Here is a 63,551-nt window from a genome sequence, read left to right as displayed (position 1 = left end):
CACAACCTCTGTGTGAATCCAGAGGCCAAAAAGGTGCGGCAGAAGAAAATATCGTTTAGTACACTTCACTGACCTCAACAAAGCTTGTCTCAAGGACAATTTCGCACTCCCCTGAATTAACATTATTGTGGATGCCACAACCGGGCACAAATTTTTAAGATTTATGGACGCCTACTCCGGGTACAACCAAATCAGGATGAATAAGGTAGATGAGAAGAAGACAATGTTCATAACCGACAGAGGGCTCTACTACTACCGAGTAATGTCTTTCGGATTGAAGAACGTTGGGGCAACATACCAAAAGTTGGTTAATTGAATGTTCAAGCACCAAATTGGGAGGACCATGGAGGTGTACGTAGACGACCTACTGGTGAAAAACAAGGAACCCACCCAACACTTGGCCAACCTCAGGGTATCATTCATAGTGTTACACAAATACAAGATGAAGCTGGATCTAGCTAAATGTGCGTTCGGAGTGAACTCGGGCAAATTTCTGGGGTTCATAGTCTCAGAGAGAGGAATTGAAACCAACACCGAGAAGATAGAAGTAATCTTGAACATGTCGCCTCCACAAACTATCAAAGACGCCTAACGATTGGCATGAAAGGTGGTAGCCTTGAACAGGTTTGTGTCGAGGTCCACGGATAAATGCCTCCCTTTTTTTCGAGTTCTAAGGAAAGTACACCCTAGAATGAAGAGTGTGACCAGGCCTTCCAAGAACTGAAGCGGTACCTAACCAATCTGCCTCTATTGAGATAGCCAAATCAAGGAGACATCCTGTATGCTTACCTGGTGGTCTTCCCTCAGGCCGTGTTCGCTGTCCTAGTGAAGGAAGAAAAAGGGAACCAAGTGCCAGTCTACTACACGAGACGTGCCCTAAGGGGTGCTGAAGTCAGATACCCACGGATGAAGATGCTGGCGTTTGCACTAGTGATAGCAGCCAGAAGGCTGTGACCATACTTCCAAACTCACCCAATAAAAGTATTAACAGAGCATCCTCTTGGGAGAGTGCTACAAAAGTTGGACACCTTAGGAAGGCTAGTCGCGTGGTCAATTGAACTCAGTGAATTCGAAATCAGCTATGCACCTAGAAACGCAATTAAGGGCCAAGCCCTCGCAGATTTTGTGGTCGAGTTCAACGGTTTCCCAGCAGATACTGCAGTGCCACCCCTTGGACAGTCTTTGTCGACTGGTCTGCCTATCCAGTATGGGGCGGCATAGGGATCCATATTGTCACAAAAGCAGGTTAGGAGCACCACTGTATGGCAATGCTTACCTTCAGGACCACCAATAATGAGACAGAGTATGAGGCCTTGATAGCGAGACTATCCGTCGCCCAGGCGCCAAGCAGGTCGAGGTAAAAACGGATTCCCAGATAGTGGTAAACCAAGTAACAAGGGCCTATGCCACCAAAGGGGAGAAGCTGAAGAAGTATCTCGAGCAGGTACTGGCGCTCTGCGACCAGTTCGAGTACTTCTCTATAGTACAAATTCTAAAGACTGACAACTCAGTGGCAGATAGGTTGGCAAGGGCGGCGTCAGCGAAGGATGACACATAATTACATTGGGAGGTACATAGGAGGCTGATTGAGGTACTAGCATTTGGGATACCAGTAACACAGGTGGGCCCTGGGATGCCAGAATGGGCCATCGAGATAGAAAACTACCTAGAAACAGGGAAGCTCCCCGAAGGAAAAGAGGTGGCGAAGAAGATCAGGAGGAAGGCGACGCAGTTTGTCAAAATCGATGGAGTTTTATACAAAAAAAGGTTTCGTAACCCCCTTACTAAGGTGTATCTCACCTGAGGAAGTACAGTATGCCCTAGCAGAAATACACGAGGGGGTCTGTAGTAACCATTTGGGTGGCAAAGCCTTAGTAAGGAAAGCCCTAAGGACAGGGTACCATTGGCCCAATTCTCTCAGAGACGCCAAATAGTTTGCCAGAAGATATACTTAGTGTCAAGCATGAGCCCAAGTCCCACACTGCCCACCAGAAAAACTATCCTCCATCACCTCCCCATGGCCCTTCGCCCGGGGGGGTCAATTTGGTCGGATCATTCCCATTGGAAAAACTATATTGTAATAATATAGTTTTATAATATTATTTTTGTTTGGGGATTTGAAAAAGTTAGAATTATTTTTTAGTTCGAAAAAGTTATAATGACTAATTTGAAAATTTTGTAATGATTAGTTTGAAAATTTTGCATTTGAATTATGTTTAGGAATAAGATGAGATAAGATGAAATGAGATCATATGAAAATTTTGTCTCATTTATAGCTCCAAACCTACCGAGGGCACACCACGATAAATTTTAGGACGACCACCATTTCTTGTTTGGATTAAGAAAATATCTCAACTCATTTCATTTAAGGTCTTGTTTGTTTTCACATTTTTTTTCAACTCATCTAATCTAATTATTACTATTTTTCTAAATTCCTACACAAAATAAAATAAACAACTCAACTTTTTCAAATCCTAAAACAAAAATAATATTAAAAAAATATATTCTAACAACATTTTATTCAACTTTTAATTTTAATCTCAACTTATCTTATCTAATCTCATCTCATATGCGAAAACAAACGAGGCTATATAACTTTTCTAAACTTTCAAACAAAATACAATAAACCATCTAAGTTTTTCAAATCTCAAAATAAAAATAATATTTTATTCAATTTGTAACTTTAATCTTATCTCAACTCACTATACAAATCTCCCTTAGTGAGAGATGGGAGGGGCTAGGCCATCGTGAATGAGTGGATTTAAAACAAGATAATAAAAAAAATTGAAATTGAGAATACAAGGATGAAAAAAACCATTTTTAAAAGTCAGAAAGTAATCTGTAAAGACCAAACTACATGTATTATTTTATGGAAAAATCTAATGACAATCGATTTTGCACACTAATACGCACACTCATTCAATATGATTAGTCAGAAAGTAAATTTTATTGAAAATAATGCTAATTTGAATTTAGAATATGAAGGCAATAATATTAATATGCAGATTGGTACGCAAACTTACTTGTACATAGCAAAACTCTTATTTTATTTTAGCATTTAAATTGTAAAGCCAACCTTACAAGTTACGGAGATATCATAAATTTTGAAATAATGACAAGTATTTATATTCTTTCTAGTACCAAATGGAGAGAGCATTAATATACCGAACATATAATTAATTCCTTCTCAACCCGTGTCGACGATGGTTGCTTTCGTTAGATAATTGTTCACAAGCTGGCAATGAGTAGGGGTGAGAATCGGGCAGTCTGGACCGGAAAAACGGACCGGATCGACCAATTCGGTCCGGACTGGGAGTGGTTCCAATCCGGTGGTTTTTCGGACCGGACCGGACCGAATTAAATATATATATAATTTAATAATTTATATATATTAAGTATATAATTTTCATTTGACTAATTAACCTAATCCTATCACTAATTCATCATTAAGTAATTATTAACTAATACTAATATTTATAATTTTATACTAATAGTAATATTTATAATTTTATAGTAATACTAAATTATTAATATTTATACTAATACAAGTATTATATTAATAGTCTAGACTCTACTTCTAGACTCTAATATGGTATTAAAAAATATATATACTAATAGTATATTAGTAAATTAGTAATAGTCTAACATAGAGTAAGAGTCTAAGACAATAGTTAATAGTTATAGACTTATAGACTTATAGTAATATAGTTATAACTTATACTAAATCACTATAACTAATATTAGTATATTACTAACATATAGCTATACTATATTACTAATAGTCCAATACTAATACTATTAATCTATTATATAGTTATAACTTATATTAATTATGATTGATAATAATTAATCACTATAAGTCTATAGTATTAATGTATTATTATATAATATATAGTATTAGTATACTAATAGACTCTAATATGGTATTAAAAAAAAATATACTAATAGTCTAGTACTAATACTATTAATCTATTATATAGTTATAACTTATATTAATCATGATTGATAATAATTAATCACTATAAGTCTATAGTATTAATGTATTATTATATAATATAAAGTATTAGTATACTAATAGACTCTAATATGGTATTAAAAAAAAATACTAATAGTCTAGTACTAATACTATTAATCTATTATATAGTTATAACTTATATTAATTATGATTGATAATAACTAATCACTATAAGTCTATAGTATTAATGTATTATTAAATAATATATAGTATTAGTATCACTATATCATTAATATATATATATATATTATATACACACACTATAAGTCTATATAGTATTAGTATACTAATAGACTCTAATATGGACCTATGGTATTAAAAAAATATATACTAATAGTCCAATACTAATACTATTAATCTATTATATAGTTATAACTTATATTAATCATGATTGATAATAATTAATCACTATAAGTCTATATAGTATTAGTATACTAATAGACTCTAATATGGACCTATGGTATTAAAAAAAAAATACTAATAGTCCATTACTAATACTATTAATCTATTATATAGTTATAACTTATATTAATCATGATTGATAATAATTAATCACTATAAGTCTATAGTATTAATGTATTATTATATAATATATAGTATTAGTATACTAATAGACTCTAATATGGTATTAAAAAAAAATATACTAATAGTCTAGTACTAATACTATTAATCTATTATATAGTTATAACTTATATGATTCACTATAAATCTATAGTATTAATGTATTATTATATAATATATAGTATTAGTATCACCATATCATTAATATATATATATATATTATATACACACACTATGTTAAGAGGTGGCTTGAATTCAGTTGAAATAGTGCTATGTCGTATGTTCGCTCGAGTGGAGATTCATTCAGCTCGAGCGAAATGAGTCCGAGAGCTTCGCTCTACAATCGCTCGACAGTCAGCTCGAGCGATATGAAGTCAGAGAGCTTCGCTCAAGCATCGCTCGACATTCAGCTCGAGCGATATGAAGTCAGAGAGCTTCGCTCAAGCATCGCTCGACATTCAGCTCAAGCGATATGAAGTCAGAGAGCTTCGCTCAAGCATCGCTCGACATTCAGCTCGAGCGATATGAAGTCCGAGAGCTTCGCTTGACATCGCTCGACATTCAGCTCGAGCGAAATGTAGTCCGAGAGCTTCGCTCAAGCATTGCTCGACACTCAGCTCGAGCGATATGAAGTCCAAGAGTTTCGCTCAACGTCGCTCATCTGTTAGCTTGAGCGAAATGTCAAAACCCTACGCAACTCAGTTTTTTTTTAATAAACCGTCTGTTGAAACACCGCCGTTTGGGTCCAATTTCAATCCAAACGGCGCCGTTTCAACATTAGTTTTTCCCCCCTTCCCCCCCACTTCCCAGTTCCTCAGTTTGCCCCCCCTCTCCCTCGAAAGGCGATTTTGGCTTTGTGCGATTCGGAAAAACCCTAGCCGTCTCGACTCGCATCCACCCTCCTCCAGCCCCTTGGTCGCCTCCCTCCATCGAGATTTTGGTACTCTCTCTCTCTCTCTCTCTCTGGTATTTAATCTTCGCGTATGTTGATTGTTGAGTCTTGACTGTGTTGATTTTGGTATTTATCGGCGCCGGACGCCGATTTTGGTTTTGTGAGACGGTGACTCTTGACTCTAGTTGTGATTTGTGAACTTGTTGTGAACTTATGTTATGTGTGGCAAAAAAGTGATTTTAGGGTTACTTACGGGTCAGGGACTCCGAATTTTTTTTTTTTTTTTGGTTGAAGCAAAATTTTGTTTTGTTGGTCGAAGCATAATGGTAGACTGATAGTATTGTCAATTGTGTGATTTTTGGCTCTCTTGCATTTTAGCCTTTATGATTTCTTGGAAATTTGGAATCTGAGATGAGCATATATATCAATATATGTATCATGTATGTAATATATATATATATATATATATATATATATATATAAGTTGAGAATCTGAGATACATATAATTTGTAGAAAATTTGGCACTCTTGGCACTCTTGCTGTCTTGCATTTTAGGCTTTGTTGGAAATTATTTATGTATGTATATATATATATATATATATATATATATGAGTTGTGAATTTGTGATGCATATAATTTGTAGAAAAATATAACTCATATATATATTATATATAGTTGAGAACTTGATAATCTAAGATGCATTAATTTGTAGAACTTGTTGACTCATATATAAATATACATAAGTTATATATGCTAATATATATTATATATATATATATATATAGTTCAGAATCTGAGAAAAATTACTTTGTAGAAGAATAACACTCATATATATATATATGTTACATATATATGCTCATATATATTATATAGTTGAGAATCTGAGATGCATGAATTTACAAGGATTTAACACTATATATTAATGCTTGTTTTCTAATTCTTTTATTCTTTTGTCTTTTTGTCTTGTTTGTCCCGACTCCATTTTATAGATGGAGTCTTCTACAAGTGATGTGCAAGAGTCAAGACCAAACATGCCTCCACCTCCACCCCCACCCCCACCCCCACTCGGGCCACCCCCACCCACTGTAAGTGATCAATCAGTTGGTGGGTCACAAAGAGGTAGAGTTAGGTCTTTTGTTTGGGATCACTTTACAAAAATTTCAAAAGGTAATCCAAGTAAACCTAGGGCTTCATGTAATTATTGTGGCGCTTCGTATGCATGTGATACGAAGACCAATGGTATGAAAAATATGAAGTATCACATTGAGCACCAATATAAGAAATGTCCGTTTAAGAAGACGGATAAATCTCAGACGACTCTAGGTTGGAAGGTGGAGGGAGGAAGTGGTAGTGGTAGTAGGGGACTTGTGTCTATTGCATTTAGTGTTGAGGCTTGCCGACAAGCCTTAGCAGAGATGATTATTTTTGATGAGTTGCCTTTTAGGCATGCTGAAGGGGAGGGTTTCAGGAAGTTTATGCTTGTGGTTTGCCCTAAGTGGGTAGGAATTCCATCCCGTATGACGGTTGCCAATGATTGCTTTAATTTGTTTTTAAAAGAAAAATAAAAGTTGAGAAATGCTCTTCGATGGCAGCGAGTTTCTCTCACCACGGACACATGGACATCCGTGCAAAACCTAAACTATATGTGTCTCATAGCACATTTTATTGATGATGGTTGGAAGTTACACAAGAGGATTCTTTCATTTTGTTTGGTTGAAAATCACAAGGGTGATACCCTTGGTAAGGGTATAGAGATGTGTTTGCATGATTGGGGGCGACCAAAAATACTTGCACTCACACTTGATAATGCAAGTTCTAATAATGGAGCTGTTTCTTATTTGAAAAAAAAAAAATAAAGTATAGGAAAGATACGATCTTGGAACATGAATTCTTGCATGTTCGATGTTGTGCCCACATTTTGAACTTAATTGTTCGTGAGGGGTTAAAAGAATATGATGAGTCTATTGCGAAGGTGAGGGGTGTTGTGAAGTATGTTAAATCATCCCCTCAAAGGTGGAGTACATATCAGAAATGTGTGGGGTTGGAAGATATTCAATCTAAAAGTCAAGTTTGCCTAGATGTACCGACTAGGTGGAACTCCACCTATCTTATGTTGGAGAGGGCTTCAAAATTTAAAAGGGCTTTTGATCGGTTGGAGGAAGAAGATCCATGCTTCCTTAGTAGTATTAGAGATGATGACGACGACGATGTTGATGATGAAAATGTAGACCATGTGGTAAATACGAGAAAGTCAAAGAAGTTAGGGCCTCCCAATGCATCCGATTGGGTGAAGGTACAGTTGTTTGTGAGGTTCCTTGCATTATTTCATGATGCAACTTTAAAATTCTCGGGGGGTGAATATGTAACTTGTAATGTTTTTTTCTCGAAATTGGTTATTATTAAAGATGCCATTAATATGGAGTGTGAAGAACGAAATCCCGTGGTGGGATTAATGGCCACAAATATGAAGAGAAAGTTTGATAAGTATTGGGAGAACTTGGAAAATCAAAATATGTTGCTCTATGTCTGTGTTCTTCTTGATCTTCGCTACAAGATGCGATATCTTGATTTTGGGTTGGGGAAAATGTATGCACATGATCATGCAAAAAAACTTGATTTTAGTTGGAAGGTGAAAAATGTATTTATCCGCATATATGATGCATACATGGAAAATGAAGAAGGGCATTCTCCTCAGCGCACAAGTTCCCAACATGAAGATGTAGTTCTTTCAGTTGACAATGTGGCTAGTAGAAAGATAAAAATGATGGCTGAATTTAAGCAACAGTTGTAGTCGGAAGATAGTTTGGAAAGTAAGTTAGAGGTTGATAGATATCTAGTTGAAAGATGTGAGGATGAAGATGATAGTTTTGACCTTCTAATTTGGTGGAAGGTGAATTCAGTTAGATATCGCGTACTTTCAAAGGTTGCACGTGATGTTCTTGCAATACCGGTATCTACTGTGGCTTCTGAATCTACATTTAGCACTGCGGGTCGTATACTTGACCCTTTCCGAAATAGTTTAAATCCAATGAGTGTTGAGGGTCTCATATGTGCACAAAACTGGCTTCGTTCTTCTTCTACTCCAATAAGCTTTAGGACTTTAATGGATGAAGTTGAAGAATTTGAGAAGCAGCTGGATATGGGTATGTAATAAAATTACCTTTGATATATTTTGTGGTTTATTTTGTTTTATCTTTTATGTTATGTAACTTTATTTAATTTGTTTTATTTTAAATTTTTATGGATAGAACTTGTTCGGGACCCGAACTTTGCTGATTCTGTGGAGGGGTCAAATTCAATGCTTACTGGCCTTATACCCAATGATAATTAAAGACTAAAGAGGTGAGAAGATTATAATCTCTAAATTCTACCGACATTATTGATTATGCTAGTTTGGATGTAGCAGCTAGAATTTTGGTTCCTACTTGATAATTTTTTTTTCTTTTTTTGTCGCAGCCCTACTTGTCCTAACTCCTGAGTAACTGAAGTCTGAGTTGAAGATTAGTAAGCTGGATGTAGCAAGTAGCAACTAGAATTTTGGTCCCATTATATGTCTAGTGTTTAAGTTGTTAAGTTTTGGATTATAATTTGTAATTTGTAATAACTTCTGTATTATTATTATTATTATTTTTTTTGGTTTTTTTTTTTTATATAGATTAGTTTTTTTTTTATCATTGTATTTTTCAAAATCAAGTTTTTTAAATAGTTTTAGTTAAAAAAATGTACCAAATTTGAAATGGGCCGAAAATAATTGAAATTGGGCAAAAAAAAGTCACATTTAGATGGGCTGAATGACCCATTTTAGGCATGTCCAGACCGACTGGACCGACCTTGGACCGAACCGGACTGGACCTATATGTGACTCGGTCCGGTCCAAGACGGAAAAATTATAGACCGAATAGGTCCGGTTCGGTCCACAAAATGGCCCAAGACCGGACCGGATCGGACCGAGATCACCCCTAGCAATGAGGCAGGAGGATTTGGAATTATCCATGGTAAACTGCCGATTAACTAAAAAATCTAACCTAATTAAATCTATTTCAACAATCTCCCTCCTCCCTTTCCTCCCGTACACCTTATTGCATATGGACCAAGCACACAAAATTTTTTTATTTCAAAAGAAGTTTCTTCTACTGTCTAACATCTTGATGTTTAATAAATTACTGAGTGATCCTATCCAAAAAGTAGTAAGAAATACTGAACCTTGAATTCCAATAGCCCAATACACAGCCATGTGTTGCTGCGTTCTGTGTATGTATCTGTCATCTGACTATCAACATCTACATGTCTTCAATTTCGTGTTCCTTTTACCTTCATAGAAAGCCAAAAACGGTTGTGTCGGACCTTCTTGTTAAAAGCATTGATTGAACGCTAAAATGATGGTGAAGAAAATTGCTTGAAATTTACTGGCTACTGTGGTTGAAAGCTTGAAAGCACCTACTTAAGAGAGGTGGCAGAAAATCAAAAGGAAAAAGAAAAGAAAAACTTGTAGTAAGCAAGTGACTAACAGTATGAAAGGGTGGATCCTAGTTGATGTTTTCTTCCTGGACCATTTGATGCCGTATGGGGGACCTCTCCCATTCAATCGGGCGGCTCTGATTGCGCTGAATACAAGGAGATACAGTAGTTTGGTAATTGTTACTCACCCTTTTAGCTAGCAGGAGGGAGTTAGGTGGTTTAGTCGTGAAAAATAGGCAGTCTGAAAGCAGACATTCTACCTTTTTGAGATGCCTTTAAACTAATCCCTTAATTGTTAACCAAGTAAACTCCCCCTAATCACATTTTCTTCCAAGCTTTCATGGTTCTTGTTCTTCTATATCAGCTGAAAAAACCATTGCCCTGTTCATACAGGTTTGCGTAGCAATGGGAAGCGATTCCAATCCAAGCAAACGCCATTATGATATTACCATGTCAAAGAGAACCAGAAGGCCGTCTAAACTCCAAGATGTCAATCAAGATTGCAGTATTATAGATTCCCCAAGAAATGACACTAGTACTCCTTGGAAAGCTGTTGTGAATGAAGGAGGCGAGAGTTCTCCCTCGAGACCAGATGAAGCAGGAGAGGATGATCGTAAGAAGAGCTTGAAGCAGCTGATCAACAGCAGGAATTCACTTGGCCAACACTTCACCCAAGAAAAGCAACTTCAACTAGTCACAAAGCAGCAAGACGAGGGCTTTCAGGGATTGAAGCTCAAGAGAATGGTAAGTCGCTATGCGAAAGTTTTGAGCCACTTGATCAAGGTTAAGCGCGACTTACCCAAGGGAGAATCCCGGAAAAAACCTCTTATCCTATTAAAAAGATGAAGGACTCGTTTATCAGCTTGCATTTTTTCAAGTGGCTGATCGTCTTTTGATTACCTACGCAGTGAGTTTGAGCCAATTAATCTCAAGCTATATATATTTCTCATGATCTACCCAGATTGATTTTACTGCAAGGCCTTGATCATTTGTACCATAAGCATGTTCTACTTCTACAGCGAGGTTTGGTTATGTTCACATACTTCATTAGCGATCAAGTACCAAGTAATTCACGAGTTTCTCCTTTCCAGCTTTGTACACTCGTAACTATTGAGCTTCACTTGTTTACCCTGGTTCCTCCGCATTACCAAATCTTAGTTTTAATCAAGAAATTACGTAAGTACTTAAGAGAGATCCGTCTGGAATGTCTGCTTTCATACACACACGCCTGTACAGAGGAGAAAAAGGGTACAAGGAACATGGCATTTTCTTGCCTCAATGCATGAGAATAATTAACGCTTTTCTTTGAAGTAGTTACCCAAAGATCGAAAGCAGAATGGGCAGGGCGATAGGCAGATAGCAGTTAGCACCATCAATTTTAGTGTTAATTTTTGCCGTGTCGATGCCAAAGTAGTATGTGACATCAATCAACGATGGTTAATCGTTACCGGATCACCTCGTGAGAAACCCACTTGCAAGCTACAAAAATGGAACATGACATGACTTCCCTGCAATATTGGTGCAAAGAAAAACTTCACTAGTAGGACCAATAGAGTTTAGACAGCAATCAAGACATTGCAAAGAGCTAAGATATGATGGAATTCCAAGTGAATCGCAAAATGCTGTCTTTTTTGTGATGGTGTTCATTCATCGATCACATAATCAAATAACATAAATGTACATGATTCCTCTCTTAAAGACCAGAATAGAATTCCTTCGTCATAATTGTGAGGATACATTTAGAATTGTAAAACTTCAATAAAGGAATGTTTTCGTTAATGAAATATAACACATTACAAATATACACAGAACAATGTCCTGAAGAAATGATAGCAATGACTTAAATGAAAGAACTACAAAAGAAACTTCCCGTGGCATTCTTAACCATATCTGTAGCTAAATATTTTGTCTTCTCCTATAGAATTGCTACACTATAGAGCTTTCTTTCAGTTTAATAATCGAACTGGCAGCAAAGTCCCCAACATCTTACGGTATAATTTGAAGGAAATTGTATTGTCACAGACTATTCTAACAGGGGCTCCATTATAGGTTTTGAAAAGGGGGTATGAAGTTTCATGGTGTATGTAACCGCCACCCCAACTAGTGCGCAAAATGGCGGTATGAGACCCAAACCAAACCTTGTAACTGAAATATAGACGTGCACTGACTTCGTCAACTGTAGTTCTGGGGAGGAACCTGCATCTGAGTGCATATGGTATCAAACAGAAAATTTAGACCGACTATAATGGGCAATTTAGAGTACTCATGAATTTTACGCACATAAAGGGAAAAAACAGAGAGAACAGAAAAAAAATGTCCGTGATTGATGACCAGAAAATTAATGAGATAATAACAGTAAGATGATAACAACTAACAGATGAGTTAATCTGGAAACTATAAGTAACCCAATCCCGCTGGACTAATATAAAGCGTGTGTATGGATGAAAACAACACAGTGGAGAATATTTCTTTAACCCAAGAAAATGGTGACCTGTTTGAATAAAAAGATCAAGGGCTGTAATATTTTGGTTAAAATTGATATGGCTAAAGTGTGTGATAGGTCGGGATGGGTTTTTCTGGAAAAGGTGTTATTGGCTTTTGGCTTCTCTGCTCAGTGAACAAAGCTTGTGATGAATTGTGTGACAAGTCCTTATTTTTTGATTTAAAAATGCATGGAGCTCATAAAGGTTTCTTTCAATCTTCAAGAGGAGTGAGACAAGGAGATACACTATCTCCTTATTTGTTCATGCTGGCTTAAGAGCCAAGAGGCACTTTGTAAAATGTTGCATCAAGCTTTTGCTGAAGGTAGAATTAAAGGCTTTTCTAGTCCTAGAGTCTGTCCAGTTGTAAGAAATTTGAGATATGCTGATTACATTGTTGTCTTTGTAAATGGTGCTAAAAGTTCTTTTCGAGCTCTTTAAGAAGTGTTAAATAGTTATGAAGCTTTATCTGGTCAGGTTGTAAATACAATGAAAGCTGCTATTTTCCCCCTCTCAAGCATCAGCAGTAAGGAAGAATATTGTCCTAACTGCCACTGGATTATAAGAAGCTCATTTTCCTTGTACTTACGTGGGAGCACCAATTCATTATGGAAGGCTCACTGCTGATGTTTTGGAACCTTTGGTTAACGATATTAAGAAGAAACTTGCAACATGGAAGTCTAGATTGCTGTCAAATGGGGGAAGACTTGTTTTTAATTAAACATGTCTTGTCAAGCATGCCTCTTCATATGCTATAAATCTTGAATATCCCTTCCGAAGTTCTGGTTTTAATCAGGAAGCTTTTTTAAGATTTCTTTTCAGGTGATAGAGTGGGTACGGTGAAGAAAAAATGGGTGGCTTGGGAAAAAGTTTGAAAACCTATTGAGGAAGGTGCTTTGGGGATAAGGGATCTTGGTGAAGTGAAGAAAGCTTTGAACGTGAAGTTGGCTTGGAATTTGTTGCATGGATCTACTTTATGGTCTGAACTTTCATAGCAAAGCATGTTAAATCTGCTCATCCTTATTTTGTTTCTCATTCTTGCAACAGTTCGAGGCTGTGCGCATCCATTTTGAAGAAGGTTATTAAAGGGACTCGGTGGTTTGTCAAAGAAGGAAAGGCTAATTTTTGGTTTGAGAATTGGTCAGGGATGGGTTTATTGGCTGATAATGTAGAGACGGTGAGAGGACAGTTTCTGTGTCTCTGAAATTTGTCTGCTGCTGGATGGGATATGGAAAGGATGATTTAACTGGTGGGCCCTGACTTGGCTTCTCAAATATCTGTTTCAGCTGGAGTTATAAGGGAAGGTGAAGATATACCTATATGGAAGGCAGAGAGAAGTGGTAGTTTTTCTATAAAATCAGCTTGGGGGTTAGTTAGATATCATTAGGGGTGCAAATCGGTTGGTCTGGTCCGGCGATGGACCAAAAATGTTCAGTCCATCATTTTTCTGGACCGGACTGGACTGAACACCCATAGGGACCGGACCGGACTGGTAGCTATCAATCCGGTCCGGTCCGGCCTATTTATTATTTATTTTTTTAAAATCAACTAATAAAAAAAATTTATTTAAAATACTAAATTAAACTAAGTGATTTATTAATGTGGATTATGTAACAAACTCAATAAAAAAATATTTTATATGATCAATAATAATAAATTAAATGAAAATTACATTATTAATTTATATAATTACTATATAATTAACTTATTGATATTATATATTAGTTAATTCATAGAATATTAACTAGTGTTAATAAAATATTTAAAATTTTATATTGTTAATAGTGATAGGTTAGATGAAGATATATATAAAATATTTTTAATTTATAGAATATTAACAAGTATTAATAACATATTTAAAATTTTATATTGTTAATTGTATAATTATTATATAAATAATATATATAAAGTGTATATATATTTTTTCATTCGGTCCGGTCTGGTCCGTAAAAACCCTGGATCGTGGACCGGACCAAAACTTTTCAGTCCTCTAAAACGTGGTATGAAATGGTTTGGCATAATTGATTCCAAACAATATTTTTGTATTCATATGAAAATGTTTTTATAATGGTTTACCTTTTGCAGTGAATATCCAGAAATTTTTTATTCTGATGGTGTCAAGATGTGATTTTTGTGTTTCTTCTGAAATGGAAATCCTTGGATCATGTATTGGATTTCAGCCTCTAATGTTTGGAGATATTTTTCTGAAGTTTTTTTTTTTTATTGGCACTAGGTGTCCGGAAACAGCGTTCTCGTTCTGACTAATCCTGGGGATGCACAAACCCTTGGCGAGGAGATATTTTTCTGGAGTTTTTGGAGTTAGATGTCTGAGTAAGCAAACTTGGTCTCAAAGAATTAGTTTCTGGTTGCTTAAAGCAAGAAGGAACTCTCAGTTGGGATTGATTGTTGGTTTTTTACCTGTATTAATAAGTTGGTGTTTGTGGCTAAGAAGATGTTCTGCTTGTATGGAGGGGAAACGTGAAAACCGGAAAAGCGTGGTGTGGAGGATAAAGGCTTCTTGGAGATGAGATGTCTCAAGTGTTTTGTGTGGATAAATTGGGTGCTTCCAATTTGAAAACACTTCAGCAACTTTGATTTCCTCTTATTTCTTGTAAAAAACCTCTTATTTCCTCAAATGTCTATTCTTAAGTGGGATAGACCAAGGCCAGGAAGGATGCAAGTTATTATTGAGGGTAGCTCCTTTTGTAACTCGGGTCCATGTGGTGGAGGTGGAATCCTGAAGGTTGTTTTGTTGCGGCATATTCTTCTTTTTATGGTTGGGGTTCTAATACTGAAGCTGAGGAGAAGCAGGGCGGCGCATAGGGGACCGCCGTGAGGATGATGGACGGCGATTTGCACCATCGGCTTACTTGCAAGAGGCCTTTAACATAGCAAGAGGTACAGAGAATAGCGAATCAACAGAGGAAACCTGTAGAGGGGAGAAGTGCTAGCATGAAGAAGAAAGAAAGAAGAGGCAGGTTTTATACAAAGTGATTGTCGAGGACTGAACTGTTAAGGAGATGTGATTTGGGAGATTTTTACTATTTTTGGTCATACTTTCCTTTATGGCTACATTGTATATAGCTGTCAATTAGGATGTAAATACTTACCTTGTATAGCATATTGGTGGTAGATAGATGCATAGAATCCGGCGACAATGATGTATTCTCTGCTCTATGTAATGAATGCAAACCCTCAGAAAAGGGTATTGAGACCAATTGACATGGTATCAAGAGCCCTATCCTGATTTCCGTCTCTCTGTGGTCTTAATCACTGATGTGCGATTTTCATCGCTATTCTTGAGAAGTTTGTGAGTTGCCGGTGGGAAAAAAATTCCTTTTTTTCTCTGTTTTTCGCAAGTTTTTCTTGCTCTTGGTGCTTTCGATTGGGAGTCGGCATTTTCTGTAGTGATTAAACTTGTGGGTTCAAATTTTTTTTTTGGTGGCTGTCGGGGCTCTGTGTGGTGCTCAACGCTTCTGTCCTTTTTTTTTTACGTGGCTTTCATCATGTTTGTTGAGAATACTATTGTTTTTTTTATTGGAAAGAATTTTCCTACGTGAGGATTCCAATTTAAAATGTTTCTGAAAGGGAAGGAATTATTGAATCATATTGATGGCTCTGCTAAAGTTCCCACTAATGAAAAGGAACTTGTACAATGGGAGGTCAAGGATGCCAAGGTGGTCTCTTGGCTGTTAGGGATGATTGAGCACCATCTTGTGACAAATCTTCGATGTTTTACTACGGCTCAGGCTATGTGGGACTATCTCCATCGTATTTATCACCAAGACCACAGCACTCGGAAATTCCAATTAGAGTTGGAAATTAGCAATTACATTCAAGGTAATTTGACCAATGAACAATTTTATTATAGTTTTATTAATCCCTGGAGTGAGTATTCTGCAATTGCTCATGCTAAGGTCCCCCTAGCGGCACTAGCAGCTCTTCAAGTGATTCATGCTGAGTCAAAGCGATCAATTTTTTATGAAGCTTCGCCCTGAATTTGAACCTGTTCGGGCCAACTTATTGAATCGTAATCTGGTCCCTTCTTTAGATATTTGTTTGAGCGATTTATTGCGTGAAGAACAATAGTTATCCACTTAGATGGGTATGATTCCCGAGAAGGTCTCTTCTGAGGCTGTTAATGCCGCCTATGCAGCACAAGGAAGAGGGAGGAACAAGTTGCAGTGTTTCAGTTGCAAGGAGTTAGGTCACATTGCCTGCAATTGTCCTAAGAAAGTTTGTAATTACTGCAAGAGAGAAGGACATATCATTAAGGACTGTCGGATGCGGCCTCATAATCGCCAATCCCAAGCTTTTCAGGCTGCTGTCTAGTCATCTTCTTCTGCTGCACCTCCCACTGTGAGCTCTGATTCATATGTTCTCACACCTGTAATGGTACACCAGATGATTGTGTATGCTTTTATTGCTTTAGGCCTGCAAGGTACGGGTACCAACTCCACTTCTTATTGGATTGTTGATTCTGATGCTTTAAATCATATGATTGGTAATGTGACGGGTCTTCATGATGTTCATAAGTATGGGGGCACGCAACATATTCAGATTGCCGATGACAATACTCTTCCTATCACTGTTGTTGGTAATTTGGGTTCTTCATTTTGCAATGTTTTTGTCTCTCCTGGATTATCTACCAGTTTGATTTCTATTGGACAACTGGTGGATAATAATTGTGATGTTCATTTTTCTCGAGGTGGTTGTCTTTTGTAGGATCGGGTGTTGGAGAAGGTGATTTAGGGACATATGTTTCCTTTACAATTTTCAATTCCTAATGTTGTTTCTCTTGCTTGTACGGCTACTACCAATAATAGTGAAGCCTGGCATAAGAAATTGGGTCACCCTAATTCTGTTGTCTTGACTCATCTTATGAAACATGGTTTTTTGGGTAATAAAGATTCGTTTTTTTCTTCTGACTTCTTTTGATTGTGCTACTTGTCGTCTTGGTAAGAGTAAAATTCTGACTTATCCTGCGCATGGTAGTCGTGCTTCTACATGTTTTGAGATTGTGCATACTGATGTTTGGAGTGTGAGTCATATTATTTCTCATGGTCAGTATTGCTATTTTGTGACGTTTCTTGATGATTATAGTCGATTCACCTGGATATATTTTCTCTGCTCTAAAGCTGACATGTTTTCTGTCTTTCAAAAATTTGTTGCGCTTGTTGAGACGCAGTTTGATACTTGTATCAAAATTTTACAATTTGACTCCAGGGGGGAGTACATGTCTCATTCCTTTCAGACTTATCTCCAACAAAAGGGAATTATTTTCCAGCGTTCTTGCCCTTACACCCCTTAACAAAATGGGGTCGCTGAGCGTAAGAATCACCATCTTTTAGATGTCGTTCACACTTTGTTGATTGACTCTTCTGTGCCTTCTCAGTTTTGGGTTGAAGCTTTATCTACTGCTGTATATTTGATCAATCGTTTGCCTACTGCCACTCTAACTTATGATTCTCCCTACTTTCGATTATTTGGCATATCTCTTGAGTATCAATCCCTTTATACTTTTGGGTGTGTTTGTTTTGTCCATTTGCCACCAATTGATCGTCACAAGCTTGCTGCCCAGTCTGTCATGTGTGCCTTTATGGGTTATAATCCTACTCAGAAAAGATTTGTTTGTTATAATGATACGCAAACAAATTATGGATCTCTCGAAATATGATTTTCTTCGAAAATCAATATTTCTTTCAGTCTCAGGTTATTTCTGATTCTCCTATTGCTATTTCTACCTGCTTTTGATGATGTGCCTTATTCTATTGAGAGGTTTAAGCCAGGTGTTGTGTATCACCGACGTCTTCCACCTTCAATGCCCCTTATGGACATTGCTCCGCCATCTGATCCCGTGGTTCCTAGACCTCGGCGCTCCACCCGGGTTACACATGTACCGCATAGGTATGGTTTTCCTCATACCTTGCTTACTACAACTCTCGACACTATTTCTATCCCTCACTCTTATGCTCAGGCAGCCACCTATGCATGTTGGCAGTGGGCCATGCAAGAAAAGATCCAGGCTCTTCAAGACAATCACACCTGAGACATTTTGGCTTGTCCCTCTAGTGTCAAACCTCTTGGTTGTAAATGGGTGTACTCAGTCAAGTTTCAGTCTGATGGTTCACTGGACAGATTTAGAGCCGGTTTGGATTGGGAAATCAACTCATCTCACTACTGTTCACAAATTTCAACTCACAAATCTCACTACTATTCACAAACCATATCAACTCATCTTATCTCTCAATCCAAACGGAGCCTTAAGGCTCGTCTCGTGGCTCTTGGGAACCGCCAGGAGCATGATATTGATTATGAAAAAACATTTGTGCCCGTCGCCAAGATGACTATTGTGTGGATTGTCTTGGCACTTGCTGCTTCGCAAGGGTGGTCTCTCCGGCAGATGAATGTGAAGAATGCTTTTCTGCATGGTTACCTGAAGGAAGAAATCTATATGAATCCACCTCCCGGCATGTTTGCTACTCTTTCATCCGAGGTTTGTCGGCTCAAACGATCTTTGTATGGACTCAAACAGGCTCTGCATGCATGGTTTTATAAATTTCGCTCTACTCCGCTTGCTTTTCATTTTGCTCAAAGTCATTTTGCTTCTGGTGTATGTCGATGACATTGTGATTACTGGCTCTGATGTTGATTTAATTCAACAATTGCAACAGCATCTCAAGGCCTCTTTTCACATGAAAGATCTTGGTCCCCTGCAGTATTTTATTGCCTTGAGGTGCAACTTACTCCGATTGGTATCTTGTTACACCAGCACAAATACACGCAGAAAGTGATTTCTTTGGCTGGTATCCAATCGGGTAACTCTGTTCTTACTCCTTTGGAGGTGAATCTCAAGCTTCGTCAAGAGCAAGGCGAGCTTATATATGATCCATCCTTGTATTAGCAGCTGGTTGAGAGCTTGAACTACTTGACGATTACCCGCCCTGACATTTCTTTTGTTGTGTAGCAGGTTAGTCAATATATGTAGGCTCCCCGCCATCTTCATTTAACTGCTATCCGCTGCATTATCCGATATTTGAAGGGCACCTCTACTTGCGGGTTCTTCTTTCCTAAAGAGTCTTTCTTACAGTTGGTGGGGTATAGTGATGCTGATTGGGCTGGTTGTGTGATGAGCGCTTAGTTATGGGGTGGTGCATGTTCTTAGGCAATGCACTCATTTTTTGGAAGAGTAAGAAGCAAGACAGAGTTTCCAAGTTCTCCACCGAGTCTGAGTATCGTGCTATGTCTTCCGCATGCTCTGAGATCACGTGGCTTCGTGGATTATTAGGTGAACTTGGTTTTCCTCAACTTCATTCTACTCCTCTTCATGCTGATAATACCAATGCCATTCAGATCGCCGCTAATCCTGTTTTTCGTGAGCAAACACATTGAAGTTGATTGTCATTCCATACGTGAAGCTTTTGACAAGCATGTGATTTCTCTTCCTCACATTTCCACCCAACTTCAAATTGCTGACATATTCACTAAAGCTCTTCCTTGGCATCGGCATTAGTTCTTGGTTGACAAATTGATACTTCTTGTTCAACCAACATCAATTTGAGGGGGGATGTTACGGAGATGTGATTTGAGAGATTTGTACTATTTTTGGTCATACTTTCCTTCGTGGCTACATTGTATATAGCTGTCAATTAGGATGTAAATACTTACCTTGTATAACATATTAGTGGTAGATATATGCATAGAATCCGGCGACAATGATGTATTCTTTGCTCTATGTAATGAACGCAAACCGTCAGTAAAGGGTATTAGACCAATTGACATGAACCAATGAGACGTGCACATTAAAACCAACAAGACAGAGTGAGCAATAACATGCAAACATGTGGCCCACACAAGGGAAGTGCACTGTAACCACCATCAGGAACGTGCAGAGTGGGAAGCGCAACAGACAGGAATGCTAGGGGATGTGGAATGGAGCAGTAATATCAAAGGACGCTGATGCATTTGACAAAGCCCAAAGACCAACCGATATAGGAGCCAGAAGGGCACCGCGTGCCCATCTCTTAGGGTGAACTAAAACCCTGCACATGATAGCGTGGCCGAAATTTGGGGGGTAACTGTTGGGAGATGGACACTAAGCCAGGACACAAGGCAAGGCATGGGCAAGCGAGAGGCGAGATACAATAAGCGAGATATAATAGGTAGGCAGTGAGGGATAGACTGAGGTTGTGTAAGAGCCTGAATGTTTGCCATGTAGATTTTGAATCTGATTAAAAGATTGTAGTAGATTGGCTAGGTGTTGGAAAGGATTATTGGGAGTTTATGGATGTATGAGAAGATATTGTAACTCTTAAGGAAGGGATGTTGTTTTCAGGTGAATCATGTCTATAGAGAGATTAATATGGCTGCTGTTTATTTTTTTGGCAAAACGGGGATTTTCTTTTATAAAGGGAATTAAAGGGATTTCACAAGTATATTCCAAAAGCGGTGAAAGGTTTTCTTACATAAGAGAAATCTTGATGTCCTTTCTTAAGATGTAAATGAATTTTGTACGAAGGTTTTGTATAGGATTTGGTTTTGTATAGTTTGCTTCTGAATTGATTATGTAATCTGGTTTTTGGAGCAGGTTAGAGTTTGGTTAATGGTTTTCCGTACTGAGGTTTAACAACTCACTTACCTAAGTGAGTTGCGAAATGACATAGGTACATGTTTTCTGTTAAAAAGAAAAAGTGATAAAACAACATGGTATTCATTAAAAAAGGGAAAATGAATAAATAGCCAGGGTTTACATCCTTTAAAAATAGCCACTGCGTTTTCAAAATGACAAAACCTTTTTTTTAGTCCTTAGGTTTTGAGTTTTAAAAACAAAAATAGTCCTATCAACTATATGTAAAAAAATCTAGTAACAAATTGCCAGCAAACTGCTGACCAAGCATCAAACATGCTAAGAAAAATATAATGTAATGAAAATAATATACAAATATTTTTTTTCAAAACCCAAAAACTAAAGAAAAAAAAAAAATGCAAACAAAAAAATTTAAAACACAAAGAAAAAATCTATTTGCAAGCCTTTTTTTTATAGACCTAACACACCACTAAAGTGGGTCCCAAAATGATGAAAAAGTTTCAGTGTTTTAACTATTTCATAATTAGAATGGGTCTCACATCAAGTGGTGTGTCGACACACCAGATTTGTAAATAGCAAAACTATATATATATATATATATATAAACAAATAGAAACATAAACAAAACATTAAAACATAATTAAAAAATGAATACATGTTTTATTATAAAACCAAAACCTAAAAATAAAATTTCCAAGAAATCCATGAGTACAAAAAATTAAAAACTAAAAAAATTCAAAATGAGACAAATATTAGGAGGGAGGGTTTCCCCCTCAAGCCCCTACCTCGATCGCACAAAATGGAAGGGAAGGGGTTTCCCCTCAACCCCAATGTGGTGGGGAAGAGGGATAACCTCACTTCCCCCTATTGCAACTCACTCGCTAATGAGATGTGAGGGGTGGCCCTTGGGCTCTAGACTTTGGAGGCCACCCTTTGTGCCTCACCTGCAGCTGCTACTGCATGGGGGAGCTGCTACAGGCGGATTGAAATTTTGCGCTAGTGCTCTCATTTAGTGGCTTCCATAGTGTGAAGGTGCCGTGATGGTCAGAGGGAACCCTAGCAAGTGGCCTCTGAAGCTAAACCCTCATGGAGGACTTGGGGGTGAGGGGTACCTTGTGGCTCCCATAGCACGGGGGAGCTATGAGCGAGCGAAATCCCCAGCCTCTCCCCCCAGCCCATGATACAGGGTGTAACACTTTGAATTGAATATAAAGAGGAGGATGAATGGGATCCTGTGTTGCCTATGAGGGAGAAGTTTTTCGGCCCCCAATTACAACTTTGACAGTTCCTTTTAAGTATAAGCCCTGATAAGCCAAAATGTAGCTTGGGCTTTCCTTGGGTAGTTACAAAGCATATTTAAAATATGCATAATCATGGTGTGCAAACACAGTCAACAACAAACACCTAGTTTATAAGAGAATCTTTTATGTTTAAGGTTTTGTAAAAATGTAGGTTCAAACAACTTACTTTGGAGAGACTGAAGAACATACAAGGCAAGCCCACATGAGATCTTGTCCAAGAAACTCAAGGATCCACAAACAAATGCACAGCCGCCAAGATTCTCACCAATTAGAACACTCTGCATACTTACCCCCGTCACCTGTTCTATTTGAGACAAAGTTAAATTGAAATATAACAAAATGAAAGTTACTACTACTACCAGTTAGATCAGCAGCAACTAAGAAATTAGGATATTCTACAGCAAGTGCCTGGCCGCCATTCTCCACGCATATGCACAAAATATATGCCAGATTTGAGAATCATAATTATGACACAATAACAACCAGTTTCCTACGACTTCTTATACCAATTTGTCAGTTGTAAAGTTTTATAGCATTGACTAAAGAAATCTGTATTCTCCTGATCTGACCCAAGCTTCTTGATCTTGAGTTTGCCATTGATGACTGATAAAAAACAATTAAGACAATTCCAAATTTCCCAAGTACATTGAGAAAATGTGAGGATTTGCGTAAGATTCCATCTTAATTCATAAAATGCTCTTACTAAGAGGTAACGAAGTCCATGAAATAACAGATCATTCTATTAAACTTTATAAGAGTGGTTGAAATCTTATCCATTGTCTATATACATATAGTGATCAAAACAATCATATCTGGAGATAGAATTGAATCCAATCTTTTGTCATGACCGCCAATAAGGTAAGAAGAAGATAAAATTACTAACTGTAACAGAAATAACTTCCCCTGTACTAACTTATTGACTTATTATGACCAATGTCAAATCAACAAGTATAGTTGAGGGTTTCTATAAACTAGCAGGAATGCTTTTATTTATTTGTTTATGTATTTTTTTTTTTTAATCTCACTTATTTCACCTTCTTAAATAGGCTATGCCTATTTACTTGTCAATAAATTTTCTTATTACTTATAAAAAAAAAGTAAAACATTGATGGAACAGAATATTCGATCATACCGTCATCAAAGCATTTGCAATTCCAATAAATATTGATATAAAGTACATGAAAGCACTCATGCTTCTTGGTAAGAGAAGGATTGCTGCACCACAAAATATCCAAAGAATGCCTCCGGCAGAATAATAGGCCTTCAGGCGTTGGCCAGTCCACACAATTTCCTGCAATGTGGAGATTAGATATCAATAAAGCAAAGAATATGTATGGAAAAAAGAAAAAGAATATGCATGAATCAGATTCAACCAAAGAACTGAGTTTCATAAGGGAACCTGTAGAATCATAGATATGATGAAGCTGCAAATATAGATTATGGCAGGAACCTGCTCCCATTAGTTTGACAAAAGAATCAAACTTACATTATTTTCCAAAATGGTATAAGATTGAAAGAAGTTAGATTTTGACAAGGTTTGTGTACATACCAGAGCTTTAGCTGATTGGGCCATTCGTAGATCATTAATAACATAGAATGCAAGGTATGCCTGAACACAAGAAGCCATCTTTATATCAGAACTACAAAGGTAGCTCAACAATTTTGGCAAATCACAACTGGGAATGATTTTCCAAGAAGAAAGTCCCTTTCAAGGGACTTCTCTTCTTGGAGGCTGAAGATATTCCCAAAAATAACATTTCATATGTTGTTACAAAAAGTAAACTTAAGTTTCACACATGCTTTCCCATTTTTTAAATGAGAACATCTAAGCAAGAACATGCTGACCTGTGAAATATTTGTTACTAATCTGGTGAGCACGTAAACAAGAGCAACTTCATAATATAGAGCCCTCTTGAACCAGTATGCCCAAGCAATCCTCGCATGGCTATTTCCTTGTACTCCTACCTTTGATCTGCAAAAGAAAACAAATGACTGCTGTAATCAAGTCGTGTACAGGCATGATCATCTTCAGAGGGGACCGCAGGGTTCAACCCGCACAATGAATGTTTGTCTAATTCTTAATTGAAACATCATGAAAATTTAAGGTTAGTTGTTGCGATTTCGCACAGCTAGTTTCTTACCAAATGCATCATAAAATACCTACACTTTTAATTACATATGTAGTCTTAAAACATGAGGGCCTCATTAATCTAGGTCCATGGGCAAAAAATAAAACAGGAAATACACTTGTATTCAGTTTCCACTTCTTAACCAAACAAAGTAGAGAATGATATTATATTAAAAATCACGGGACGATAGGATCACAATGAGGAGCTCATCTACAAAACGAAGGTGAGAAATCCTTTTCTTTTTCCTGCTACGTTAAGAAAGCACCATCAAAACACTCCCTATAAACTTCATTGGTTAAGAATAATAATCTGACCTTGGCTCTTTCGTCCCAAGAAGAAATATGCCCACGAAGCAGCATCCAAAGAAAATTGAAAAGTATGCAATCCAGCGGTACTGCTCATTTGGGAAAGTACCATGATTAAAATCCAGAAGAAAGTTCGTGATAATTGATTGAAACTTCATTTAGTAAATGTACCTGATTTTCAATATCAGCATTTGTTTCTGCTTTAGTGACAGCAAAGACAATTAGAGCAATTGCGTATAAGGTGAGGTTGGCAACCTTCAAAAAGAAAATTGAAAAAAAAAAAAACAGAAGAAGAAATAAACACCTTTTTTTGGCACTATGTAACAACATAAGACAAGTACAAATACAATAATACTCAATTAGGAGCTGACCATTGTAAAAGCATTGCGGCAGCTTGTCAGCACCACTCTACCTGTTGAACTTAGTGTGATGCAATTCACCATAGACCTTCAATACACAGTTAAGGTTCATTGCATAAGTGATAAAATGCTCAAGTTCAAGGAACCATGTTTCTTCCTTTTTCATTTCCCCAATGTAAGGGCAGGATAAATTTTTTAATGGTGCCTCCATTCTACAAAGAATTTCCATAAATTCCCTCTTTTGAAATTTATGCAATCATCCTTTCATAAAATACTCAAATTTTCAGGCTCGTCCCATCGTATGTACAAGAAAGCCAAAAAGGGTACAGGTAAATAGATTTTACTGATTAGCTTATCACACGTTAGGTTGCAATTAAATACCCTCAAATTATGAGGTTCACAGCATAAAAACCACTAAAAGGAGTGGCAGTAGTGCTTCTTTGCTTTTGCTCATCTAAGAAGCGTAGCTAGAAATGACGATTTGCATATTTCAACTGGAATATTGTAAATTGAGAAGGTGATTACATGTGTGAAACCTGACTAGCAGCCCAACCTACGTTGAAGATCGCTGCAAACACGCTGTAGCCAACAGTTCGTAATGTCGATGAAGAGGTAGCAAAGATCTTACAAGGAATGCAACCACCAAAGACAGAAGAAAATGAAATGGCAACCAAAACAGATCCTGCACCATGCCATATTTTGAAATGTCCAAACCTGTCTATCTATCAAGAAAACAAGATCAAGAAAAATGATTTCCAGTAAGCAAAGTATCAATTCCCTTCCAACATAAAAAGGTGCAAAGTTTTATTTTTTATTTTTTTGATAAGTAAACGGTTAAATTATATTAATAGGAATAGGCATAGCCCAAGTACACAGGGGGTATATAAGAGATAACACCTAAAAAAGGTGCAAAGTTTTAATGAAAAAAAAATTCTAGAATTCTAATTTCAATTATCTAGGAGACAAAATAACTGGGTATCAAAACCCAGGCAATTACAATATTTGCATACAGCAGAGTGTAGGAAATGAAAATGTAGCACCCAGACATGATATCTGCCGTACTTTTTTCTAGAAATGTTTGCATATATGAAGACTGCTCTTGAGGTACACGATAACTAATTAGAAAAATGTATAATGTTCCATTCGTTTCTGTCAACATTAGGAGGGAACAGACATACATGGAAATGCTGAAATTACATGCCTTTACATAGCTTGTTAAAGATACCATTTGGTTTTGTGTTAACCAAATTAAACCCAGCAGAGGAGCCTCAGTTGATGCATACGTGCAAATTCCCTTGTAGATCCAACCACTGGTTAGATAAGGTGATTGCTATTTCCTTTATTTATTTTATAATCTTGTGCTAGAAGTAAAAGCACAAGTTCTTTCAAATTACAAGTCATAATAACATTCACAAATAAAGAGCGCCATCTAAAATGTTTTCTGGCATATCAACTTAAAAAATCTCAACTTCCCAGAGTTATTTAAGAAAATTAATACCAGAACATTGACCACAAATCTTCCATATAGTCCAGACAAAGAATGGACCAGAAATGCATAAGATAGACATAATATTCAAGTACTTTTAATTGTACAATAACTTGTCAAGTAATTATTAGCATAAAAAGTTTTGAGTCCAGACAAGGAAACGTATTTAGTTTCAAAGTACCAGTTCACCAGCAAATATGGTTGTGAATCCATCAGCTATTTGACCAGAAAGCATAACTGTAGCAGCATCCCTGTGAAATAGCATGATGATGTCAAAAAAAGGAAAACGAAATTATTACTGGGGCTAAAAAATAATATACCACGAGGTAAACAAAAGTCAATGCAGGAAACGCAGAAATAGCTAATAACCCAATTCAGGAACAGTTCGACCAAAATGTAAGGAATCAAAAAGTTATTTGTTAGTGTTATAAATGTGTGCTTGACATAAATTGTTCACGGACTCCCAGACAGTCTCTAACATTGTACTAGAGCCTGGTTTGTATAGAAAGCTCTTATGCTAGAATCCTTGGAGCCCCCATTAGTTGCTAATTTATGTTTTGGTGCTTGTTTCTGTTTTTGTATCCTTTCTAGGTGAAGTTTCGGGCAGCACTTGGGAGGGGGGTTGTTGTTGTTTCTTACTATAATATGCTGAATATATATATATTTTTTATAAGTAACGATTATATTGATATGAATAGTCATTGCCCAAGTACACAAGATGGTATACAAAAGGTAACACCTATTTAGGAAGAGGAAATAGAAACAAGAAATTCATGAAAATTGAGGCCATGAAAATCTATGCTGTGGCCCATAGAAAAAGAGTGCTGACAAAAAATAATATTTCTAATGAACGCTCCTTGTCTTCAAATGTCCGGTCATTTCTCTCCTTCCATAGGCACCACAGAATACTATATGCTGAATATATACTGTGGCCACTCTTTGATGGCTTCAGCAAAGGGGAGTGATGGTTTCTAACAGTTCTACTACCATGGATATTGTGCTCTTTTGCATATTACCACCTCATAACAGGGGTTGAACAACAGCAAAAAAATACATTTACGTAGCAAGTTTTGGACATTATAATGAGACTGCATCAAGCAAAAGTATAATCTTAAATCATTCGAAACTGTTTCTCCCATTGCAAGAAAATCTGTCCTAAAACAATTCCTCCATGCATGTGCGTGTAAGTATAATCTGCTTTGTGATCCGTTTCAATACAGAATATTTTGCGTTATTATTTGCCAACTCACTGTAAAGGCTGGATATGACATTTAATATGTCTTCCACATATATTAGAAAAATAAAGCATAGAAAATAGGAATCCACAAAGTGAACCAAAATAAAGGAAGAACACACTACAACCAGAACTTTCTTTAGAAAACTGCTTATTCTTATCAACAACCTACAATTCTCAATGCTGCACACACAAAGAGTTCAAGTTTGGCACATACTATATTTATTCTTACAAATACCATGTGCAGCCTTTACCTCATAATCCCAAATTACCAAATACAGCATTACCTAGGATAAATTCTATGCTTGAACAACATAACAAGAATACACATACTCGCGGCATGCCAAGCTAGAATTAAAGGGAAAACATATCACAACTGTGATGTGATTATCAAACTGCTGAACAGGTAATAGTATATATACCTAGGAGAAAGTCCAATTTCTGTCAGGAACAATAAGAGATAAGTAAACCAACAGGCAGCCGTGATGTCATTGAGCATGTGCCCCACGCCATAGTAAAGCACAGTCCGTCTCCCAAGGGGCTTTGTGAATGAATCATCATCCTCTATAACATTACTCATCATAATGTCTTTTAACTAGTGGGAGCCTGCGAAGCAAATACTGATTCTTGAGACAACCAGCATATATAGTAGTTAGTCCAAATAATCAGAACTACCATGATGACTGTTGTTTGTCATTAACATAATCAGGTTACCATAATGAGCATTGTTCACCCTAAATATTCCAAACAAAGATTTTGCTAGTCAAGGTAAAGATGTCATTGATAAACAGGAACAAGTTAGGAACAAAGCTTGTGGAAGAGTAGGGTGGGAGGGAGAGTTACATTGGAAACCTTCCCATCGCTAGGGATGTAATCTGAACAGGCTACTCGACCAGTAGCTTGAATCCGATTTGATTAAATTCGACTTGCACTCAATTCGTTTATTAAAATTAGCCCATTCGTGAACATGATCGATTAGTTTTTTTTTATAAGTAAAAGCAAAATACAAATGCTCGATTATTGAACGATACAACTCGTATAAAACTCAACTCGACTCGATTAATGTTCGCAACCAAGCTCGTATAGAATTCAATTCGACTTGTAAGCTCGCTCGCATATATTACACACAAACATATATTAGAAAAAATATGTTAAATAAATGTACATATTATATGTATATAGCGAATTAGATAAAAATATATAACAAAAATATATAAATTACATATATGCGTGAATGCATATCAATATTAAGTATAAATATTATTATAAGTACAAAATGTAATATTGTATTAGTATATTTTTTATATTCAACTAATACGTGAAATTTGCAATTTTGATTCATTTCATTAATTATTTAATTTACTTATTACTTATTATTATTTTTAAATTGAGAAAAAAAGAAGCTTTAAAAAATTCTCCAAAAGAGTCAAGCTGAGCTGAACTTGATTAAGCACTCAACTCGATTACTATTCTAGCTTGAGTACGAGCTGAATTTTAGAGCTCAACTATTTTTTTTTGTGATAGGTAATTTTAGAGCTCAACTCTTTTTTTTTTTTTTTTTGATAAGTAAAACAAATTATATTACTCCAAAGAATAGGCCTAGCCCAGTATATACAATAAACAACCCTGACTAGGAGGGTGCAATGGAAACAAGGAAATCATGAAGGGACATGCCATTAAAATCAACAATAATGGACCAAGTACATAACGTGCTATAAAATAAAGCTATAAGTTCCTCTAGCGATCTCTCCTTGTCCTCAAATGTGCACACATTACGTTCCTTCCATAGACACCACATGATGCACATTGGAATCATCTTCCAAACTGCTGAAATTTGATGTACCCCTCCAATGCTTGGCCAGCTGGCCAAGGCTGCCACCACAGTCTTTGACATGACCCAACCCAACTCTACTCTACCTAGAACCCCACCCCATAAAGCCCGTGCTATGTCATAGTGTAACAAGAGATGATCCACCGACTTGCCCCCTCCCCTACACATACATTACCAATCTGCTATAATAATTCACCTCTTCCTCAAGTTATCCGTTGTGAGAATCTTGCCTAAAGATGTTGTTCACACAAAGAAAGCTACTTTGAGGGGTGCTTTGTGTCTCCATATCCTCCTCCAGGGAAACCGAATATTGGGATCTTGTGTAAGGGTCTTATAGAAAGAGCGAACTGAGAAATCACCTTTCCCGGCAGGTACCCACCACAGTCTATCTTCCTGTGTTACTAGGCTTCATAGAGTATAGAAGACTATAGAAATCAGTAAAACTGTTCAACTCCCAGTCTTGCGCAGCCTTACTAAAATTGATATTCCAATGAAGTTGCTCACCTGCTATTCCCATAACCCCCGCTATTGAACCCTCTTTGACACTGACAATTTGGAATAATGAAGGAAATGCATTTTGTAAAGCATTATCTCCGCACCAAGTATCTTTCCAAAATTTAATCCTAGATCCATTGCCCATCAAAAGACGAGTGTGACAAAGAAAGACCATACAAACTTTTCTAATGTGTGATACACAACCCCACTCCATCAGTTCCTCTAACTTCTTTCGTGCACCATCCCCCCCATATATTGCCATATTTGCACCCAATCACCCCTCTCCACAAAGCTTCCGATTCTTTATTGTATCTCCATAGCCATTTACCCAGTAATGCCCAATTGAAAGTCCTCACATTTCTAACACCCAAACTACTATTGGATATTGGGCGCCAAACCGTTTCCCACTTGACTAGGTGAAATTTAAACTCCTCCCCCAAACCACCCCGCAAGAAGTCATGTTGGAGTTTCTCAATTCAGCCTGCCACACTTGCAGGTATAGGAAAAAGTGATAAAAAATAAGGAGGTAAGTTAGAAAGTGTACTCTTTATCAAGGTAAGCTTGCCACCTTTCGACAAGTACATTATCTTCCAACACGCTAATCTCTTCTCTATCTTCTCAATCACTGATTCCCATATAGCAGGCGTCCTTGCACCGACCCCCAACGGAAGACCCAGATACTTCAGAGGTAAAGAGGTGACCTTACAACCCAATGCATGAGCTAGCTGTCGTGCATTAGACACCACGCTGATTGGCACCAATTCAGACTTATCAAAATTCACTTTTAAACCAGACACTGCTTCAAAACATAGAAGCAACGCCTTCAAAGCCTGTACCTAATTCCGATCTGGATCACAAAATACAAACGTATCATCTGCAAACATCAAATGAGATATGTTAATAATGCCCCTAACCAGGGTTCCAACCGAAAATCCTTCCATGTGGACATGATGGGTCAAGGCCGAGATCATCCTACCTAGTCCTTCCATCACAATAACAAACAATAAAGGCGGCAATGGATCTCCTTGTTTTAGGCCTCGCGAACAATGAAAGAAACCCACAGGGCTGCCATTTATCAACATAGAGAATTTCACCGTTGATATAAACCATCGGATCTATGACCGCCACCTCTTACCAAAACCACATCTCCCAAGAAGATAGAGAAGGAAATCCCAATTAGCATGATCATATGACTTCTCCATGTCTAACTTGCATATGATCCCTGCTAAGCCTGCCTTAATTCTACTATCCAGACATTCATTGGAAATAAGAACTGCATCAAGAATTTGCCTACCTTTAACAAATGCATTAAGGTGACAATCTTCCCTACCACCTCACTAAGTCGGTTAGCTAACACTTTGGAAATGATCTTGCAAACCGCTCCCACTAAGCTAATGGGACGATACTCTGTTATCTCGTGTGCCCCCACCTTCTTTGGGATGAATGCAAGGAATGTAGTATTTAAACTTTTCTCAAATTTTCCAGCCACAAAAAGTTCTTGAAACACTTTCATGATATCTTCCTTTACAACATCCCAGCAATCTTGGAAGAAGCCCATAGAGAATCCATCCGGCCCCAACGCCTTATCCTTGGCCATTTTCCGCACTACCTCTGCCACTTCCTCTTCCTCAAAAGCCCTCTCCAACCGAGAGACATCATTGGTTCCAATGATGTAAAAAACCAGACCATCAAGGGATGGCTGCCAACACGTCGGTTCAGTTAAGAGTTGCTCATAGAAACCAACTATATGATCCTGAATAACCTGTTCATCTCAACACTCAGTACCATCAATTTTCAGCATCTCAATGTTATTGTTTCTTCTGTGCAAATTTGCCACTTGATGAAAGAACTTGGTGCTTTGGTCTCCGTCCCTGAGCCACAAAGCTCTTGATTTTTGTCGCCACGAAATCTCTTCTAGCAAGATAATTCTCTCAAGCTCCTCCCCAGTAACGACTTTAGAGCTACTTCATCTTGGATAAGGGACCTAGCCTCTTGGATCCTCTCAATTTCTTGGATCTCCGTCAACTTACCCTTCTTATTTTCCCCTAACTCACCAAAAGATTGCACATTCCATAGCTTCAGATCTCTTTTTAGCGCTTTCAATTTACCTGCAAGAAAAAAACTAGGGGCGCCCAAAAACTGGTACGAAGACCACCACTGTCTTACTGTCTCAACGAAACCGTCAGATTTTAACCACATTTTCGAATTTAAAGTACCTTCGACCACCTCGGATACCCCCACAATCAAGCAAAATAGGCCAATGATCCGAGCTAATACAAGGCAGACGCTTTTGTCTGGAAAATGACTCTCCCACTCAGGTGAAATAAGAAAGTGATCCAATCGAGACCAAGTTTAATTATTAGCCCATGTGGCAGAACCCCCAGCTAGTGGAAAATCTACAAAATTCAAGTCCGAGATACACTCAGAGAACTCTATCATGTTACCATATACAATTTTAGGAATTTATACAATTTATGACTCTATTAATATTAGATGTACAGATTATCTTACTTGAATATTAGGAATCACTTAGACTTTGTGTATAGCATATACTTCCGTGTATAGATGGAATTTACGATATAATGAAAGTGGCAAAAACTCACAGAGTAGTTTTCCAAAAACAAAGTTCTCGGTTTCTCTTAGGTTTTCTGAGTATTTTGACATGGTATCAAGAGCAGGTTCATAGTTGCTTGGCTTTGACGAATTTTTTTTTTCCCTTTCTTGCATTATCGGCGCTATATGAGTTTCCTCTGGGTTTCTTGTGGCTTTCGGTGCCTTCGAGTGGAGTTCGTGCTTCTTGGAGATTCTCGGCACTATTTGAGTGCTTCTTCGAGGTTATTGGAGCCGTCTATTGCCGCTATTGTGGATTTCGGCACTTCAGTTGGTGGGTTTTGCTTCTCTTCTTCATTTCGGCACTTGGTTGGTACGTTGTTTCTGTTGAGCTCTCGGCACTGTGTGTGAGCTCTGTTTGGGCTTGTTGTTTTTTTAGTTGTGTCTCTCGGCACAGACATTTGTTTTTGGTTCGGACTCTTTTTTTTTCGGTCCTCTCTGTTTTTGCTTACGCCATCTGTTTGGTCTGGTTTAGACACATTATATTTCTGCAAACTTCTGGTGGGATAATTTATTCGAGGTTCCATTATGTCGTCAGATAAATTAGACTCATTTCATATTCGTTTTACTGGCAAAAATTATTCTGCTTGGGAGTTTCAGTTTCAATTGTTTGTCAAAGGGAAAGAATTGTGGGGTCATATTGATGGGAGTGATCCCGCACCTAGTGATGTCGCGGCTTTGTCTGAATGGGAAATTAAAGATGCTCGGGTTATGACCTGAATCCTTAGTTCAGTTGAGCCTCACTTTGTTCTCAATCTAAGGCCTTATAAAACTGTCGCTGCCATGTGGGATTATCTAAATAAAGTTTACAATCAAGACAACACGGCTCGGCGATTTCAATTGGAGTATAAGATGGCTAATTTCACACAGGGAAGTCTCTCCATTGAAGAATATTTTCTTGGTTTTCAAAATCTTTGGACTGATTATTCAAATATTGTTTATGCTAATGTTACCGCTGCCGCTCTCTCTGGTGTTCAAGCAGTGCATGAAACAAGCAAGAGAGATCAATTCTTGATGAAGCTCCGTTCTGATTTTGAAACTGCACGTTCTAATCTGATGAATCATCATCCTGTACCATCTCTGGATGCCTGTTTGAGTGAACTTCTTCGTGAGGAGCAGCGTATCGTAACTCAGGCTGCCATGGAACATCGGGCTAATGTTAGTGCACCTGTTTCTGTGGCTTATGCAGCACAAGGGAGGAATAAGGGTAGAGACATGCGTGATGTCCAGTGTTTTAGTTGTAAATCTTTTGGTCACATTGCTCGGGATTGCCCCAAGAAGTTCTGTAACTACTGCAAGAAACAAGGTCATATCATCTCTGATTGTCCCATTCAACCTGAAAGGAAGCAGGGTATTGCTTATCATGCCTGCACTGGTGCCTCTAGTTTTGCTGCATTGCCTGCTGCCTTACCGGTTGTTCCTATTCCTGCTCCTACAGCCTTAGCAAACCCGAACACACACACACACTTCTGAAATGGTACAACAGATGATCATTTCTGCTTTTGAGCTCTCAGGTAATTATAATGTTTCTTCTAAGCCATGGTATTTTGACCCCGGAGCCTCTAACCATATGACCAATATTGTTGTTCCTCTTTCCAATATAAGAAATTATGATGGAAATCTGAAAATTAATACCGCTTATGGTAGTTCTCTGCCTATCAGTGTTGTTGATGATCTTTCCTCTTCCTTAACTGATGTTTTTGTGTCTCCTGACCTTTTCACAAATCTTATTTTTGTTGGTCAACTAGTTGATAATAATTGTAATATCCATTTCTCCTGTTCTGGTTGTGTTGTGCAAGATCAAGTGTAAGGGAAGATGATTGCGACGGGGCCTAAAGTGGGACGACTCTTTCCTCTTCACGTTTCTCTTTCCACTATTATTCTTAGTTTTCCTTTACTTTCATTTGTATGTAATGTTGTTGGTTCTGGAAATATGATATGGCATAGACGTTTAGGCCACCCAAACTTTGATGTACTTCGTACTTTGTTTAATTTTGGATTATTGGGAAATAAAACATGTTCTTCTCTTGATCTTTCTTTTGATTGTACATCATGCAAACTTAGCAAAAATAAATTTCTATTTTTTCCTCATCATGCATCTCATGCCACATAATGTTTTGATATTATTCATAGTGATGTTAAGGGGATTGCACTTGTTGTTTCTCATGCGCATTACAAGTACTTTGTTACTTTTATTGATTACTTTAGTCGCTTTACTTGGGTTTACTTCCTCCGGGCTAAGGCCGAATTTTTTTCAGTCTTTAAGCGCTTTCTTGCACTCCTCGAGACTCAATTCTCTGCCAGCATCAAGGTTTTACGCTCTGATTCTGGCGGCGAATATATGTATAATGAGTTTCAAGACTTTCTTCAAAGTAAAGGAATCATCTCTCAGTGTTCTTGTCTTTCGACGCCACAGCAAAATGGTGTTGCTGAGTGGAAAAATCGTCACCTTCTTGATGTGGTAAGAACTCTTTTACTTGAATCATCTGTTCCTCCTCCTTTTTTGTGTGAAGTGCTATCCACTTTGGTTTATTTGATCAATCACTTACCCTCTCCTACATTACATCACGTGTCTCCTTTTTTTAAGTTGTTTGGTCATTCTCCTTCATATTCTGATCTTCGGGCACTTGGTTGTGTTTGTTTTGTGCATCTCCCTCTTCATGAACGACATAAACTTACTGCTCAATCTGTTAAGTGTGTTTTTCTTGGCTATGATATACATCAAAAGGGTTATGTTTGTTATGATCCTCATGCTCGTCGTATACGAGTTTCTAGGAATGTGGTTTTCTTTAAAAATCAATATTTCTTTCCATCTCATGTTGAGTTTCCATCTGCATCTTTATCTCTTCTGCCTAACTTTTCTGATTCCCCGACAATTGTGGAAAAGTTCAAACCTGATTTTGTGTATGAAAGACGTAGTTGACAAGAGTCTGGTTCCACTTCCTTTGTGCCCTCTCACGATCTTGACTTGACACCTGATCCTGCTCCTGCTTCCACCACTCTTCGCCGGTCTACTCGCCCTTCTCGACCCCCTGATCGGTATGGTTTCTCCTCTCCTGTCTCTCTTGTAGCTACTTTATCCTCTATTTCCATTCCCTTTTGCTACAAACAGGCCATGGAACATGAGTGTTGGCAAAATGCAATGCAAATAGAACTTGAAGCACTTGAGAAGAATCACACTTGGGATATTGTTCTTTGTCCCCCTACAATCAAGCGTATTGGGAGTAAATGGGTTTTCTCTGTAAAGCTTCGTTCTGATTGCTCTTTGGACCGGTACAAAGCTCGCCTAGTAGCTCTGGGTAACAAATAGGAATATGGGATTGATTATGAGGAGACATTTGCTCTTGTTGCCAAAATGACTACGATTCGAACCATCTTAGCTATTGCCGCTTCACAATCGTGGCATCTGCATTAGATGGATGTGAAGAATGCATTTCTTCATGGTGATCTTCAAGAGGAGATCTACATGAAACTTCCCTCTGGATGACTACTTCTTCTCCTCATGATGTCCGTAAGCTAAGGCGCTCCCTATATGGGCTCAAGCAGGCTCCTCGAGTTTGGTTTGAGAAGTTTCGCAGTACACTTCTTACCTTCAGTTTTACACAGAGTCAGTATGATTCTTCTCTCTTCTTCCACAAATCTGCATCGGGTATAGTTTTCTTGGTTTATGTGGATGATATTATTATTACTGACACTGATTATGGTTTGATTACTAAGCTTCAGTAGCTGTTGCATGCAATTTTCCATATGAAAGATCTTGGCCAGCTCACATACTTCTTAGGACTGGAAGTACATCATCGGGCCAATGGTATTTTCTTGAACCAGCATAAGTATATTCAAGATCTTAGTACTTTGGCTGGTTTGGAGGACACTTCTTCTGTTGATACTCCTATAGAGGTAAATGTCAAATACAGGAAAGATGAAGGGAACCTTCTGGATGATCCTACTCTCTATCGGCGCCTGGTTGGGAGTCTTATCTACTTGACCACTACTCGCCCCGATATCTCCTATGTTGTTCATCAGGTCAGTCAGTTTTTGTCTTCTCCTCGGCATCTCCATCTTGCTGTAGTTCGACGCATCATCCATTATCTTCGAGATTCGCCTACTCATGAGTTATTCTTTCCTACAGGCTCATCTCTTCACCTTGTTGCCTATAGTGATGCTGATTGGGCTGGGTGTTCGGATACGCGCCGTTCTACTACGGGTTGGTGTATGTTTTTAAGTAATGCCTTAATTTCTTGGAGATGTAAGAAACAAGATTGTGTTTCTAAATCCTCTACTGAGGCAGAGTATCGTGCCATGTCTACTGCTTGTTCTGAAATTGTATGGCTACGCGGTCTTCTTGAGGAGCTTGGGTTTCTTCATACTACTTCTACTCCTCTTCATGCTGATAACACTAGTGTTATTCAGATTGCCACCAATCTCGTCTTCCATGAACGCACCAAACACATTGAGGTTGATTGTCATTCTATTCGAAACACATTGGAAAGTCTGGTGAAATCTCTTCCTCACATCTCTTCTGATCTCCAAGTGGCTGATGTTTTCACCATAGCTATGACTCTACAACGGCATCAATTTCTTATTGGCAAATTGTTGTTGGTTAACTTACCAGCATCAATTTGAGGGGGATGTTACCGTATACAATTTTAGGAATATATACAATTTAGGACTCATTAATATTAGATGTACAGATTATCTTACCTGAATATTAGGAATTAGTTAGATCGTGTATAGATGGAATTTACAATATAATGAAAGTGGCAAAAACTCACAGAGTAGTTTTCCTAAAACAAAGTTCTCGATTTCTCTTGGGTTTTCTGAGTATTTTGACATATCATAGCTGGCCGCCCTCTTCTAGTACCGGAAGACTCGCTTGGGAATCTAGTGACATTGAAGTCTCCCCCTATACACCAAAGGAGGTTCCACCAACTGTGAATTCCGGCCAGTTCTTCCCACAAACAAACTCTTGTGCTATCTAGATTTGGACCGTACACGCCTGCAAACGCCCATAAAAAATTATCTGACACACTCTTAAAAGAGCATGCTACTGTGTACCTCCCTATAAACTCCTCCATTTTCTCCACCACATGTCGATCCCACATCACTATCACTCCTCCTTACGCCCCATTAGAAGCCATATAAACCCAGTCCACATGAGCTCCACTCCATAAACTTCTCACAATTCCCATATTGATCAGCTTCAACTTAGTCTCCTGTAAACACACAATGTCCGCCTTCCACTCACGAAGCAAGTTTCTTATCCGAAGATGTTTATTGGCCTCGTTGAGCCCGCGGACGTTCCATGACACAGTTATGGGCTTCATGGAAGAAAGGTTAGCCCCTTCCCTTTCGACTTGCCCCTGCTAGAGCTACCCTCGGTATTCAGTGACCATGTCAGCTTATTAAGCTCCCGCTGTTTTTTCGAAACATTCTTCCGATGTTGCTTGTGCTCCACTTTGATATCTGTGAGTAGTGCCAGAAACTAATCTTCATACCCTTCACATTCCAAACCCACGATTTTCTGTATTTCTTTAACTTTATCAAAGACCCAATCCGAGACTCCTGACTGAGAGGGAAGCAGAAAATTCAAAGGGATAGGATCCACCTCCTTACTAACCCCAGGCAGCTCTCAGGTCTCCTCCACCACTGAGATTTTAGTCAAAACTAACTGTTCTTCATCTGATGACAAATCTCGAGTCTCCTCACACAAGGCCAGAGCATGTTCTTCATCAGATGTCACCCTTTCAACAGAATCATATTGGGACAAACCCATCTCTAAGTCCGAATGCACCCCTTCCCTCACGTCCACCTCAGGGGCCACAAGAAAACCCCCAGAGTGGGTTGGCAGTGTCTCCCTCCCTTCCCCTACCCTTATTGCACTTTCTGACACACGAATGGTGGAGACAGCCCTCCCACCCATTACGGCAATAAAACCTTCATTCCGTGTACCCTAGACCTGTGAGCCGTTGTCGGAGAGAGCCACCGACATCATCGGCGATTTTTGTTGACCCCCCGACAGTTCCTCCTACGACGACGGTAGGCCAAGCGTGTGCTCTGGTAGTTGGGACCAGACTTGTCGACTACCGAAGCCCTAGGGCTTTCCCGCTGCAACTAGGCCCTTAGCTGAGGCCCATCCGAGAGGCCTTTGCCCGTGTCTTCCGTGTGGCCCAAGGGTTGTGAGCCCGTACTCACTCCCTTCGGCCCCACTTTCCTCCAAACAAAACCCTTATTTTCCAGTTGGGCCAAGCCCTTACCCAAGCCCAGCCCCTCTTTCTCCTTTTCCTTACGAATACCTTTTTCCTTATTCCACCCAACCATTCCCCTCAAGTCAGCCATCTCCTTCTGCAATTTCCATATTTGGCTCTGCAAGTCTTCCATCAACCAACGCACATCACTCTCCATCTCCCTGCCACCAACTGCACAATGTACACCTTGCGGAGCTCGAGGCATGTGTCTATCAGTGGTCCAATACCCATCTTGTTCCCCATGCGGTGCAAGAGCCTCCTTGTACGACCGCCGCATCCACCTCTGGCCTCTGCTGCGTAACAGAGGAGGAGCACCTTGCTCCCTTCTCAAAGCTCCTAACTCCTTCTTTTCCCCACTCCCCACTCCCCACCCCACCCCTTCCCCTTCCCCTTCTAGAATGATGATGAAGTTTCTCCTTCCCCCCTCCCTATATTCTGCCACCCTCACAAAACAATCTCTATGGTTGGAACATCTATGTGCAAGGTAACTACAATAACCCTCTCTAATAGAGCTGTAAAACTCCTTCTCCCTAGTGAAACAAGCCTCCAACGCCTTGATCAACCACTGCACAGTTCTATATTCTACCAAAAGCTCCTGTTTCCTACTCCACCCCCTCTATTATACGAAAAAATCCACCTTTATGGCTAAGTGTGAATAATTTCGATTCTATCCCCACCTCTCTAAAGGATCCCATCAGAACCAACTCAAAATTGCAGTAGCAAAATCATCAGCTCAACTCTTATACAAGCCGAGCTCGAGCTAGAACTATTTAATATTCGAGCCTAGCTTGGACAACCTCAACTCACCCGAACTTGGCTCAATACAGCCCTGCCCATCACACCCAAGGACTTTGTGCGTCCATGTATGGAATTGACATACAAGATCCCAAGCACGATGCAAAAGTAGCATGAATCTAGAACATTTGTGCATGTCAATGCCATATGGTCCAACATGAAGTACTAGGAATTCCGACAATATGGTCATAATTTCTTATCAATCATAGCATTTGCCATCTATAAGGTTTTATCATTAGGGAGATTGACACTTGAAAAGCCTTTCAATGACGACTTGAAATACTTTTGGATATCACTTCAATTCAAAAGCTTAAACTATTTTGTCCAACTCCAATTATGTATATCTGTTCAACACTTACATGCAAATTCCAATAGGTCTCCCGGCCCATCGGATACAAGCCTCTACCAAGAGAATAAATCATATTTGAAATCCTTTTAATGGAGAGACGAAATCCTTTTCCTTTCTGTTCCAGAGTTCCTAGTTCAAAAATAAAAAAATTTAAAATATCTAACTATCCTGAAGCTCTGTTCTCAATTTGGCCAATTCTTTTGCCACTAAAAAAGTCCCTAGTTTTCTAGCCTAACAAGTGAATAATATCATTTTATTTTTGCATGGTTTATCTATAAGCTAGGGGTGCTTCAATACTCGTACACTCGGAATGCTCATGTACTCAAAGGCATAAGTTTTTCATGTCGTATGTGATAATGTAAAAGCTGGATACAGTCATTTTGAAATCCATAGAGCATCGTGATCAATTCCATATGAAGAATACAAACCCCAATAGACTCAACAAAGACTCACTACACACAAATTAGCTCTGGTCAAACAAAATCTCAAATATAAGATTAGCAAAATTAAAAACCATAAAGGAACTAAAAAATTGAACTTCGTGACCAGAAGGTCTTCAGAATTAGTAAAACTCATTACATTTCATCCAATAGAATTAAAGGATCAAATCCACTCTTTCCTATCGGATCAAATTTTGGGAATAACTGGAAATTTATCATGGTATCAAAATAGGTGAACCTCAATTTCAACCATGCCTCCACTCTTTCTGAACACATTTGATAATTCCTCTTGTTGTCTACTACAGTTCCATCCAATCAAATCCGCACTCACACCCCAAACTTCCATCGAACAGCCAAAAAAGATAAATCTCTCAAAGTAAACTGCAGTTTTAATGGTAAACCTGCGACCTTCTGAGCCGCACCCATACCCAATCCAAGAACGAATTACACCCACATAAGTATCCTAATGGGCAAGTGAACAGCTGGGCGAAGAAAAACTGGCTCCATACTTATAACCCAAATGTGCGAAGCTTTCATGTTAAGAATTTTTAACTGCTCGTAAAACCAATCACTATTACCTAAGCATCCCCCTCATACGTAGCAGGTAGCACCAAAAGAAGAACATAAAACTATTCGGTAAAAGTCTCAGTAGCAGAAAAACTGCATACCCAAAAACCACACAAATTGTTATCAACCGAAGGGAGAAGGAATGAGACGGGACATACCGATACAGGAGGGGCGGAGCTAAACAGAACCCATCAACGAGAGCCTCCCCAAAGTTAGCAGAGGAACCTTTCTTGGATAACAAAACACGAATTGGAAGTGTATATGCATAAGTTTGTATACATATATTATAATTTATGTCATCTAAGCAATTGGTTTGTTGTCTTCTCCATAATTATCATTTGTAACTCGGGGGTGTGCGCCAACACCGACTTAGCGAGTTCGGAATTCTGAAGTTCAACAAGGTCAAAAGACAGCACTGGAAACAAGAGGAGGATATTTTTGTCTTTGCCGGAGGAATGCTGTTGGTCAGAAATTGGAGAGAGAGAGTGACATAACTGTAAATGTGAATGTGAAGGGGAAGGTCCGGCGCCTCGATTACTTCACGCCATCGCGCAACCCTTATCCGAGTCTGACAGGTCGCCACTATTTCCACCTCAACTCCTCCCAACGCAGTTATCAAAACTAAAAACTGCTCCCAACCCAAGATTCTACTACCAGTCCTGCGTCCCGACCCAAATTTTTTGACCGGTTGATTACGTGGCCACGTTGAAGCCTATTTTTCGTAACTAATTCGTTGAAGCTCTTTTTTTTTTATTAGCGATTTTTTTTCTCATATTCTGCTTATCATTCTTATCCCCCCACACACTTATTAAAATAAAAAAAATAAAAATAAAAATATATTATTAGAATGATGACTACAGTTTTTTTAAGGGATGGTGATTGAACTCTAACCAAAGATGTCATGATTTCTTTTTTTTTTTTCCCTAAAAGATGTCATGATCTTTAGATTTAAGGATCAAGGGTGGCACCATTCGGCCTTGGCCCAAGGGCTATTAGCATTCTCGGAAGCTCGTTACTGTAAGAATATGTCAAACACTCCCAAGTCCAAAGTTTTTTTTTTTTTTTTAAGCAAGGATTTCATTGAAAGACAATGATCATATAGATATAAGAGAGGTGGACTTTCCCGACCAAACATCGCATTGCAACTAAAGTCTAAAACAGCGCTAGAAAAAGAAAAACATCAAGTTATAATATCAATAAATTGGTCTCCACCGATCCCAACAATTTTTAAAGATCTAAAGGTAAAGTCGTTTTAAATGAAAGTTTTTCACAACCCGCCGAATGGACTGTGGTGCCACCATTGGATACGGTGGCCGGTTGTGTTGCACTGTAGTTCATTGCTCTAAAATCGTTTCCTCGAAGAGCGCTGCCACGCTCACCGAAAATTTGGTACCGAATATGTAAGTGTAAATCATTTTTTTATTTTTCTTTTATTTTATTTTCACACATTTTTTAATTATTTTAAACATTTTTTTAAAAAATAATGAAATTTATAAAATTATTATAAAACATTTACTTAATCACTAATTAAAAAGAAAATAAAACAAAATAAAAACACAACTCGTCAAAAAAATTCGGTAGAAAATTTTTGTGGGAGCAGTGTTTCTCTTCCTGAAAAGACCCATTTTCTCATCTTGAAGATCTTTTAAGTAGAAAAAAATGGTAATATAGCTGGGTAGGCAGCATCTGCCGGCCCAAGTCAACATTGACTAGGACTCCTCATGCGCGATTGTCTTGACATGCGGGAGCCCTGCGCTGTTGTAATATATGGGATAGAAAATATATTTTTAATCTTGAATTATGTAATTATTATGTAATTATTTTTAAAAAATAATAAAATATGAGATTTATATAAAAAAAATTAATTTTTAAAAATATATCTCACTCTTTTTCAAAATGATTACATGATATTTACGTATTTTACGATTAGAATAATTCTTATTGCAGTCTCCATCCAGAGATTGCAATTCAAGCCTAAATGAAACGATAGTGTTTCGTTACTAAATAAAACATTGTGTTTCAACCATCACACAACCAACTCATTGCTTCCCCTCACCCCATTCTTCTCTCAGAAAGCATACCCAGAAAAGCCCTCCCCTCGCCCCATCGCCCCGTCGCCGTCGCCATCGCAGTCGCCGTCGCCGTCGCCCTCCCCTCAACCCATCGCCTCGTTGTCGTCATCCTCTTCCTTAGAAAAGAGTAAATCCCTTCCTCCCCCTCCCTTCACCTCATCTTAGAACCAACCCATTGCATCCCCTCACCCCATCCTTCTCTCAGAAAGCATACCCAGAGGACGTCGTCCCCTCACCACATTGCATGCTACGCCGTCATCCCTTTCCTCAGAAAAGAGTAAATCCCTTCCTTCCCCTCCCCCCATCTCCGTAGTCGTCCCCTTCCTCGAGAAACCAATTTGCCCTAGACATTTTTTCGGTTTTATTTGTATAACTGCAAGGTATAGCTGCAAGGTGGGACTGAAAGGTATATCCCTAAACATTTTTTTAATATTTTTCGTGGTTTCCTTCAGGATTGGTTTTGGAAAACTTGTGTTTGGTAAGTGTCAATATATGTAATTCGTGTTTCGTTCTGGTAAATCGTAGATTATGCAGATGAAATGTACGAATAGCCACTTTGTAAATTTGTGAGGATGTTTTCAATACTTACGGTTTGAGTTATCTAGTTTGAATACATTTGTTTGGTTTGATAAATCTGGGTTCCATATGATAATTCCAATGTATGTATTTGAATACATTTGTGAATTGCACCATTTATCAACATCCCTAGTTTTGGGTTGCTTCAAACCACATTTGTGAATTGCACCATTTATCGACATCACTAGCTTATAAGAGTTTGCTATCAACATGATATGTCCTGTCCATATGGAACTCATTTGTGAATCAGTTATCAACATCATGTTATGATTGATGATTGTGTGCAATCTACTTATTTGTAAAAACATGTGAATGGGTTCCACATGGTGCACTCTACGAATTGTTCCATATGGTTCCATTTGGTGCACTCTACGAATTGCAAGTGATGTCCATAATTTGATTATTGCTTGTACTGCAAGTGGCGTCCATAATCTGCAAAATCCATGAACAAACACACACCCTGCTTTATATATGGCACTAGAAGCATCCCAACGGTCATAATCTTCAAGAATGGTGAGAAAAAAGATGCAATTATAGGTGTCGTTCCCAAATCCACATTGACTCTTAGCTTCCAACAGTCATAATCAGCCTTGCAGTATTTATTTCTTTGCTTCTTAGCTTCAAATCTCTCAAGATTGATGCATTTTGTTACCTTAATAGAATGTACTTACAAATATACTTGTTTGAAATGGCTATTTTAGAGTTCTTTATGTACAAGTCACTGCTGACTTATGTTTGCTTGTTGTAATGTCAGAGATAATTGCATGCATTACTTCAATATTTTTTGTTGTATGCATAACATAGTTCAAGCATAACACATCGCTGAAAACTGTTACTGGTTTTGATATGCAATGTCTTCATCTTGTTTGGTTGATCGTTCTTTGAATCAACCTCCAAAATGTTTATGCGGAGAGATGACATGTCTAAAATTCTCGAACACCCTAAGAAATCCAAGGCAACCTTTTTATTCCTGTCCATTTTACAATAGAGAGGTAAACAATAATTGGTCTTGTTTGTGCAACCTTTTTCAGACATCGAACTTGGCATTGTGATTTCTCCAAATGATTTATATAAGTTGTTTGTGTAAGGAAGGCCATACTGTGTGTACTTTTTATGGGCAGATATTGAAGTAGAAAATGAAAGAGAAGTTGTCTACGAAAGAGAATGTCGCCTCCAAAAGAAAAAGGAAGAACTTTAAAAGTGGGAGGAAGAACTCCAAAAGTGGAAAGAAGAACTCCAAAAATCGGAGGAGGACGTCCAAAATGATCGGGATGAGCTTCTAATGAAAGATATTAACCATGCACGCATGCGACCTTGCATGTATTGGGGATTTGCAATTCTAATATTTTGTTGTTGGATAGGATCAAGAACTGTGTAAATGTGTATCAAACTGTGTAATGTTGTTAAGTAGGTTGTAATAGATTGGTTTGCCACCTTTATCAATATTGTACAAGGGACAAACCCAGCAGTTGTGTATGAAACTCTTAGAATCTATGATATCCTTCGTTATATTGTAACGGTTTGTTGTTATGCTTTCAAAAATTTTGAATTGCTATGTCTTCAATACTAAAATTATCAATGATAGCAAACTCAACATGATGAAAATTATAATGACCAATCTAGTTTCCACCAATCTCATTACAAAACAGAGTTACACAACTGATAAGAGTTTGAAGTTGTGAACATAGTCAACAGAAGTTTGAAGTTACACATCTACAACATCTTCAAATCTCATTAAATAGTCCAAATGCAACAGTCTACAATGTCTTCTGTAGCAGTCTACAATGTCGTCCATCAATCATCAACAGGGCCATGATATTTAAAGTTCACCTACAAGTAGTTTGAAATATTTTGTTAAAAATCATGAAACTACTTGGCATTACTTGTTCAAAAGAATATAAACAATTAGATGCAAAATGGAATATTATTTAACTTAGACCTGAGAGATAACGCTTTTTTGTGTACCAGGCAGTGGCGATACAACACTTTGTGGTGTACTTTGCAGCATTACTGAATCTGTGGGATTTAATACATCTTCCGTACGTGATGTATCCTACACAAAAAATAACTTTAGGCATAAATTCATTAACATTATATCAAAATTACATTATTTAAATCTTCTCACATTTTTTCTTTGTCGATTGCTACCACCCTTTTTGTTTTTGGTTTGCAACTTCTCTATTGTAGGTTGTCTCCTCTTTAATGGGGGCCTCCCTTTGCCTCTAACAACACGAGGACCTAGCACCTTCTTCGAACTTCCAATTTCGACATCAATGAAAGAATGAGTGCTTGCAACTGTGGCCTGCGGCTTTGATTTAGTATAAATCGAATTCATTGCCTTGCGCTTCTGTGTCATGTCTAGGGAATTATCTTCGCTTTCACATGCATTTGTAGCTACTTCGTAACATAATTTTATCAAACTAGAGTACTGACTAGCAGCTGGTTTACCACTCAAGTCATAGTAACTGTTTCGAATGAGAGCATATCTACATGTAATGTCCTTCCTTCACCTCTCCATAATGTACTTTTCCGGCAACACTCGGACATCCCTTGTGGCAAAAATGGAAAGAATGTGCCTACATATAATTCCTTTTATCTCAAATAGTCCACATATGCACTTCGCCTCACACTCATCTTCATTGAAGTACGTCTGCAAAGTTGACTTTTTGATGCCGTCTTCAACTTCCCTTTGGTCATTAACTTGATATGTGGTAATCGCCCTTTCTGTTTTTATGATAACACAGTGGGAGTACATAATCCCCATTACTTCTTACTGCATTTCCTTAAATTTAGAAGTCGCGTACACTTCTTGAAATTTTTTCTCTACGGGTAAATGAGATATACAAAGGACTGTGCAATTGAATGAGTGGAAATCTGCTGCTATCTCATTCTTTACTTTCTTCCTCAATGCATGGTCGGATTGATCAACCAATTCTTTCAATGTAGTCCCTGAATGTACATATCCATTAAAAAATGCATTCATGCTCTCATTCTTCTGAGTTGTGCTAATCCCAGTCCAAAATGTATCTTTCAAGTATACAGGTACCCAGAACATTCGCTCATTATAGAGACTCTGAAGCCATCCTTTTTCATGCAAATTGTAAGTGTCAATAAACACCTCCCAAGATTTCTCAAACTCGTCACCAGTCTAAGAATCATAAACACATATCTGCAATCTAGTTTTGAAACCACACTTAAATTCAACATGTGAGCCTAACTTCTTTGGTAATTTTCTCATTATGTGCAACAAACAGTATCTATGCCAGGTGTTTGGAAATATTATTGTAATAGCATTTTTCATTACCCTATATTGATTAGTGATGATAGTTTTTGGCGCGCTCGATCCATACACTTTAACCAAGTGTCAAACAACCAAACAAATGTTTCAGTATTTTCACTTGATATCAAGCCTACTCCCAAAATTATTGACTGTCCATGGTGGTTAACATCAACAAACGGAGCAAATGACATGCCATATCTATTTGTTAAGTATGTTGTATCGAATGTCACAACATCCCCAAAATACCCATATGCCGCTTTGTTGCGTGCATCGGCCCAAAAGATATTTTTTAATCGATCATCGTCATCTAAATCCATCGATGAGTAAAACCCATCATTCTTATACTGCATCCTCTCAAAATAACCACGAAGTGCATCAGCACCACCTTTGCCAAGTCTAAAGTGTCCAGCCTTTAATTCCTTGCATATTTCTCAATAAATGGAAGTTTCTCGAAGCCACCAGCCTCGACAACCAATGAGTTAAAACTTTTGGCCATACATATGCCTGCCTTGTCATTTATATCTAACTGATGGAATCATCAATTGCGCGATTACATCTAAAAATCTTACTTTTTGTGGACTTAACCTTTGGTTGTGTGCATTATAGACATCAGTTAAGCATAAGACACCATCAACCAAAATTGCATTTATCTTCGCCTTACAATCAATTTTCATTATTGGGTGGGATTTAGAAAGGTTGGTAATACGTTTCCTTGCCTTACCATCACGAGCACAACCAAGTGTTACATATCTAACACTGCTATCATCTTTCCTTTTACTTCTTTGGGTCATTATGCCGAATCCAGTCTGTCTCCCATATTGATTGTAATAGTAAATTAGTTCTTGCTCAGTTTTCAAAAACATCACTGGCGTTGGCTCTGACACCCCATCATCATAATTTTCTGGCGTTGGCTCTAAAACTTCATCATCATCATTTCCCGACGTTGGCTCTAAAACCACATCATCATCATTCCCCAGCACTACACCATGATCATCAGTTACTTCTTCATCATCTCTAACATTTGAGGTACTGCTTTTTGAAAAAAACAATGATCGCCTAGTAGTAGATGTGATTTCTTCCCCTTTGTCCATCAAGAACAATCTTGATATATTTAAGCACAACATGAAAGTTTAAAAAAAAAAAATACTCAGAATATATTTATGCAAACCAATTTACAAATTAAAAGATAAAAAATTGTACCAAGTGCCTTTTTTTCCTTATGACACAGTTAAGTTTTCTCACTAACCAAACATGATATAATCTTACTAACCAAAATATTTGAGCACAAAGCACAACATTTGAAAATACTTTTTAGCAAAACACGATTTTACTCCTACCCACTAGTTTTGTCTACTGAAATAAATATTATCTATAAAAAAGACAAACTCTAATATTTAATATACTGAAATTCATGTGTTAATATATTGAAATTCAAGTGTTAATAGACTTTTAAGCATAACACGATTCTACCAACCACCAAAGAAAGTAAAGAGTTGATGCAAATAGAAGACGTTGTCATCTTTATACTATCCGTTCAGATATTGTGCCATAGCTAGGGGCGATTACCAGACAACTACAAACGACCAAAAATGGGAAAGAAAACAAACCTTGAGTAGATTAGGTTGTTTTGTCGATGGTGGAGGAGATTGGGTTGTGGTGGTCGATGGTGGTGGAGATTTGGTCGGAGGCGCGATAGAGGCGTATTGCAGAAATCCATTCAAATGTTTTCGCTTGTTTTGCTTTAAGTTGAAAAGAAGGGTAATATAGTCATTTTCTACTGTAAAATGGGGACAATCTAGTCATTTTATAGCTTGGGACTGCAATACAATCCTCTAACGATGACTGTATATAGCACTGCTCTTACGATTATATGTAGAATTACTCTATATGAAAATAAGTTTTGAAGGTTATAGACAAAATTTGTGATATTAGACAAAATTTGACTTTTCAAATTGTTAATCCAACGAGGATGCTCTAATTAATTGTTAGCATGACATGCTATGCTTCATCAAAAGTAAAGACATATGAAACCAAATAATCTAAAAAAGCCTTAAAGACTAAAACAAAGTAACATAAAATTGAAAACAAATTAGATTAAATTAAAAAAAAAAAAAAATCGAGAGGGTGAACGACTCACCTCTCCCCATGCAAATCTAGTAATGGAGGGGTTCCGATTATTATTTTTTAATTTTTTGATCAAGATTAGAGCACATGGAGTAAAAAGGTCCAAAACTAGAATGTACGGATTAATTTGTGTTAAAAATAAATCACATGCTGGAAAGGGGATTTGCACTTAGTTAGGCCAGGCCCAAGCCCGTTGCGACCAGGGCCCACAATCCCCAGCGGGGAAAGGTCCAGACGAGCCTAGAGATCCTAGGAAAAGGGAAGGAACCGATAGGTCTACTAGTCGTCAAGCATTAATGGGGAGGTAGACAGGTCGGGATCTTTTTCCCTGCAAGATCGACCACATTAAATGCGACTAGAAGCGGCCGGCCACGAGGTCAAGCCCCTACAGCTGATAAGAACAATCGCATTAAATGCAATGTCACGATAGCCAAGGCAAAGGTAACCAACCACCAAGAAACCCCACAAGGGAGCGGCTATAAAAGGGAGAAGGTCGACGACGGGAGGGGGTTAGACACTCGGCACCAACTCTCAAGCTTTGTCCACTCATCTCTTGCTTTAACTTCTATGCGACGCTAACTTTGACATCAGAGGCCCCCCGGCTCTAGCCATGCATCGTCTCCCCTCTCGCAGGTGCCATGATATGGTTGCAGGTGGCAGCTACAAAACACGCATTAACAATTGGCGTAGTCTGTGGGATCGCAAATTGTTTTGGCCTAACGACGTTAGTGTGCCTTTTGTATACCTGCCATTATGTGCTCTCGTGCAACGCTAGAACAAGATTCCTTGTCGACGAGCATGAAAGGGAGAGTCGTGGAAATGGAAGAGTTGGTGAAGAAGTTGACCTCTTACGTCGAAGCCCTCTGGCAAGAGAATAAGACATTGATTCGGAAGAATGCCGAATTCGAAGAGAGCGTCGGGCCGAATAAATGGAAGAGGATTCACAAACAGCTGATGGGGCGTGACTCGAGGATGAGGAGTGTAAGCAAATGAGAGATGAGCTGCAAGGCTTCATGGACAAATACGAAGAAATGGTAAAGAGAATAAGTGGGTTGTCTTTTGTGGACCAAATGCTAAGCAGCACAAACTTGCCTTATAGCACGAAAGTGATGGTTGTCTCGCTCCCACCAAAGTTCAAAGCCCCCCAGATGGAAATGTATGACGGGTCTAAGGACCTGACCGAGCATATGGAAACTGTCAAGACCCACATGAAGCTGCAGGGCTTTCTGGGGGAGATAGGGTGCCGAGCATTCCTGCTGACGCTAAAGGGCTCCGCCCGATCATGGTTCAGAACTCTTCGACCAGGCACGATCCACAAGTTCGAGGAACTAGGTCGACAGTTCCTAATCTAGTTCATGGCCAACTGAAAAAGAAGGCGGTCAACTGCCTACCTCCTCACCTTAAAGCAAATGGAGGAGGAGAGCTTGAAGGCATATCTATATTACTTCAACAAGGAGTGACTAGCCATGGACGATCAAGACGAGAAAATCACCTTAGCAGCACTCCTAGGCTGCATTTGGCCTTTTAGCTCATTCATGGCCAAGATTGGTAGGAGAACCCCGACACGAGACTTCATGGACTGGGCAGATGATTTTGTTAACGTCAAAGATACCCTACGGGCCTTAATCGCCCCCAAGCACACTGGTTCTGATTGAGCCACTGGCACTCCCAAGCGAACTATAGGAGTGAAGGCCCCTGAAAAGGAATCCAGGATATGGAAAGGGCATGGCAAAAAAAGGAGAGATGGCAAGACCTTTACGTGAAGGGCGTAAGCAAGCCTGAGTATACAAGCACGGGAAGATGGGCGAGTGAGGGAAGGTGGCGATCGCATCCGAAGAGCTCACATGTACTGTGCCTATCATGAAGAGGAGGGACATCGGACCGAGGACTGCTAGTTCTTGAGGGGGAAGATCATGGAAGAAATCTGTGATGACGATAGAGTAGAGGTCAAGGGGAGATCCTCAAAAGTCCAGAAGCCTGTCGCCCGTCGCCCCCAGGCAGGTGAGCCAAGACAGGTTGGAGCCAAAGTGGAAAGGCCAACAGAGTGAGAGCCCACGAAGAAGGGTCGTGAGGAGGAGGGAGGCAAGCCCCACAGAACGGGATCGTAACAATGTCTCGCTGGGAGAAATTCACACCATCACGGGGGACCTGCTAGCAGAGGCACCTTTGTATCTTGCAGGAAAAGCTATGCAAGGAGGGTAAGGTAGAGGATATTTTCAATGTTGGGAGACCGCCCAAGCAGGCTTGAACCCAAAGGGCCCCTACCATGACCTTTGACGATGTCGACTGCGAGGGAGTCATCTATTCAAATGACGATGCCCTAGTCATCACGATGTTGGTGGCCAACTATACTACCAGGAGAATACTGATGGAAAATGGGAGCTTGACCAACATCTTGTTTTGGTAGGCTTTATACAAATTGAGAATCAACCAAGACAGATTACAACTCTCACCAACGACCCTAAGAGGATTCTATGGCGAAACGGTACAACCAATGGGGTCAATAACACTCCATGTCACCGTGGGAGCAAGGAGGTTCACAGCGACCACTATTGCAGACATTTTAGTGGTCAAGGCCCACTCATCGTATAATGCCATAGTCGGGCGGCCAACCCTGAACAGCCTAAAGCTGGTTACCTCGACCTACCACCTGAAGATGGAATTTTTGACGGAAGATGATGTAGGGGTCGTGTGCTGAGAGCAGGTGGTAGCAAGAGAGTGTTATATGGAAGAACTGCAAGAAAAGACACTTAGCTGGCTCAAGCCCGGGTAACGAAATGAAAGGAGCCAGGCCTCCCGCATTCAACACCACTCCTAATGAGGTTGAGCAGCTGGTTATCTCCCTTTTTATTATCTTATGTATGCATTATTGTCATCCGTTTCCTTGTATACCCAAAAAAACCCTTGTAAGGAATAATTGAGGTAAATGGGAAAGTTACTATTTCTTTAAGCACCAACTCGTGCATATGGATCGAATGACACAATAACCCCCTCGGCGACCAGTCGCCACCCAAAGCGGTCGATCTTGGATTTCGCCTAGTTCCTAAGGTCGATGCTTCAAGCTCGCGCCTTGGTGATGAAGGGGGAACACCTCTGCCAAGTGTCCTAATCCCTCCTCGCCACCTAGAACAGTCGATTTTAGATCCTGTTTGGTTCCTACAGTCGATGCTCCATGCTAACGCCTTAGCAATGAATGGGGAAACACTTTTCCTAAATGTCCCAATCCCCCATCGCCACCCAGAGCGGTGGATTACAGATCCTGCTTGGTCATTTAGGTCGATGCTACACACTCGCACCATGGCAACAAAGCGAAGAGAAACCTCTCCCAAGTGTCTTAGTCCCCATTCGCCATTTAGAGTGGTCGATTGCAGATCCCGCCTAGTCATTAAGGTCGATACTCTGTGCTTGCACATTAGCAACGAAGGGGGGAGCACCTCTCCCAAGTGTTCCAATCCCCTCCTCGCCACCCAGAGTGATCGATTTCAAATCTTGCCTGGTTCCTAAGGTCAGAAGCATGGAAAGTCACATTCGATAAGTATGCTAGAATTTACAAGTGCTCGATACAATACAAAGGACTTCTCGGCATCGGGCAAAAAATAAAACAATAAAAAAAATGAAAGAGATGTACATATACACAACCACCAGGTGAAGAGAGAAAATGGGAGTAAGGCTGGCAGTCACAAATAGGAAGCAGGGTTGCGAAAGACATTGGGCATCAGGTAACGACCCAAAAAGTTAAGAGATTTGAGGTCTACTCAGAAGGGAGTGAAGCGAGCCAGGTTTAGAGTCCCGGGGGCAACGTGGGGATTCGCAACTAGGTAATCCCTCACCCTCTCTAACCCTAAGGAGTACCCATAGCTCCAGGCTTGGTTGTAGAGATATTTGGTCGCCTCGAGCTGGGAAGTTACCCGAGCGACCTCACCCTCTAGCTGCTTGACTCTCTCTTCATGGGACCTCGAATCCTCCTTGAGCTGCAAGTGGGTCTCCGATAGCTCCACATATAAGTTATTGACCTTCTTTTTATCCCTCACAAGTACAACGTTCTGAACCACAAATGTGTTCCTCCCAGACTAGAGCTCGCTAAGGCATGCGTTTAGGTCACGGCGGATGTCTGCGGCCTAAAAAATCATAGTCATATAGTTTTGACATCGCTGCTCGACCCCTCTCGCATTCTCCTCCTCTAATTAGATTACGCCCTCTCCTGACACAACCGCCCAGGCGGAGGCCTCGAGGCGAGACACCTTTAGCCTTTGGGCCTCAGTACCAACCCAAAGATCAGATCCCTTCTAGTGAAGTTTCTGATCATCAGTTGTAGATGCCCATTCTCGATCTCGATCTTTTCATGGGCCATCTCTGCAAGCTTTAGGGCAGTTCAGAGCTCGATAATCTCTTGATAAGCCTACCCTCCCAACCTGTGTAGGACCTCCAACCTCCCTCTCTATCCTGGTCTGCCCATCCACTATCCAAGCTGCGAGAGCAGTCAGACCATCGATACCGTGAAACAAAGTTACCTATCCAATGAGAGAAGGAAAAATCTTATAGAGGAAAGAATCCCGTTGAGCTGGTTGGATACCTCTTGTATTGCCTCCACCCTGGCCATGTCAACCCTTCCCTCAGTAGGGTGAGACGACGATGTGTCATCCTCACTCTGTTGTCTCGACCCGTCTGGGGGTCCAAGGGGTGAAGCACCAAAAAGACCGGGAACTTGCACCACATATAGGTCCCTTGAACGATTGACTAGAAGGACCATAGCCCATGGGCTCGGGCGACTAGGAAGCTTTATCAGAGCTAGTTGCCTATGAGTCCCACTTGATTGAAGTGCTGGTTGAAGATGACAAGGTCGATGTGGATGATGACCGCCTTCGGGTTCTCGGGAGAAAGACCCTCTGGAGCGGGACACTCGGGAGGTATCATATCGATGGGAGCTGCACCCAAATTGGCATTGGCGAGATGCAGGGTGCCATCACCACTGCCTTGGACAACCCCTTTTGAAGGGCAGGAGATTCCAGTCGGGATGGAAGATGTGTCCCAGTCACAAGCCCCTGATCACTCACTGGTGTGCCCGAAGATTTCCGGGCGATCAACGACGATGGACACCTGTGGGAGCCTAACCTTGTCTGATACAGAGCCTCGAGAAACACAGCCTCCAGAGCCTTTTCATCCTGATCTTGATCCAGCTCGCTACCATGGTCACTTGGCGAGGTAGTAGAAGCATTTGGGGAGAATGGCGGGGTGGGAGATGTCTCAGTGGGAGTAAACCCACATCACCCCAGTCCACTCGTGGGTCCCTCTGGTCCAAAAGGGATGGTCTCACCCTTCGGGCAGGGCCTTTTCTCCACACTGCCTACCAGACCCTTACCCCTCCCTGATGTCGAGATCTCTCTTAGGAATTCACGACCCGCCATGTGGAATCGGTTGGAGGCGATAAGGAATCGGAAAATGTTGTCCTCGGTCAAGAGTATGTCACTCTCTACCTCATATTCGTACTCTCGAATCCAGGAATACACCAGATGGATGCAGGTCCGCTCGTGGTCGAACGCTATATGTTTGTCATCGGGAACGACCCCACCAATTAGATCGGGTGGGGAACTCCCTGACAGCGACTTCCCCAGGAGAGAATTCCCCTCCTTCGTCCACCACGAAGAAAAGTTTGTTTTGCCACTGCTTGGCATTGGAATGGTGGGGCTCAAGCTGGGCAAGTTGAAATTTGGAGTGAGATCTAGAACCACAGATGTTGCCCCCCTAACGCATGGATTGCATGAGTGAACATGAACTCTCGTGCAGTCAAGTCAGGATACTCATACCCAATGGATTCCAATACCTTGTGCCACGCCACGCAGCTCGTAGTGGGGAGCACCTCTCCCTAGTGTCCCAATCCCCCCTCGCCACCGAGAGGGATTGATTTCAGATCCCGCCTAGTTCCTAATGTCGATGCCTTGCACTCGCGCCTCAACGATGAAGGGGGTGGAACACCTCTCCCAAGTGTCTCAGTCCCCTTTCACCACCTAGGACTGTAAGTTCGTTGTAACAAAAAAGTCTCAATAAGTCAAAAGTCGAAAACCAATCGGAAATGTGCAAACTGGGATGGAGAAGAGGAATTTGTGTGGGGGAGAAGTGGATAGGTTCGGAGAGAGAGAGAGTGGAAGGAGATGAGCAGTGGGGGAGAAGTGGGATGAAAATAATCATGCTGGGGGGTTGTCGAGAGAGAGAGGGAGAGTGGGAGGAGAGAGAGAGAGAGAGAGAGAGAGAGAGAGAGAGAGAGAGAGAAAGAGAGAGAGAGAGAGAGAGAGAGAGAGAGAATTAGTAAAATATGTTTTGTGGAGTGTACAGTAGATCTTCAAATTTGTATAGTTATTGTTCATAACTATGCAAATATTTGAAGATGCATAATCCAATATGGAGAAATTTAAGCTCATATTATGTAAATATGACTTTTGCCAATGTGAATGTTCTTATGGGGAAATGATATATCACCTCAACTGTTAGGAACCTAAGGGCAATCAAGCTGGATTTTCCAAGATTTGCAGAAACAGGGGTGACAGATCTAATATGAGGCCAATCAAGCTGGATTTTCCAAGATTTGGTGGAAAAGATCCTACAGCTTGGATTTATCGAGCAAATCAGTATTTTCTGTATCATCAAGTGCCTCCAGGTCCGAGGATTTTTTTGGCTTCATTCCACATGGATGATGATGCCTTGGTGTGGTTTCAAGATGCAAGTGAGTCTGGAATCTTTCATTCTTGGGAGGAATTCATTTAGGCAGTGTAGGTTCAATTTGGTTCATCTGCCTATGATGATCCTATGGAAGCATTGACACACTTAAAAAAGTTTCATTTTGTTACTTTTTATAAGACTAAATTTGAATTGCTTTCCAATCGTATTAAAGGCATTTCTGAAAGAAACAAATTAAGCTATTTTTTAAGTGGCTTAAAAGATGAAATTAGACTACCTATTAGGATGTTAAATCCTTCCGCCTTAAATGATGCCTTTGGATTAGCAAAAATCCAAGAGCAATATGTTTGGAGTACAAAGAGGTCATGGATAGGTAATTCTAATGATTCTCAGCAATTGAATGTGGGGGCTTCTGTTTTGGGAAACCCTAAGGTACCTGTTAAGTTGCCTTACTAGAAAATAAATGAGTCTCAGATGTAAGAGAGAAGAAGGAAAGGTTTACGTTATTTTTGTGAGGAGACATGGCAACCAGGCCATAAGTGCACTAAGCCAAGAGTTTATGTGTTAGATGGAATGGATATGGGTGAAAGTAGTGTCAATGCAACTGAGAAAGAATTAATTGTGGAAGAGATACATGAGGAACCTGAATCTGCAGACATAGCTTCCATTTCTTTCCAAGCTATGGTTGGCTCTCCAAGTACTAAAACCATGCGAGTGGTTGGGCATATTAATAAAAGGAAGGTTATGGTATTAATTGACTCTGGATACTGCACTGATGAGCAGGTGTGGGTTGGAGGTACAACAAGAGCAGGCTATGCAAGCTAGGGTAGCTAATGGGGAGATTTTGAATAGTAGTGCTAGAGCTATTGGGGTAGGTATTCAAATACAAGGAATCAGATTTGTTGCTGATTTTTTTTCATTGACTCTCGGGGGTTGTGATGTAGTATTGGGAGTTAGTTGGCTTTCATCTCTTGGGCCAATACTTTGGGATTTTACAGATCTAACAATGCAGTTTGATTATCATGGAAGGAAAGTTTGTCTTAAAGGGCTCACATCTTATGCTATTAGCCTAGTAGATGATAAAGAAATTTCCATGATTTCTAAGGTGGGTTCCAAGAGAGTGTGGTTGCAACTTATGGCTGTGGAAGTCATGAAGAATCAGAATGTTTCTTGTCCCTAAATACAACAATTGTTAAAGAAGTTTGGAAAGGTTTTTGATGAACCTATTACCTTACCTCCTCGTAGAGCTCGAGATCATCAGATTAATCTTAAGAAGGATGATGTACCTGTGAGTGTCAGGCCATATAGGTATCCTTACTTTCAAAAAACAGAAATAGAGAAGATTGTGTCTGAATTACTCAAGTCTGGTGTGATTAGACCCAGTCAATGAAGAGAAGATTGTGTCTGAATTACTCAAGTTTGGTGTGATTAGACCCAATCAATCCCCATTTTCATCTCCTATATTATTAGTGAGGAAATCTAATGGCTCTTGGAGAATGTGCATCGATTATAGAGTGCTTAATGAGGCTACTGTTAAGGATAAGTATCTAATACCAATTGTTGATGAGTTATTGGATGAACTCTTTGGCTCAACAGTTTTTTCTAAATTGGATTTGAGATCTGGTTATCACCAAATTAGAATGAGGGATGAGGATGTACCAAAAACTGCATTTAGGACTCATGAGGGACATTATGAGTTCCTTGTCATGCCTTTTGGCCTTACAAATGCTCCTTTAACATTTCAAGCATTGATAAATGAGGTTTTTAAGATTTTTCTTAGGTAGTTTGTCATAGTGTTTATTGATGACATTCTTGTCTATAGTAAGGATATGGCATCCCGTATAATTCATTTGACCACTGTTTTGAAGACACTTGAGGCTAATCAATTGTTTGCAAAGAGATCAAAATGTCACTTTGCTTGTTCAGAAATTGAGTACCTTGGCCATTTAATCTCAAAAGATGGTGTAAGAGCTGATCCAAGGAAGCTGGATTCAATGGTGTCCTGGCCAATTCCAAAAACTCTTAAAGTATTGAGGGGTTTATTGGGATTAACAGAATATTACATAAAGTTTATTCGGGGATATGGCCAAATAGCAACACCTTTAATTCTTTTGTTGAAAAAAGATGCTTTTAAATGGTCTGAGGTAGCAAATGATGCCTTTGAAGAATTGAAGAGGGCAGTCACAAGTCCTCTTGTTTTATGCTTACCTGACTTTTATAAGCAATTTGTGGTGGAGTGTGATGCAGTGTGATGCATGTGGGGTGGGAGTACAAGTTGTCTTGAAGCAAGATCAAAGGCCATTGGCTTTTCTGAGTCAAGCTCTCAATGGTAAGAATTTGAGGCTTTCCACCTATGAGAAAGAGCTGTTGGCACTTGTTATTGCTGTAAAAAAATGGAGGCTTTATTTGTTGGGGGCGGCTTTTATTGTTAGAACTAATCACCACAGTTTAAAGTACCTCTTAGAACAGAAAGTGGGAAAAAATGCTCAACAAAGGTGGATTTCTAAGCTGTTAGGTTATGAATTCACAATTGAGTACAAGAAGGGAGTTGAAAATAAAGCCGCAGATGCTTTGTCAAGGAAGGAAGCCTTAAATGACACTAGATTAATGACTGGTACTTCATTTCCTACTCAATCTGGTTGGAGGAATTGAAGCAAGCTTATGCTTCAGATCAGAAGGCACAGGAACAATTGGCAGTATTACAAGGAGGTTCTTCTCCTTCCTCTTCTGCATTTTCTATTAAGCATGGGTTGTTATTTAAAAATGGCAAAATTTATATCCCTGATAACCTTGAGTTGAAATTGAAAATTTTGCATTTTATTTGTGCTAGTCCATCTGCTGGACACTCTGGGTTCCATAAGTCACTACATCGAGCTAGGCAAGACTTTTATTGGCCTGGCCTTAAACGTGAAGTGAACAGTATATAAGGGAGTGTGATTTGTATCAGAGGAATAAGGTGGAGCTTGTATACCCTGCTGGTCTTTTACAGCCTCTTCCTGTACATGCAAATTCATGGACAGATTTGTCCATGGATTTCATTGAAGGCTTGCTAATCTCGAGAGGGTTTTCTGTCATCATGGTTGTTGTTGACAGATTATCTAAATATGCACACTTTATGGCCTTGAAGCACCCATTCACAACATCTAAAGTGGCACCATTATTTTTTGACAATGTGTTTAAGTTGCATGGCATGCCTCAGAATATTGTTTCTAATAGAGGAGCAACTTTTACTAGTTCATTTTGGAAGGAACTCTTTAAGCTACAAGTAGTGACACTTTCCTACTCATCTGCCTACCATCCTCAGAGTGATGGTCAAGTTGAGGCAGTCAATAAGTGCATTGAGCATTTTTTGAGGAGTTTTTCTGGGGATAGGCCTAGGTTATAGTTTGATTGGTTGACCCTGGCTGAATGGTGGTATAATTCCACTCCTCACACTTCAACAAAGTTGACTCCTTTTGAGGTGGTGTATGGTAGACCCCAACAAAGTTGCAATCTTATATACCTAGTTTAACTGCTAATCAAGCAGTTGATGAGGTTTGGAAGACTCGAGATCAGATACTTTCTACTCTTAAGAGTAACTTGGCTACTGCTCAAAAGATGACGAGGTTTCAAGCTGACAAGAAAAGAACTGAAAGGGAGTTTGCTATAGGGGATTGGGTCTATTTGAGGTTGTAGCCTTATAGGCAACAATCATTGGTGGCTAGAAGAAATTTCAAGCTTTCTCCTCGTTTCTTTGGACCTTTTTAGATTGTTCAAAGAGTGGGACATGTTGCTTATAAGCTGGAATTACCACCAACCAGCTCTATTCACCCAGTTTTTCATATTTCTTGCCTTAAGAAAAAATTGGGTCAACATCACTCACCACTGTCTTCCTTGCCTCTAGTGGATTTGCAAGGTAAATTAACTCCTGAGCCTGAGGCTATTCTGCAGTGTAGAATGAGGCAGGTTCATAACATGGCAGTAATTGATGTGTTAGTTCAATGGAAGGGGGCTAGTGTTGATGATGCAACGTGGGAGCCATATTGGTCATTGCGTGATAAATTTCCTCACCTTGTGGGCAATGTGCTTTAATGGGGGAGAATATGTTACGGGTTGAGAATTATGGAAGATGGATGAGATCATAGATCGAGGCCAACATGAATAAGAATTGAAGTTTGAACTGAAGTCTGCATGAATAAGAACTGAAGTCTTCGAATAAGCAAAGTAGAAAGATCAAGACTCAACATTTTATGTAAATGGAGTTAACTGTTTGTAATTGTGTCGTTTACTTGTAAGTGGAAATAAATTGAACGGTGCCGTTTCATGACTGTCGTTTAAGTCATCAAATGGCTGAACTTGTTATAAGTCTGTGTAGGTTTCATAACTGACTCAAGTAATTGATTCATTCTTCTATAAAAGGTAGCCGTAAGCTGGGAAGGAGGCCAACTTTGGTATTCAGTGTGAATCAACTCTATCTCTCTATCTCTCTTTATTTCTCACTATTTCTCTCTATCTCTTTCTCTCTCTAATTCTTGAAGAATTCCTTATATTCGTGAAGGGGTCCATTACATCAACCTTCTCCTTCTGGCTTCATGGGAAACTCCATTCTCCAAACCCGAAACTTCTGGAACATCAGTCCTTGCCCCTGAAAATGAAGGAGAAGGTGGTATTGTTAAATTAATTTCTATTGCATAATCCATTGTCTGGTTTTCCAAGTTTTTCAAGTGTACAAAAGGAGCATCAATGGCAGTCTTGAAAGATGAAGAAGGGGGGCCCATAAAATCAATTTCAGCAAGAGTATTTGGACATTCCGGTTGAATAACAGCAGACATGCGTGAGAACGAATCTCTATTTTCAACAGTTGGAGCTTGTTCTTGGTTTGCTCTCATATGGTGACTATGAATATATGACCCAAGGTCCTCGATTAACCTTTCCGCAGAATCCATTGCAATATTTAATGCATATGAAAGTGAAGAAAATGAAGCAGCTCCTTGCAATAATAATCTTGAAACTTGAAGGGAACGATACCGCTGGTTGCTCTGTGTCTCAGTGTCAGACTATACTGGGGAAGTTAGATGTCCATTGGCAGAGAAATTTGTTAGTTCACCCATGATGGGTGAGCCATCAAGATCTTGTGCCCGCATTCGCTCTCCCATCAACCCAGTACTACTACGAATTCTTTCCTCGCTAGGTGAAGATAATCCTCGACTCCCGAGCTGCTGCCTCGTACTCACAATCCTATGTGAATGCGGCCGAGGAGGAACCTTTAATCCCATCTCTTGACTCCTACTTCGGGGGCTGCAATCACTTCCGTTGCTATATATTGGAATGATGTTTAAAATCTAATATTTTAATAATATTTTATTTAATTTTTATTTAAAGTTATCTCATTTTATTTAAGATTGATCATCCGGATTTCGGCCTGAGAATCTGGTATATCCGGACTGGAACTTAGATTTCAAACCTAGGCTGGGTTAGCCTAGATCAGACCCGAGTCGAAACTAAGATGAATCCGAGTTGTAGGTTCTGAGTTTACAATTCGGTACATTTTTTCTTTTTCTTTTTTCACTCTCCAGTTTGAATATTTTGATGTCTTTATTTCATAAATGCCTAGATCATATATCATGTCCAATTCTGCAAGACTGAAACTAATGTTTTGAGACCAAATGGGCTGAGCCATGCAAGACTGAAAGTACATTATTCACTTTTTATTATAAATTTTTTCTGTACACATTTATGCATTGATGAGATGATATGAAATGAGAACTCAATGACACAAAGATTAACTATAGTTTAGATGTATTTTTCACTGAATTAAATGCTAGGGCAGTTTGACGTAGAGCATCTTCACTTCTGAAGTGAAGTTTCCACCCGATCTCGATTAGTTGTCGGCTCGGGCATAGCTTCTGGGAAAAGGGATAACATCTCTAGCATCACTCAGCCAAGTGGTGAAGAGAATCATTTGGTCCAACCCAAGACTGAATCCAGAGTTAAGGTAGTTCATTCAAATTATGCACGCACGCACCGACCGACCACGCATGCAACTGTCAACGGCAGTTCATATACTGGTTTAGAATAAAGACATAAAAACATTCAAACTTAAATTTAGGTGGGGGTCCGGGTTATAAACCCAGGTTCTAGCTCTGATTTGTTCTGGGCCGGAATCTAGATTCCAGACCAGGCCGAAAAAAATTCGATCTGAATGAACAGTCCTAATCTCATCATCCAAACGAGACCTAAATCGATTGTTGTCGTATTGTTTTATAATAAAAAGTTTCTTGTTTTATAAGCCGTGTCCCGTGGTGCAAAAAATAATTCTTCAAATTCGTGCCAAATTCTACTCATTATCTTATTGGCCACCAATAAAATTAAAATAATAATATGATATGTCGCATTATTTCAATCAAATATTTCAAATCATTATTCGAGTATTAGTATTACAATTAATTTGATTTAATTTTAGTTAAAGAAGCTACTATTTTGACTTATTTACTTATGTACCCGTATTAGAACATTAACTTTGATTTAGATAAATTTTTAGACAAAATTTAATTAATATGTCACTTTTTAGGTTTTGATTACTCATTCTAGGAACAAAATCTGTTAGACAATCTAGGAAGAAAATTAGTCTAAACACAGAAATGATAATACACCCCTTTTATATCATTCAACTTTTCTACCCGTTTCCCCCTTTTATAGCAGAAAGCCTGAAAGGTCTTCATTGATTGCGAAAACTTACATCCTTCCGATCTCCTTCAAAAATCCCATAGAATATACATTTACATCTACCAAATTACCAATCCTGTGGGAAATATGCAACATTTTTTACGTTGTCAAAACGACATAGAAGCACAACAAATTACAATGATATAATTTTCTAGATTGTAAGGTAAACGATGTGGTATTTGCATTATGAGAAACAGTTGTTGGGCCTGAATTTACTCTTTATTGCTGGAGGAACGATCCTTCCTCTGTCCGCCCAGAATACGGGAAATCTGTAAACCTCTGCTGAATGCTTGGTTGAAGAGCATTCGTGTTTGGAATTCTGAAACAAACGGGAACCAAGCCAAGAAAGCAACTGGAATAAATAGAAGCCAGCCAATGATCATTTCATAGGCACGAGCAAGTGCCTTGACTGATTCCCAGAATCCAGCTCGTTCAATCAGCGGCTTACAAGCTTGCGCAATCTATTTCAACCAAAACATCAAGTAATGCAAACAAAGGATGAAAAACAAGAATACTTAAGTCGAGTCAAGGAGAAATGGAGCTAATATTTGCTTTGTTATATATAAATAACAATAGTTGAAGCTCGTAAAGGCCTTGGAAAAAGAAGACGTTGAAGGCCCACAGAAAGTGAATAGGACAAATGGAAGGACTAAAAAAGTATATGTTTAATCAGTTTTACTTACAAGAAGCAATCCCCATCCAGTTGGCATGAATGCAAGAATGCAGACTACGATGTCCTTGAGCGTCATATGAGGGAGTGCTATTAAAGTGATGAAAAGAGAACAGAATGTTAGAAAAACTAGAGCCTTGATAAATCGAAATACAAGCTGGAATTTTGCACTCAATCGTCTTCTTCCGAGGGACACAACCTGCAAAAGTAAAAAAAAAAAAGTTCAACGTGAAGCATGAATTTACTTTCAGGCACTAGAAACTCATTATTTATGTGAATTAGTATCAAGTGAAAGAATTTCCTATCAGATTG

General features: G+C 39.1%; 5 protein-coding genes across 8 annotated transcripts in view; 3 read left to right on the top strand and 2 right to left on the bottom strand.

The window, feature by feature from the left end:
- The first annotated feature begins 10,235 nt into the window (after positions 1-10,235).
- Positions 10,236-10,980, top strand: LOC109001498. The gene has a single exon (XM_018978809.2). The coding sequence runs from the start codon at positions 10,333-10,335 to the stop codon at positions 10,771-10,773; it is 441 nt and encodes a 146-aa protein (XP_018834354.1). The 5' UTR covers positions 10,236-10,332; the 3' UTR covers positions 10,774-10,980.
- A 314-nt stretch (positions 10,981-11,294) lies between these two features.
- On the bottom strand, positions 11,295-41,794 carry LOC109001496 (major facilitator superfamily domain-containing protein 12-like). 4 transcript variants are annotated; one of them, XM_035685183.1, is made up of 13 exons: positions 41,299-41,794; positions 28,231-28,414; positions 26,756-26,825; positions 25,614-25,810; positions 25,101-25,176; positions 24,901-24,984; positions 24,739-24,818; positions 24,141-24,267; positions 23,845-23,904; positions 23,695-23,745; positions 23,428-23,586; positions 22,462-22,594; positions 11,295-11,435 (listed from the first exon to the last, which is right to left on the bottom strand). In XM_035685183.1, the coding sequence occupies exons 2-13, from the start codon at positions 28,389-28,391 to the stop codon at positions 11,407-11,409; spliced, it is 1,227 nt and encodes a 408-aa protein (XP_035541076.1). In that variant the 5' UTR covers positions 28,392-28,414; positions 41,299-41,794; the 3' UTR covers positions 11,295-11,406. The 4 variants fall into 4 exon arrangements, with proteins under 4 accessions (XP_035541076.1, XP_035541075.1, XP_018834348.1 ...); XM_035685182.1 differs by lacking the exon at positions 11,295-11,435 and adding an exon at positions 11,595-12,123 and having other exon boundaries at positions 41,299-41,793; XM_018978803.2 differs by lacking the exon at positions 11,295-11,435 and adding an exon at positions 11,595-12,129 and having other exon boundaries at positions 28,231-28,434; positions 41,299-41,789.
- Positions 33,597-34,392, top strand: LOC109001486. Its single transcript, XM_018978790.2, has one exon. The coding sequence runs from the start codon at positions 33,597-33,599 to the stop codon at positions 34,215-34,217; it is 621 nt and encodes a 206-aa protein (XP_018834335.1). The 3' UTR covers positions 34,218-34,392.
- LOC118344506 (uncharacterized mitochondrial protein AtMg00810-like) lies at positions 36,492-37,367 on the top strand. The gene has a single exon (XM_035685335.1). It carries the CDS (start codon positions 36,492-36,494, stop codon positions 37,365-37,367), a length of 876 nt encoding a protein of 291 aa, XP_035541228.1.
- A 20,701-nt stretch (positions 41,795-62,495) lies between the features above and the next one.
- LOC109001495 (callose synthase 2) overlaps positions 62,496-63,551 on the bottom strand; it is a 34,773-nt gene continuing 33,717 nt past the window's right edge. The window contains exons 42-43 of the mRNA XM_018978801.2: positions 63,253-63,438; positions 62,496-63,030 (exon numbers count right to left, since the gene is read on the bottom strand). Of these exons, the coding sequence (XP_018834346.1) occupies positions 62,782-63,030; positions 63,253-63,438 (435 nt within the window). The 3' untranslated portion in view covers positions 62,496-62,781. The remainder of the gene's footprint in view (positions 63,031-63,252; positions 63,439-63,551) is intronic.

The sequence above is a fragment of the Juglans regia genome, chromosome 14, assembly GCF_001411555.2.
Source record: "Juglans regia cultivar Chandler chromosome 14, Walnut 2.0, whole genome shotgun sequence".
Lineage (NCBI taxonomy): Eukaryota > Viridiplantae > Streptophyta > Magnoliopsida > Fagales > Juglandaceae > Juglans > Juglans regia.
This window is presented reverse-complemented; position numbering and strand designations above follow the sequence as displayed.

What these genes read in the sequence shown, in the direction of transcription:
- LOC109001498 (XM_018978809.2), top strand. Translation starts at nt 10,333, where the DNA reads ATGGGAAGCGATTCCAATCCAAGCAAACGCCATTATGATATTACCATG.
- LOC109001496 (XM_018978803.2), bottom strand. Translation starts at nt 28,391, where the DNA reads ATGATGAGTAATGTTATAGAGGATGATGATTCATTCACAAAGCCCCTT. An exon ending in ATGCTGATATTGAAAATCAG is followed by an intron (nt 24,819 to 24,900) that starts GTACATTTACTA and finishes CCAAATGAGCAG; the next exon opens with TACCGCTGGATTGCATACTT. An exon ending in TCATATCTATGATTCTACAG is followed by an intron (nt 23,587 to 23,694) that starts GTTCCCTTATGA and finishes TCCACATTGCAG; the next exon opens with GAAATTGTGTGGACTGGCCA.
- LOC109001486 (XM_018978790.2), top strand. Translation starts at nt 33,597, where the DNA reads ATGGCTAATTTCACACAGGGAAGTCTCTCCATTGAAGAATATTTTCTT.
- LOC118344506 (XM_035685335.1), top strand. Translation starts at nt 36,492, where the DNA reads ATGAAAGATCTTGGCCAGCTCACATACTTCTTAGGACTGGAAGTACAT.